The following is a 72,089-nucleotide window of genomic DNA, read 5'->3' as shown; positions in this document are numbered from 1 at the left end:
AAAGTCCTCTACTTTCAGAGCCAGTAGATATTCAGTAATCATCCCTTGTAACAATAAGCCTCAGAATTTTACTGATAATGAAAGTCATCTATTTACCTATGATTTACAAATGATCAAATTCATATAATTGATATCTATTTACAAATGCATCATTTCCCTCTACTTTTTCTTCCCTCAAAATGGGATATGTGTTCTCCAATCCCCTTCTACCTATCTGGTTATCTGAAGTCTTTCAGTGACTACTGATCATCACTTAATTTCGTATGCCTTTCTCCTAATCTTGTTCTGTTTATCTCTTCCTTTCTCCTCCTTCTTAATCTGCTGCTTCTTTTACCTCTTCCTTTATTTCTCAGCTATTTGTTGTTGTTTCTCTTTCCCTCTTCCACACTACCCTCCACCTTCTTTTTCCTCCACCTTCTCTTGCTGATCCTAATTCTCTGTATCCTTCTTCCTTCCTCCTCCTGGAAGACCCTTAGTTGTTATAAGAAGAGAAAAACAGGAAGGAGTGCAGGTTTCTCATACCCATGTATTGCTGTTACTTTGGTGGCCTCAGCCATCCTAAGGCAACTTGATGTAATCCATGGCATCCTGACCTTGAAAATAAATGATCTGCATAAAAGTCTCAGCTCTAACTCTTGCTACATTGGTTGTCACCTAAGCTATCATCTGAGTAATAGCTTCTTCATCTGTAACATGGATGTAATAATCATTATAACACACTGAGTTTTTGTGAGACAGGTAATTTATTGAATTCAATTTGCTTTTTAGATCAATTTAACAATAAACACTTATTGAATGCTTATACCAAATGCTGTGCACCATACTAAGCTCTAGGGCTGCAAACACTAAAAAAATGTAGAAATAATGTCTTCCTACAAGGAACTTAAAATATTTTTACCTACACTACAAGTTCATACAAATATATTCCAAATATGCTTACAGTGATTTGGAGGCAGAGGTGAGAGAAGAATTAGCAACTGATGGGATCACAAAAGGTCTCATGCAAAGGAAGAAGATACCATTAAAGCTGAGCTTTGAAGGAAACATGAGATCTAAGAGACAGAAGGAAGAAGGGAGTGCATTGTAGACACGAGGAATAGCTAGGTCACAGTCATGGAGATAAGAGAAAAAAAATACTGTGTGAAGAAGTGCAAGAATTCCTACACCAAGAAAGGTGGTGGCTATGTGAGTACAGAGAAAGAAAAAGAAGTGAGAAACATTGGAAAGGGAGAATGGAAAGGTCTTGACAATTGATTGGACCTATATACATGTGAGCTATTATGATTTTTCTACTCTCTTGCTAAAGCCTTCAAGATTCTAAGGTGCTTTTGCTTTTTCCATGAAAGGCCATTTTCACAACTTTACTTTGGATTGCAAATTTTACCTCTTTCCCTCTGCTACTCACTCAAAGAACTTTTATTGTTCGCCTCTATACCTACAGAACATTGAACTCGAAGTATGAAGACTCAAATTTTAGTCCTGAATCTTCTAGCAATGATGTGGAGGAGGGGGGATAAGTCCCTTCCAATCTCTAGGTTTCAGGTTGATCATCTATAAAATGTGGGAACTGGACTACCTCAGAGATTCTTAGGTTTTTGTGTGTGCCATGAAGTTGTTTGAGGTCTGATGAGGTGTATAGATCCCTTCTTAAAATTACATATTTCGGGCAGCTAGATGGCGCAGTGGATAAAGCACCGGCCCTGGATTCAGGAGTACCCGAGTTCAAATCCGGCCTCAGACACTTGACACTTACTAGCTGTGTGACCCTGGGCAAGTCACTTAACCCTCATTGCCCCACAAAAACAAAAACAAAATTACATATTTCACTGCATAAAATAAAATGCATAGGATTACAAAGGAATCTAATTGTATTGGAATGATTATCTATCTGTCTGTCTGTCTATCTGTCTATCTATCTATTAAGGTACATTGATTCCAGGTTAAGAAAACCCGGACCAGATAATATTAAATGCCTCTTTGAAATGTAATAGTGCATTATCATGATCTCCATTTTACAGTTGAGGAAACTGTGTGCCCAAGGTCACACAACAGTGTACATTTAAGAACTAAGGTCTTCCTGACTCCAGGCTCAATACTTTTACATACAGCATTACCTATGTGCCACAGTTGTGAGATCATCAAGAAAGAAATACTGCTTTGGCTTAAACCCACTTTGCAAAATTCCCCTAGAACCTGAGCTCCTCTACCTACATAGGAACATTCTTAAAAATCAGCAAAGAATTGATGTGCTTCAGAACAATTCTGAGATGTGCAGGCCAAGCCCTCATCCTTAACAGCTGTTCTACCTTTGCTGGGCTTTCTCACTCACCATCTAAGGACCCTGAGAAATAAATAGCAGAGATTTGTCCTCCAACTGAGCTGCTCTGGGCTGCAATTTGGATAGTCAGGAAACTCGCAGAATCTTTCCATCCTCATTAATTAAGAGAATATATTTATAGTCCACAGGGAGGGTGTCTGTCCCAAGAGTCCCTGGTAAAAGAATTCCCTTAGCATGGAAGCTATTAGGTCAGGAAGACACCCTTGGTCTAGATTACAGAAAATTCCAGTTGATTCAAATTTCTAGGTGAAAATTACAGTGTGGGGGCATTTTCAAAATGATTTGCTAGAGCTCTTCTACCTTAGATGCCTAGTCTAAATGAGAGTGCATAATCACCAACCTAATAGACAAGGGTAATATTCAGAAATAAGGGATAAAAGAGAAATTTTTGATGAAATAAAATTTTTAACATTTTTTTTCTCAAATAAAATCAGTGCCTTTAAGGGAAAAAGTTGTTGTTGTTGTTGTTCATCCTTTGTTCTCAAAGATGACTGTGACATGAGGGTGATGTCATGACTTGCAGTGAATTGGATTAAAGTGAGGGAGGGCAGTGCAAAGTCACAAGCCTTGTTCTCTCCTCCAGAGCCATCTGGGTACAGTGACAAGATAGATATCAGGACAATCGATTCAATATCTAATAGAAAAATGGTCAAAAGATGTGCCTGGGGAATTCCCAAGGAAGAAATCCAAGCTATCAATAGCTCTCTAGCCACCTAAAATCCACCTAAATGCACATGTATATACACACACACACACGCACACACACACAAATATATATATATGTATATATATACATTCTACCAATAGCATGCAATTATAAGCTCATCACTACATTTATGAAATATACTACAATCATATATATGTGCTAAGATTATGTCATATATATGACATATAATCTTATGTGATAAGATTGGATGTGATATATAAGCATATATATGTGTGCGTGTGTGTATATATATGTATATGTATATATATATATATATATATAAAACCTTATCCAAACTATCCCTAGGTAACACAATCTATATTAAAATGTTTACTAATATCTGCACTGTAGCAAGATATATGGTGGATTTGTTGACGTGAGAATGTATTTTGCTTGACTACATAAATTTGTTCCAATTCCCCTCTCCCTGTGGTAATGAGGAATGGAAGGTAGAGAAAATGCTTGATGATTTTAATATTTTTTAATTTAAAATACTAGCTAATAGTCTTCTTGTCCGAATGACAGCCTTTAGATTCAGGGCAGAATTATTGATTCCCATTTCTATCAATATGCCTTTAGCCAAAGGAATGTAAGTAGCAGTTAGGGCAAGATAGTAAAGGAATTTACATCCCCTCCCACCAGTCCACCATGAAACCTCTCACTAGCTTTACATTTCTTGCAAGAAAACCCTGAATTACACTGCACAAAGCGGCACAATTCAGTGCAAAGAGCATTTGATTTGGCATCAGAGAACACAGTCCCAAATTTCAACTCCACTATGTACTCCCTACATTATATTTGAAAACACAGTCTTTTGGGTCGCAGTTTTTTTTTTCTGTAAAATGAGAGCTTTGAACTAAATTATCTCAATTCCCTTTTAATGGAATTATATACCATGAAAGTCAGTAAGGTCAAGGGAAGGTAGAGTACTGAATTTATAGTAAAAGAGACTCAGATTTGAATCCTGCTTCAGGTATTTCCAAGCAATGGGATCCTTAAGGAAATCATTTAAATTATCTATGCTTTCATTTCCTTATTTATTTAAGGGAGATAATAATAGCACCTATGTCATAAGGTTGTTGCCATGCTCAAAAAGGAAGATGTATTGAAAAGAGGTGGCCAAACTTGAAGTGTTGCTGCTTATCATTACCTCTTAGGATCATTGTAGAAATTTTAAAAAGATACTCAGATTACTTTGCAAAACTTAAACTGCTATCACTCCATATAATGTCATTATCAGTTCATGCATGTATTAATTTTCAGAATGCACAGAACTTCTCTCTCTGATTCATTGCTCAAGGCTCATTGTTTCCTTGTTTATTCATTATTAATCATGTCACATTCACCAGCCCTGGGCCTCTCTACAGATCTGTTTTCCATGCTTAAGCTTCACGTTGTCAGAATGTATTACCACCTGCTAGAACTTATTTCTCCATGTTTGCCACTTCTCTTAGGAGGTAAGCAGATCACGGTCCCCATCTACGTCTCTCACTTTGAATAGTAGCTAACCAAAATTCACTTTTCTTATACATCCACAAAGCTTCATCATTTGAAACGATGGTTTCATTGTCTTCTGCCCCGTCTCAAAACACCTGCAGTGCTCCATACACTTATGGACATTTTAGATGTGAGACTGATGGACATCCAAAAGGAAGGTGATCAGTATAGATTGAGCAGACTGGAAATTACATCATGTAAAAAACCGTTGATGAAAATTGGAATAGTTAACCTAGAGAAGATAAAAGAAAGACATGATTTCTGTTTTCAAATTTTGGGGGAAAATTCTATAATAAAACAGAAAGAGAATACTTGATCTGTTTTGTTCAGAGGTCAGAAATAAGACCAATAATTGGAAGTTAAATGGAGGGTGATTTGCTTCCCTATCAATTACTAATTTGGAATCCATGGAGGATAAGGGAAAAGTGGGGAATATCACTGACACATATCAGAGATGAATAAATGGATAAGGAGTGAATGAAAAAGCATTTATTTAGTATTTACTACATGCAAAGTTCCAGGGATACAAATAAGAAAAAAGTGAATAAACAAGTTTCAATGCTCAGGAACCTCACACTCTAATTGAGGAGACAACACACATATGAACATTCTCTGTAGAGTTGATTTAATGACTCAAATATACTATGGGCACTAGTAAGAGATGCTTGAATGTAAACTTAGTTAATCTTACCCCCACAAGTTGGTCTGACATAATATGTGGTGGAGATAGTTGATCTGAAAGTCTACTTTGAGTCAGAGACCTGAAAACTATCAGTTTCCCCCACTGCTAACTCCTGTGACCTGCTCCACCATAAAAAATAATCTTGGTGGTTCCTGTGCCAAGATGGGCTGAGTGACGACACAACCCACTGTAGCTCTCCCAGATTTACTGTCCAAACTGACATAAAACTGTCTCTGAATCATTCTAGGAGCAGGGAAACAGCATAACAACCCAACAGGAAAGGTCTGTCTTACCTGGAGGGGAGTGAAGTGAGGTCCAGGGGCAGCAATAGCAGTAGCCACTGCTTTTGGGCTCACAGCAGGGGGCCTGAGGCAGGCCTCTGAGCTTCCGGCATTCCACCAGTGAGGATCCACCCACCTGAAAACCAATAGCTCCCTGGGCAGGTAAGCAGTCTGGGAAGTATAGCAGGGACCCTCATCAGGCACCCCAAAGCTAGCGGAGACCACCAGAGAAGCTTTGACCCACTGCTGACCAGTAGTGAAGTCCTGCCCAAGATTGGTCAATAACAAGTTCCCACCCCTGTGACCAACAGAGAAATTGTTTCCAGGGCAAACCTGCAGCAGGGACTCATAAGATCTCAACAAAATTACCCTTCTGGGGTATGCTAGCAGAGTTACTGGTTACCATAGTAACCCAGCAGCAGGACCCAGCCCCCACACACACACACACACACAGAAACATACATACAGAAACAAACACTTGGACAGATTGTAAACAAAATTACTCCTCTAGGGCCTGCTAACAGAGAGGCTCTGCTAGCACAGTAACCCAGTAGCAAGGCTCCACCCCTGCGGCCGACCAACAACAAGATCACTCCTCCAGGGACAGCCACCAGAAAGACTGTTTATCTTTAGCAACCCAGCAAAAGCAAGCAGTTATTTCCTGAAACTCAGTGAAAACCACAAATAAGACCCAGAACCTCAGTGCAAACCTGGGGACAGTTTAGGAATATAGCCCAACTCAAATAAAAACATCAAGGCACCAAAAAAGGTACAAAAATGAGCAAAACAACTACCAAAAAAAGCTTGACTTTTCTAGTTACTATGGTGATAGGGAAAATCAAGGCATAAATATAGGAGGACAATAGTAACAAAATGACTACATGTAAAGCTTCAAAGAAAAATGCAAATTGGTCTCATGCCCAAAATGAATTCCTGGAAAGCTTAAAAATGACTTTAGAAAGCAAATTAGTGGGGCAGCTAGGTGGCACAGTGGATAAAGCACTGGCCCTTGAGTCAGGAGTACCTGAATTCAAATCCTGCCTCAGACACTTGACAATTACTAGCTGTGTGACCCTGGCAAGTCACTTAACCCCAATTGCCTCACTAAAAAAAAAAATTGTTTCTATATGTAATTTGGGAAAAATAATATTCTAAATAAAAATACATTTAAAAAACAACTGTATTAGAAGAATAATTAGGAGTATATGTAGACAGATGATGTGGTTATAAGGTAACATAGATGGAACAACACCCCAGAAAACAAAATAAAAGTATAAAAAAAAATTACATGGAAGAAGAAGGAGGGGAGAAATTGAATGGGGTGAATTGCCTCACCCCCATACATACACACACACACTCAGAGGCATTAAAGAACTATTAAACCTTATCTCATCAAAATTGGCTCAAAGAGGGAATAATATACATACTCACTTGGATATAGAAATCTATCTTACCCTATAAGGAAGTTTAAAAAGGAAAAATGATGATAGAAGGGGGAGGGGGAACTAATACAAGGGAGGGGTTATTGGGGAAGGCAGTGATCATAAGTAAAACACTTGTGAGAAGAGGGAGGGTGGAGGGTCAGAGTGGGAGGGGATAAACAGGTGAAAAATAAAATAAACAGTCATCATAACTATAAATGTGAATGGGTTGAATTCACCCATTAAATGGAAGCAGATAGCAGGAAAGATTAAAAGCCAAAATCCTACAATATGTTGTTTACAAGAAACACATTTGAAGCAGAGAGATACATAAAGCCTTAATGTAAGGCACCAGGCAGAGGAAAGGCAGTGAGCTCCCAAACTCATGACACAATCGCTCCAAAAAATATCCAAATAAGGCCATAGGAAAATGCCCAGAGCAGCAAAACTCACAGAAGAATGTGCTGAAATCATCTTCTAACTAAGAACAGCTTGGAAGGTCAGAAGGAGAGAGCTGCTGTGCTGATATAGGAGTCAAGGCCAATCCCACAATCACCCTGACACAGATCCAGTCTCACGAAGGCCTCACCAGAGAAGCAGACCCCAGAGCCTCTGAATCAGCTGAAGCACCAGTGTTATCTGGAACTAAGCTCACAGTCTGGTAAGTGGGCTGAGCCCTAGGCAGGGGTGAGACTACAGGGGCCTATGTTGGTGCTGAGGCAGAACTTGGATTTTTCACCCCTGCTGAGAACCAAGAGGTAGGCTTGAGTAGCAGTGACCCAGGTGGGGGAGGGGTACAGGCTCATCAGAGCTAACAACCACAACACACAAAGCTGGTTGATTAGTAAGTTGGTCTGGGGTCATCTACAGACCAGGGCACAGGCCAGGTGAGTGAAGAACCTGATCCTCCTTAAATCATACCACCTGGGACTTCTGAAGCTTGGGATACTGCAGCCTGAAAACAGTGCCCCACTTTAAGGAGCTAAAAGTCTTGTAAAAGAAAGGCAAGATGAGCTGACAGAGAAAGGTGAGGACCATAGAAAGTTTCTTCATTAACAAGGAAGACCGAGGAGCACCCTCAGAGGAAGATGTCAACATCAGGGCCCCTATATCTAAAGCCTCCAAGAAAAATATGAATTGGTCTCAGGCCATAGAGGTGCTCAAAAAGGACTTTGAAAATAAAGTTAGAGAAGTAGAGGAAAAAATGGAAAGAGAAATGAGGGTGATGCAGGAAAGACATGAGAAAAAAGTCAACAGCTTGAAAAGTCAAATTGGCCAAATGGAAAAGGAGGAACAAAAGCTCTTTGATGAAAATAATTGCCTAAGAATGAGGATTGAACAAATGGAAGACAGTGACTTTATGAGAAACCAAGATACAATAAAGCAAATCCAAATGAATAAAAAATAGAGGGCAATGTGAAATACCTCCTGGGGAAAACTGCTGACCTGGAAAATAGGTCCAGGAGAGATAAGTTGAAAATTATTGGTCTTAATGTAAAGGACCAGAGCAGAATGTATTATTCTTCAGCTGAAGCAATGAGAACAGGCATCATTTATGACTTCAGACACAGTAAAAGCAAAAATAGATCTAATTAAAAGAGATAAAGAAGGAATGTGTATCCTATTGGAAGGTGCCATAGACAATGAAGTCATATCAATACTTAACATATATGAATCAAATGGTATAGCATCTAAATTTTTGAAGGAGAAGTTGAATGAGTAAGAAGAGGAAATAGATAATAAAGCTACCCTAGTGGGGAAACTTAATCTTCCCCTCTCAGAACTAGATTTCATATTTTCTTTATTTTTTCATTCTTTTGAATCTGCTTGATTGATTCCTGGTGTGTCATAGCTTTCATCTGCCCAATTCTAATTTTTAAGGCATTATTATCTTCTGTAAGCTTGTGTACCTCCTTTTCCATTTGACCAATTTTACTTTTGAAGGAGTTGATTTCTTGAGGGGATTTTTTTTCCCCATTTGCCCAACTGCATTTTTTAAGGAATTGTTTTCTTTGGTCAATTTTTATGCTTTCTTTTCCAAGCTGTTAGCTCTTTTTTATATAATTTTCTTGCATAACTCATTTCTCTCATTTCTTCTTCCATTTTTTTCTTCTATCTCTTTCATTTGATTTTTAAAATCCTTTTAGGGTTTTTCCCAGAAGGATTTTGGTCTTGAAACCAATTCTCATTCCCCCTTGAGGCTTCACATGTAGGCATTTTGACAGTATTGTCCTCATCTAAGATTGTGTTTATATCTTCCCTGTCACTATAGAAACTCTCAATGACAAAGGCCCTCTTTCTGTTTCTAACTCATATTTTAGACTATTTTTTTTCTTTTAAAGTTGAGGTCTGCTCCTGGGGCACAGTGACCTCTATTGCAAACTTTTTTGCTGGGGGTTTGGGTCCTGGTCACTGGCTTTCTACTTTGAGGCCTCTGTGGCTTGCAGATTCTTCACAGTCCTAGGATCCTCCCTGTGCTTGCTCCCTGTGCTGGGATGGCTTGGCCTAGTTGGGCCTGTCCTATGGGTGGTTCTCTAGTTAGCAGAGTGCCCTATCAGCAGAGGCTGGCAGATTTTACAACTGACCTGCTACACCACCAGCTTGCTGAGCCTGAAACAAGGGGCCTCAACTGATGATGTATGCTGTGGTTAAGAGCCTCGTGTTGACTTGTTCAGACCCCCTCCATGCTATGCTGTGCTTTTCTGAACTGAGCTGTGCTGTGCTGTGCTCCCCTTTTGCCCAAGTGAGACAGACCTTTCCGGAAGTCTTCTAAATTATCTCAAGTTAGAAGATTACGTCTCTCTGACTTTTTATAGGTTCTGTAGCTCCAGGATCTGTATAGAGGCTTGATTTAATGTTGTTTCTGAGAGAAACTTAGGAGAGCTCAGGCAACTACCTGTCTTCTCTCTACCATCTTGTTTCTTCCCCAAGAGATAGCTTTCTGTCCATATTATGGGCAGATCATGTCTCACAGACACTGTCCATCAATATTTGAGACTAAGTTCTTTGGTACCCGTCAACCAACTTATTTAAGCTTTCCTGGTCATCAAAGCAATAATTGTTATATACAAATATATTATCTTGGGCACAGAGCATTGGAAGATTTATTATTATTATTATTATTATTATTATTCAGAACCACTACCACCCTGTCCCTCTCTAACAAATATATACAGCAATGGTGGCAGAATGAATGGAAACAATACTATTGGGTAAGAGAGAAGCATAAAATGGCAAAAATCACATGGTAATTGAAGATTAAAAAAGAAAAATAAGACAGGTGTTAGTGCCAAGAAATGGAGCCAAAGTGAGAGTCAGATTTAGATCTCTTGGGGTCAGAGAAAAACAACATGAATCCCTGTCTACTTTATCATTTTAATCTCTTCCTATATTTATAGCATAAAGAACTGGAGATAAAGCCAATGCTCATTCAATAGTCAATAAATAAACATAATGTGGCACATGAAAACACAGGAATGATACCAAGCCATATGAAATTATGTGTATACAGAATATAGAGAAGCAGGAGAAAACTTCTTTCACCCTAGTCACCTTAAGGGGTAGAGAAAGAACACAATATTCTTTTGTATCAAAAAAAAATATTTATCATACCTCTTTTTTTTTTTTTTGGTGAGGTAATTGGGGTTAAGTGACTTGCCCAGGGTCACACAGCTAGCAAGTAAGTGTTAACTATCTGAGGCCGGATTTGAACTCAGGTCCTCCTGACTCCAGGGCTGGTGCTCTATCCACTGCACCACCTAGCTACCCCTTATCATACCTCTTCTATGGATTTTCCCTCTTTAGTTAACCCTAAAGGGCCAATCACCCCACAGGATGATTCAAGGAAAGAAGTATGGAAAGAGTGAAGGAAAAAAGGAGGGAAGAAGAGAAAGAAGGTGGGAAGGAGGAAGAAATGAGGTGAAGAGTGAGAGAGAAGAAGGAAGGAGGGAAGGAAGAAAGGAAGGAAGGAAAGAAGGAAGGAAGGAAGGAAGGAAAGAAGGAAGGAAGGAAGGAAGGAAGGAAGGAAGGAAGGAAGGAAGGAAGGAAGGAAGGAAGGAAGGAAGGAAGGAAGGAAGGAAGGAAGGAAGGAAGGAAGGAAGCATTTATTGAAAGCTTACTATGTGCCAAGCACTGTGCTAAGTATTTAACTATTTTTTATTTATTCTCTCTATATTTCTTTTGTATATATTTATATATGTATTTCTTGTCTCCCCCATTAAAAGTAGTCTCCTTATCAGTAAGGATTGCTTTATTACTGGTTTTGTATCCCTAGTGCCTGGAACATAATCTATACTTAATTAATATTGATATATTAATTTATTAACTTAAATTTCAATAGCATATTAATCTTCAAAAGTTACCACCCTGACAATAATCCTGAAAAGTGGGTGGTACAAGTTTACAGACGAGGAAACTGAGGAAGAATTAGGTTAAATGATAAGGATAGGGTCATATAGCAAATAAATATTGAGGGTGGTAACTTGAACCTAGACCTTTTGAGTCTAATACTAAAATTCTTCCCACTCTACTGCTCTCTCAGAATTAGAAAAAGAGATGTACAAAAATATATATCTTGCTTATATACTTGGTTGCTTTCTTTGTAAATATATCTTAATGTCTAAATTACATTGCCTTTTGTAACTTTTGTTATATTCATCTAGTAAAGCATTTATTACCCTCAGTTTGTTCTATTATATTGTTGTTAGTTTGAGGAAGGAGTACAAAATATGGGCCAGGGAGATGCTGCACCCCCAAATCTGAAGCCAAGAGATAGAGCCCCAAAACTCAGATGCTAAACACAAAGACAAAGAAAGAGAAGCTATAGGTATTATGTTCACACATACAGGCATATATGAATGACCTAGGAGAACTCAAAGATGATAAGACTGCCTGAAGTCCTCGGAGGAAAAACTAGGAAGAATATATTCAAAGTGAGTATTTTCATTCATGTCCCAACAAAGTCTCTTAGATCACATGGAGATCCATTTCAGACACCCTTTCTCCAAGGCTTACTTTTGTGAGAACATCTTTAGCACCCGTTCACGAATCTGCTTGGTCCTGACACCATAGATAACTGGATTGAGCATTGGTGGAACCACAACATACAGATTGGCCAGGAGGATGTGGATGTAACGAGGAACATTCCGGCCAAAGCGATGGGTCATAAAGGAGAAGAGGGCTGGGGTATAGAAGGCCAGGATAACACACACACGGGAGCCACAAGTACTCAAAGCCTTTAGACGGGCATCCAAAGAGGGGAGACGAAAGACAGCTTGCAGTATCTGGCCATAAGAGATAGCAATGGCTATGATGTCAAACACCAAGAGAGAAATGGCACCTAGACCATAGATGATGTTGACCTTGATGCTTGCACAAGCCAGGCGGGCCAGGCCCATGTGCTCACAATAGGTGTGGGGAATGATATGATGTCCACAGAATGGAAGGCGCAAAATCAGGAACACAAAGGGAATCACAGAAAGGAAAGATCTCACCAGTACTCCAAGGCCAATTGCTACCACCACTCTATTAGTGAGAATGAGGCTATAGCGAAGTGGGTTGCAGATAGCCACATAGCGGTCATAGGCCATGGCCAGGAGTACAGCGGATTCCATGCCAGTAAAGTTGTGAATGAAGAACATCTGTGTCAGGCAGGCCCCAAAAATTATTTCCCTTAAGCTGAACCAGAAAATGCCTAGCATTTTAGGGATGGTAGCTGTTGACAGGCCCAGATCAATGGTGGCCAACATGGCCAAGAAGTAGAACATGGGCTGGTGTAGACTCCTCTCAGTTTGGATCACAAACAGTATGGTGATATTCCCCACCAGTGCAATCAGATACACTATGCAGAAAGGGAAGCCAATCCAGGTATGCATAGATTCTAGTCCTGGGATACCTAGCAGCAGGAAGTAAGAAGAATGGAATTGTGTATCATTGTATGTAGACATCCTGCTTGTAGATAAGTATGTTCATGCTCATCATAGGGTCCTCACCTCTTGTGTGGGAACCCAGTAGGACACTGCTTCACTTGGCGGTCCTGCAGAAACACAAATATATTAGAGCTTTTTAAACATTTTTTCATTCATGAAATAGTTTGGTCTATGAGCCAAAGAGTTGTATTGGTCATTTGTCATGCATACATCCATTTGCTGAAAGAGACAGAAAAAGAAATAGACTAAAAGGGAAATATAAAAGTAACATTTTCATAACATGGGAAGGATTATCATGAATTTGAACACTAAGACCAAGCATTATAATCTAAAACAATGTGGATACTTAATGAATGCTTGTTTATTAGATTGGAAATAGAGGAAATTGAAAATAATGACTTTAAGAAAGAAAAACAATTCTAGAAAACCTTATCATCTCCATCATCATCTTTTATCATCCTGACTCAATCCATATATAAATTAAGTACCTATTATTACATACCTAATAATATGAAAATAAAAATAGAGAGATAGAGAGATGGATGGATGGGTGGATGGATGAGTAAATAAAATGTAGAAGCTTCTGCCAGGGACTTTACTATCTAAATGTGAAAGAACCACAAATACAAATATTTATGAAAAGTGGATGCAATATAAAAGCTTTTGAAAAGTCCATGTGAAATGCTATAAAAATTCCACAGTTTCACTGGGGGATATTGATAAAAGATTGAGTAGGTTAAATATGGGTTAGGCCTTGAAGGAAGGGGCATATAAAGATTGAAATTGAATTGGGAAGTTCATTCCAGGCTTAAGAAAAAAGACAAGATAGGAAAGAGGAATATAGAGTATTTCAATTGTCCTGTAATATAGAGTATGTTACATAGTATATGTTTTGGAAATGTAACCCACTACCTGATTACTCTCTTCACGCTCATTCTCATTATTATCATTATATCATCCTCATCCTTCTGTTCCTCCACAGGAGAGCCAAGGAAGAATGTCATTCAAATTTAATTTCTTACACTATGTTGCAATAGACATACTCATCTTAAAAAGGATAACAAATAACTATACTTTGTACATAATAGGGATATTGCAGTAATATGCTGGTAAACATTTTTAACAACTGACTCTCTGAAAATGTATGAAATACTTAAATTTAATTTATATTATTAACATTTTCCATCACTTTCTTAATTCTATGCAATCAAAAACTATAAATCAAGTCATTATTTGTGGCATTTATTGATTTCCTAGGTTTAAATGCTCATATTTGGAAATTTAATATTCTATTCTCTCAAACTGATATGAACTGACTGATGTACAACCGTGGGTTGCTATGAGCTTCAAATTAGACAATATATCAAAAAAAGAAAGATGATAACAAGGGGACTGGTTTCCAAAGATAGCAGGTTGTCAATGGAATTGTTTTAGAATGGTCCAGGAAAAGACAGGCCCCTCCTTCAAAAGAAATTAAGCTAATTGAGAGAAGTATTATGAGGAGTTCAAAAAGACCAATAATCACTCTCTTCTTTTCACTGGCAAGGTCATATGTAACTGGGGAAATTTGTAGTAGAAACCTCATTCATATATTAGGGGCAGCTAGGTGGCACAGTGGATAAAGCACCGGCCCTGGATTCAGGAGTACCTGAGTTCAAATCCAGCCTCAGACACTTGACACTTACTAGCTGTGTGACCCTGGGCAAGTCACTTAACCCCCACTGCCCTACCAAAAAAAAAAAGATCTATAGGGAAAAGATTCCAGGCATTGGGGAAGGCAAAACCAATAGAAATGTACAGATGTGAGGGATAGATGTCACGCAAAAGGCTTAGGATCTAGCCCACTTTCTGAATGTTGAAAATATGAGAAGATAAAATTGGCCAGGCTTAAGTCAGATTGTGAAGTGCTTTAAATGTCAAATAAAAGATCTCTATTTCATCCTAAAGGCAAATGGGGATCACTGAAGCTTCTCGAGTAGAAGGTTAATCTGGTTATGCCTGTGATTTAGAAATGACAAATTGACTGGTGGATATACAGAAGAAGATTTTTGCAATAGACCAGGTGGGATTAGATAAAAGCAAGGCCTGGGATGATTGTAGTGTGCATAGAGGAATCTTGAATGTGAGAATGTGTGAGGAATCTTGAAAGATGATGAAAAGGTAGATTTGACAAAAGTAAGCATGCAATTGAATGGGGCGGGGAGGGGAGAAAGTGAGAGAGAGGGAAGAATCTAAGATAATTCCTAGTTTGCTACCCTGAGTGAATGGAAGAATGATGATTCCCTCCAGAAAAAAGAACTGTAAATTCTGAATGCAGATTGAACCACACTGTTTCTACTTTTGTTTTTGTTTTCTTTTTTGAGGTTTTTCCCTTTTGTTCTGATTCTTCTTTCACAACATGACTAATGCAGAAATATGTTTAATGTGATTGTATATATATATATAACCTGTGTCAGACTGCTTTATCTTGGAGATTGGGGAGGGAAGGGAAGGAAAAAATTTGGAACTAAAAATCTTATGAAAACAAATGTTGAAAACTATCTTTATATATAACTGGAAAATATTAAAATACTTTTTTGATTTAAGAAAACAAACAAAAAGAATGATGATTCCCTTGATAGAAATAGAAAAGTTAGGATGGGAGGTTAGTTTAAGGGGAACAATGATTACTTTGGTTTGGGGCATGGTTAGTGTGAGAGGCTTATTGAACATCTAGAGATTTCAAGTAGGTAAAAAGAAATGCAGGACCACAGCTCAGGAAAAAGTTAAGAGTTAAATAAATAGATATGAGTTAACTACAGAGATATGATAGTGTGAGAGTTGGAATAACGCCCCCTGCTAGGAGGAACATTTTTGTGAGCTCTGGCCTGAGGACAAGCCATGTGGCCTTGGCGTCAGGAAATAATGTTTGCTCATGGGTACTGTCGATAAAAGCTACCAGCCAATTATCTTGGAGCTGTGTGTGTGGAAGGCCCTGTTTCTATTTTTGTGGGAGGCTTCTGGAGGGAGGAAGGAGCAAGAGTGCTCTTTACACCTGGGACCTTGGTTCGAGTGGAACTGAGATGCTGGCTCCCTGAGATAGATAGATGATGGAATCTTTACCTCTTTCTCTCTCCTCACCAAATTCTTATGCTCCTTAATAAATACTTAAAAGTCTAAACTCCTGCTAAAGCTTTTAATTTATAGCAACCACTCATTAGATTTTTAGACAGTCTAGCTAGAATTTTAGCCACTTACAGATAGCAACTTTACAATAGACAAATACATAGGACTTCATAACATAATATAGAGTATGTGAGAAAAAAGGAAGGTGAACATTACAGAGATAGAAGGTACACCCACTTATAGCCAGTAGTGAATTATGAACCTGAAAATGAGTGGCAAAGAATTATTTTGACCAGCACAAAGAGAAACAAGAAAGAACAGTGTTGTGAAAACCCACATAGTGGAAAGTAGGAAAAATGATATGGAGATCAACAGTTTTAGATACTTCTAAAGTTAATAAGGACATGGACAGAGAAAGAAAGTTTAATAATAAAGAAATCATTGGCAACCCAATAGACTGGGGATGAAAGCAAGATTCTAAGAGGTTGAAAAATCAGGGGAAGGTGATACGAAATGTGTTGAGCTTTTCCTAGGAATTTACCTACAAAATAAAGAAGAAAAATAGGAAACAGTTGAGGAAATGACAGTGATATGTGATGGTTATTTTATGTATATGAATTTTTTGGGGGGTGAGGCAATTGGGGTTAAGTGACTTGCCCAGGGTCACATACCTAGTAAGCGTTAAGTGTCTGAGGTCAGATTTGAACTCAGGTCCTCCTGAATCCAGGGCCAGTGCTCTATCCACTGTGCCACCTAGCTGCCCATGATAGTTATTTTTAAAGAATGAGGGAGATCTGGGTCTAGTTTAAGGCAACATAAAAGGGACGATGGAAAAGAAGATTTTGAAAATTAGGAAGAATAGATGATCAAAGTGTTAGGCTCCCTTAGAAGCCACAAAGGGATAGAAGCAAGAGTAAAAGAAGAGCATTTGGACTTTGTAAAACTGCGACTGGATCAGAGGAGAAGAGAGTGGAAGATGTAGGATATTCAGAAAAAAATTAAGAGCTCTGGCTGAAAATTGCCAACTGGCCAATTTAGACAGTGTTGAGTTCAACATCAAAAGAAAACTTTCAAATATTCTTTAGAAAGTTATTCAAATGTAATGAGCTCTTTTAAAGGATAGTGAGATTCCCATCACTAGATGTGTTCAAGCAGATGATGGATAACCACTGATCTTCCACCTAACACTAAAAATATGTAATCTTGAATAGTTTGAGACTTTGTCCCTATAGCTCTATTCCTTATCAAGTTTATAACTAATATTTCTAATAAATTTTGTGTGACTCAAAAGCTGAATCTGTGCTGTTGTATAGTTGAGGTCATGTGAGAATTTTGTAGGAGTGAGTGCTGAGGGGAAAATAGGACTCCCAAGGAAAACTTTGGAAGAGTTTACCTAAATTTTACTCATATTTACCCCTGATTTGGTCCTAATTGGCTTTTTTTTTTACTGTATTGGGGACCAAACAATAGGTTTGTCATCTCCTTTCTTGACTTTTTGCCAGTATCAAATTTCTGCTTGTGTGCTGACCACAGATGCTGGGAATTGATACTCCTACATGTACCATTTATTCTTCCAGTATGGCAGCAAAAGTGTACATCATCAGAAAGAAACTGGGAGGAGAGGCACCAGAAGAAACAGATAAAATGCTATGGAAGAAATGAAACAAAACAAAACAAAACAAAAAAAGGAATTCTAGGGCATGGAGAAATAGAAGCATAAATATTTGAAGAATAGAGACCAGTTCATATAGAAATAAACAGTGATGGGTCAGACAAAGATGAGTGAATACAGATAGAAGGGGGTGCTGCTTCCCTATAAATTCCAGGAAAGTATCTTTATAGTCATACAACCAGAATGTTGAGTTTCTTCTCTGGGTCCCTCAAAACTCTTTGTTTATCCTTTCCTGTTCACTCAACTATTAATTAATTCATTCATTTATTAATTAGTTTATTTATTTATTTATATTTATAAATGCAGTGTGCCATAAGTAAACTATATGTCCCTTGAGGATAGCATCTTAAATTTTCTTTCTTTTCTTTCTTACATTTTCCATTGATACAACCTAGCACAGTGCCCTGCATGTTGTATATATTTAATGAATCTTTAAAGAGTTGGATTGAACTGAATCCTATAATTTTATTTAAAAGAACAGGCTTTGGGGCAGCTAGGTGGCACAGTGGATAGAGCACTGGCCCTGGAATCAGGAGGACCTGAGTTCAAATCAGGCCTCAGACACTTAACACTTACTAGCTGTGTGACCCTGGGCAAGTCACTTAACCCCAATTGCCTGACTAAAAAAAAAAAAAAAGGACAGGCTTTGACAATATAGAAAATATTGTGTGTTCATGTTAGGTAAAGCAGGGACCAAGAAAATATACCTAGTCACAGAATCAACAAAGCTAAAACAGATGAAAGGATTCTGGGAACATTGAAGGTTATATTCTGGAGACCAGAGTAAAAGGGATCATTGCAGGCCCTCTAAAATTGGGGAATAAAAAAAGCAGTAGATGCTTTCCTTGTCTTGGAGGACCTATGCAATCTATTTTGCACAGAAGATGTGAATAATGAATCTTTATTCTATGACTTTAAAAAATGTTGGATGAATCTGTGTATGTGTCATTTCAAACAGAAAACAAAGAATTTTCTAGTGAAATCCTTCCTGTCCTTGGCTAACTTGTTGCTCTTGCTCTGCTCAACTTTTACCTGTCTGCTCCCTCTCCTAGAATGAAAATATTTCTGGGGACCCAAAGCCCTGGACATGAGCTAGGAACTGACTCACCAATCCTGGTAGAAGAAGGGTTTCTTTGTCTGTCTCAGCTACAGGCTATACCCCAGCCTATGCAATCTCAAAGAAGGAAATTTTATTCTAAAGGCACATCCCTCTGTGGGTAACTTCCTCCAGGGGCCTCCCCAAAATTGGTGTTTGGGAAGAGGAACTGTGGACCTGAGGCCCAGAACAAACATTACTCTAGGTTAATCCCTTGATTACTGAAGTCGATTTCTAGTCACTAGAGAGCCACTAGAAAGGTTTGGGGACAGGGGATTCCAAGTTGCCTATGGGAGAGGTGGCTATAGACATTGTGGTTGAGCCTGAATACACCACCTCTCCATGAGTTCTTCAAGCAGGGCAAGGGCTGAAGGAGATAGTTAACCTTGAAGAACAATTTTGACAGGCCCAAGACCTGAGGCCCAGAGGATCACAGAGGGAAGTTGGAATATAGTTAAACTATCTCCCTCCTCCCCACATCCACCCCCTCTAGAACTAAGGGACATGTGGCCTGGGCAAGGTTTCTGGGCTGAAGAAAATGAAGCCGTATTAGGTAGGTATCCAAGTTAATGAGAAAAAGTTCAGTGGTATGGGAACCAGTGGGCAGGAAACAGGAGCATAATTTAGGTAGGCAGAGGATGAACCATCAGAAGGAAAGGGGTGGGAAAGCTAGGTGGCGCAGTAGATAGAGCACCGGTCCTGGAGTCAGGGGGACCTGAGTTCAAATCTGGCCTCAGACACTTAACATTTACTAGCTGTGTGACCCTGGGCAAGTCACTTAACCCAATTACCTCATTAAAAAAAAAAAAGAAGGAAAGGGGCAAAAAAAATTAAATTAAATTAAAAAAAGAAGGAAAGGAGCATCTTTTTTTGTTTGTCAATTGATTAATAAAAATGGGTAGGGGGCAGCTAGGTAGTCCAGTGGATAAGGCACTGGATCTGGATTCAGGAGGACCCGAGTTCAAAATTGGCCTCAGACACTTGATACTAGCTGTGTGACGCTGGGAAAAGTCACTTAACTCTCATTGCCTCACAAAATAAAATAAAATAATAAATTTTAAAAATGGGTATAATGACTTCTAAATTTAATGGATGTATCTATTGTCCAAGTTTTCTGTGCTCCTGGTACAAGAGTTAATTGGGATTTAAACCTCAGTTTACTTGCTATACTTCTTGTCCCACATACAGTTAGTTTTCATTACTCTTCTTCTAACCTTGAAAAGTCTCCTTTCTTTTCCAGGTGCAAACCCCTATAGTTTTATTCCACACCTTCTTCCCATGTCTTTGTTCCATCCCCAGACCTAATCCCTTACTAATCCCAAGATTCCATAGAGTTTCCTAATATTTTACTCAACTTTACCTTTTCATTTGCAATTTTATTTCCATTACCTTTTTAAAAAAAATTTTTTTGGTGAGGCAATTGGGGTTAAGTGACTTGCCCAGGGTCACACAGCTAGTAAGCGTTAAGTGTCTGAGGCCAGATTTGAACTCAGGTCCTCCTGAATCCAGGGCCAGTGCTCTATCCACTGCACCACCTAGCTGCCCTTCCATTACCTTTTAATATCTAGCTCTATCTCAATCAACTAGAACATCACCCTAAAACCTAAACTAAGACTTCTACTTCTGGCATGTTCTTGGAAGAAGTGATGCTCTTAGAGGGGTGAAGTTTAGACAAGCCCATGCCAGGGACTGGCATCCCACCCTAAAGGTATCTCCATCCACTCTCTTGAATAGAGGCAAATAGAGCCTGAAAAAACTTAATATTTGGATGGAAACAAGACTAAAGTATCAAAAAAATTCTTGCAAAACTGGAGATGTTCTGAGGAGGAACATTGAACCTGATGGAGGAGCCAGAGACAGAAGAAAAGTATGTGAAAATAGGCAACTGTCTTTTACACATGAAGCATGAAGGACTCTTTGACCAGAAATTTAGGATTCTTCAGTTATTTTTTCAACATATATTTATTAAGCTCTGCAGTATGTTTAAGATGCCATGGTAGTTTCCAGGGAAGAATAAAAAAATAAAAATGAATGACATAGCCTTGTCCTCATGGGCCTAATATTTTATGAGGGGAATAAGATGTTTGTGGAGATAACTGTAATACTCTGTATTATGTGATAAAAACACTGGAGAGTCACAAAACAGAAAAATGTAAATCTTGAAGGGGAAAAGACCTATGAATAAAAATATAATTCTGACATTATCATGAAAGATGGAAAAGATAAAAGAGGAAAAGAGAAGGCCCTTGTCTGGGTGTTCTCCACCAAGGCAATATTTGCTTTCTATATGTGACTCCCAGAATGAGACCCATTCCTCAGTTTTCTAGGTTTTCATGACACTACTTTCTCCTCACTCTTCTCCCAGCTATCTCCTTCCTTCAAATATCAGCTCAAATCTCACAATTTAGAATAATTCTTTTCCTCTTTTCCTTATAGTGCCTTCCCTCTGTTGATTATCACCAAATTATGACATATAGGTGTTTTGTACATATTTATTTGCAAGTTGTCTTTCCCATTGAATTACTTGAGAACAGGGACATCTTCTGTCTTTCCTTTATAAGCCCAGTGCTTCCCATAGTCCATCTCCTTTCAGTTCCCAGAGACACGGGCCTAATTAAGGTCCTCATTGCCAGCGCCCTATGTCATCAGATGGTCAATAAAATTTTATTCAGTGACTGTGTTAGTGGAAACAGAAAGGAGAGGATGGATATAAAAGATTGCAAAGGAAAGAAAGTAAAAATCAAAGAAAAGCAAAGACTCAAAAATAATCTGAGAGTTGTTAAGAAATAGAATACTGGGCAAAAATTGCTGCCACAGTCAGAAATGATGAAATCAGAAGAAACAGTTTTAGGAGGAAAAGTAACAAACTTTGGTGTCCTTAGGTTATCTGAAGCTAGGCACTTGAGGGCCAGATGTGATTTTTTTTGTTCTTGTTTTTTGGTTTTTTTTAGTGAGGCAATTGGGGTTAAGTGACTTGCCCAGGGTCTAACAGCTGGTAAGTGTTAAGTGTCTGAGGCCGGATTTTAACTCAGGTATTCCTGACTCCAGGGCCGGTGTTCTATCCACTGCACCATCTAGCTGCCCCCCAGATGTGAGTTTTCTTTATTCAGAAGCAATACATATCCTTCCAAGGTGAGTCAATTAGACTTGGGATATGGAAATATAGGTTGCAGAGGGGAAAAAAATAGCCAGCAAAAACCAAAGCAATTTAGTGGTTTTTTTAATCACATAATGAGTGGATTTTCAAGAGGGCAGATAAAATTGCTTTTAAAAAGTCATAGTCTGTCATTATGAATAGGCTGAGCCTATTTCTATTACCTGGGGACCGCAGAATCTTAATAAGGAACAAACAAATGGGCTGAGGTTGTTGACCTATTAGATCATTTCTGAAAAAAAAAACATTCTCAACACCTTCTCTTGGATTTGCTTGGTCTTCACCCCATAGATGATAGGATTGAGATCAGGTGGGATCACCACATACAGATTAGCCAGAAGGATATGAATGTATTGGGGTACTTTCTTTCCAAAGGAATTAGTCATAAAGGAGAATAAGGCAGGAGTATAAAAGGCCAAGATGACACAGACATGAGATCCACAAGTGCTGAAGTACTTGAGGCAGGCATTCTGAGAGGGGAGACAGAAGACAGCTTGAAGGATTTGCATGTAGGAGAAAGCAGTGGCTAAGATGTCAAAAAAAGGATAGAAATGGTGCCCAGTCCATAGATAATATTAACTTTGATGCTGGCACAAGCCAGTCAAGCAAGGCCCATGTGCTCATAGTAGGTGTGGGGGATGATATGGTTCTGACAGAATGGTAGCCAAAGGATCAGGAACTCAAAGGGGATCACTGTGAGGAAAGACCTCACTATAACCCCAAGGCCCATCATGATAAGGCCTGTTGGTAAGGATAGAACTATAATGAAGGGGGTTACAGATAGCCACATATCAGTCATAGGTCATGGATACTAATACAACTGATTCCATGCCAGTAAAGTTGTGAATGAAGAACATTTGACCAAGACAGGCCCCAAAGCGAATTTCCCTCAACTTGAAGCAGAAGATACCCAAAATCTTTGGGATGTTGTCTGTAGACAAGCCCAAGTCAATACTAGATAACATGGCCAGGAGATAGAACATGGGTTAGTGGAGTGTCTGCATGGTCTTAATCACAAAGAGAATAGTGATACTCCCTACAAGTGCAATTAAATACACAATGCAGAATGGGAAGCCAATCCAGATGTGGAAAGCTTCTAGTCCTGGAACACCCAGCAGCAGGAAGGAGAAGGGGTGAAATTGTGTGTTATTGGTAGAGTGCATCCTTTGTGTAATTGGAAATGGCCACAGTCACTTTAGAATTGCTCTCACCTAATTTATTGGACACTGATTCATCTAATCTCTCTGCTAACCTAGAGATGAATAAAGAAAATGCGATCTTTCTTTCATCAAACATGCAAGTTTTGTAGTAATATAATCTTAGAACAGGATGGGAACTCAGAAGCTTATCCAACTTCTACCTCAGAATATAGAACCCTGAAAATGATGTCTCCAACAGGTGTTGATCCAGCCTCCATTTGAAGTTCTCTAGAAACAGGGAATCCAAAATCTATTCTCTTTGTTTACCTACACGGCCCTTCTCACTCACCCAATACTTACTTTTTTTCACCTTCTTCCTCTTCCACACTTTTCTTTGTGGACTTCCTATCTATTCAGAAACAGGGGGCAAAGATAAGATGGTGGAGGAAAGACATTAAATGCACAGAGCTCCTGATGCAATTACTCCAAAAACAGCACTAAAAGAACACATAGAGCAGAAAAACCCACAAAAAGATGGGCTGAGATTATTTTCCAGTGAAAGACAGATTAGAAAGGGCTGTGCTGGGCTGCAAGAAGTGTCCAACCCTGTGATCATGCTGACAGAGACCCCAGGCACACTGTGCCAGAGGAACTTATTCCCAAGCCTCTTTATCAGCTGCAGCACCAGTGTCTTCTGGAACTAAGCTTACGGTTGGGTGAGAGAGCTGAACAGCTGGCGGGGGGGGGGGGAGGAATACAGGGGTGTCTGTGGGACCTAATGAGGGATTCAGCTATCCCACCCCAGTGGGGAACCATGAAGAAATCCTGAGTCAGGGGAGGCCCAGGTGAGAGAAAAACCTGCCCTCCCTCAAACCAAAACACCTGGGACACTCTGAAGTTTGGGACTGTGTAGCTTGAAAGTATGGTCCCCCTGTAAGTGGGAGTTAAAAGTCAAGTAAAAGACAGCAAGATGAGCAAGCAAAGAAAGTTGAGAAATTTTGAAAGTTTCTTTAGTGACAAGAAAGATCAAGGTGCACCCTCAGAAGAAGATAACAACCTCAGGGCCCCTACATCCAAACCTTCTAAGAAAAATATGAATTGGTCTCAGGCCATGGAAGGACTCAAAAGGGACTTTGAAAAGAAAGTAGGAGAGGTATAAGGAAGATTTAGAGAGGTGTAGGAAAGAATGGAAAGAGAAATGAGAGTGATGCAGGAGAGTCATGAGAAAAAAGTCAACAGCTTGAAAAGCCAAATGGAAAAGGAGATACAAAAGTTCTCTGATGAAAATCATTGTCTAAGAATTAGGAATGAACAAATGGAAGACAGTGACTTTATTTTAATTTTGGAGGTTTTTTTTTTGGTTGGTCAATGAGGGTTAAGTGACTTGCCCAAGGTCACACAGCTAGTAAGTGTCAAGTGTATGAGGCCAGATTTGAACTCAGGTCCTCCTGAATCCACTGTGCCACCTAGCTGCCCCAAGCCAGTGACTTTATGAGAAACCAAGACACAGTAAAGCAAATCCAAATAAATGTTTTAAAAAATAAAGGACAATATGAAATATCTCCTTGGAAAAACAGCTGACCTGGAAAATAGATCCAGGAGAGAGAATTTGAAAATCATTGGACTACCTGAAAACCATGCCCAAAATAAGAATTTAGATAGCATCTTTCAAGAGATTGTCAGGGAAAATTGCCCTGATATTCTATTAGCACAAGGTAAAATAGAAATTGAAAGAATCCACTGATCACCTCCTGAAAAATATCCCAAAAGGAAAACCTCCAACAACATTATAGCCAAATTCCAGAGCTCCCAGGTCAAAGAGAAAATATTGCAAGCAGCTAGAAAAAATTAATGCAGGGGCAGCTAGTTGGCACAGTGGATAAAGCAGCAGCCCTGGATTAAAGAGTACCTGAGTTCAAATCCAGGCTCAGACACTTGACACTTACTAGCTGTGTGACCCTGGGCAAGTCACTTAACCCTCATTAAACTGCAAAAAAAGGTAATAATAATTCAAGTACTGTAGAGCTACAGTAAGGATAAAACAAGATCTAGCAGCTTCTATATTAAAGGACAAGAGGGCATGGAATGTGATATTTAAGAGGGCAAAGGAACTGGGACTACAGCCAAGAATCACATACCCGGCAAAACAGATTATAATCTTTCAGAGGAAAAAGTGGGACTTAAATGAAAAAGAGGACTTTCAGGAATTTGTGATGAAAAGAACTGAACTGAATAGAAAATTTGACTTTCAAATACAAGACTCTAGAGAAGCATAAAAAGGTAAACAGGAAAAAGAAATCATGATGGATATTAAGAGATTAAACTATTTACATTCCTACATGGCTTCCCATAACACTTCAAAGTCATAAGAACTTTCTCAATATTAGTGTAGCTGAAAGGAATAATACACTTAGACAGAGGCCACAGGTCTGAACTAAATATGAAGGGATGATATCTGTAAAGCATTTATTTTTTTCTTTATCCTTGCTTGTTCTTTGTGGGACAAGCAGGGTGAGGTGTCTTGTGTCTGGGGCTGGATTTGGGCTTGCAGCCTCCTGGGTCCAGGGCTGGTGCTTTGTCCACTGTGCCACCAAGCTAACCCATGATGAAATCTTTAAAATAGGGTTGAGGGGTAGGAGGAATGCACTGGGGGAGGGGCAAGGAGAGAGGTGGACTGGGGAGAGGTATCTCACATGAAGGAAATAAGTAAAAAGCTTATGGAGGGGAGGGGAAGAGGAGGAAGGAGTGTGGAAGTGAGTGAACCTTACTATCATCAGAATTGGCTCAAAGAGTGAATAACATACATACTCAAGTGGGTATAGTAAAATATTTTTACCCTAAGGAAAAGTGGGAGGGGAAGGAGGGAAGGGCAGATTGGGGGAGGGAGCAGTAAAAAGCAAAACACTTTCAAGGAAGGTGAAAATGTTCTGCCTAACTGCACATGTATGACTTACATTGAATTGTTTGATTTCATAGGGAGGGTTGAGGAGGGAGGGAGGAAGAAAAATTTAGAACACAGAATTAGCTCAAAGACCTTAACCTCATCAGAGTGGGATCAAGGAGGCAATAACATACACTCCCAATTGGGAGGATTAATCCATTTAACCCTATAGGAAAGCAGGAGGGTAAGAGGATAAGGAGAGAAGGTGAAAGAAGGGATGGCAGAGCAGGGGAGGGGGCAGTAAGAAGTAAAACACTTTTGAGGAGGAATTGGGTAAAAGAAGATAGAAAATAGAGTAAATATCATGGGAAGTGAATAGGATGGAGGAAAATAGTTATGATGATTGACTATAATGGCAAAACATATGGTACCTACTCTGCTGGGCTATTGTGAAGAAAATTCTTTGTCAAGTTTAAGGTACTATATAAAAGTTATGATGAACAGGATGCTATCAGAAAAACCTGGAAAAACCTACATGAATTGAAGCAGAGAGAAATGTACTGTATACAAAATAACAGCAATAGTGTAAGATGATCTGCTGGGAAGCACATGGTTATTTTCAGCAAGGCAATGATCCAGTATAACTCTTTTTTATATGTGAGGCAATAGGGATTAAGTGACTTGCCTAGGTCACACAGCTCTAAAGCCGGATTTGAACTCAGGTCCTCCTGAATCCAGGGCTGGTACTCTATCCACTATGCCACCTAGCTGCCCCTGATCCAAGGATTTATGAAAATTGCAATCCATCTACAGAGAAAGAATTGATGGTATCTGAAAGCAGATTGAAACACATTTATTTTGACAATTCCTTAATCTGAAGTTTTGTTTTTATCTGTTTTTTCTCATAACCTAGCTAATGAGGAGATGTTTTCCATGACTACTCATAACTTATATTGAATTTCTTGAGTTCTTTGGATAGGGGGGTGGGACGGGAGGAAGGAAGAGAAGTTGGAACACAAAGTTAAAAAATTGATGTCAAAATTTGTTTTTGCATGTAATTTGGAAAATAAAATTCGAAATCTATCTATTCAGAAACCCCTAGCTTATTCTCTTAAGGAAAACTACCTCAGTTTCAACTTCTCTTTGTTTGGTGTCCATAGTTTCATGATCTAATATGCTGTCTATTATCACTTTATAGGGTCCCTGATATGTTGTTGTTGTTTTGTTTGTTTGTTTGTTTTTTTGGTGAGGCAGTTGGGGTTAAGTGACTTGCCTAGGGTCATACAGCTAGTAAGTGTTAAGTGTCTGAGGCTGGATTTGAACTCAGGTCCTCCTGACTTCAGGGCTGGTGCTCTATCCACTGTGCCACCTAGCTGCCCCTCCTGATATGTTTTTGACTCTTTTAAATAACGTGTGGAAATTTATTTTGATTTGGGGACCCTACATTTAGGCTGAGATTAGAAAGCCTTAGGCCCTCAGGGTATCTCCCCCTCCTCCTCAGCTTCAGCTGAGCGAAAAAGCCTCGTGGGCTATACAAGACACCAGGTCAGACAGCTGGGGGGGAAAAAAAGCCCCCAGCTCCCTCCGACCTGAGCAGAGCTATCTGAAAGATCCCGGATAGCCTATGCTGAGGCATGTGAAGTGGGAGTGCACCACCCCCCCAACCAGCTGCAGCCCTGGCTGGCGGATTAGCTTGGTCTGTGGGGGCGAAGGAAGCCCCGAGATTTGAGTGGAGAGAAGAAAAGGTATATATAGACCTGGGAGTTAGACAAAAAAAAAGGAGCAAGGATGGAAAGAGGGGGTGACTAGAGGGAAGCACAGACAAGGACGGAGGAGAGTTCGGTTAGGACAAGGAGACAGGGGGCTGAGAAGAGGTCAAGAGGGTGGCTGACAAGATTAGAAAGGAGAGACAGGGGAAGGGGGGGGCGACGAGACGAACAGCAAAGCAGGACTAAGAGCAAAGGTGGCAGAAGACAGACTGACCAAGAGGCAGGGGAGAGCACAGAAGCAGGTCAGCACAGGGTACAGGTTGGAGAAAGTGAAGATTAAGAGGAGTTAGAATAAAGGACCTGAATGCCCTGAGGCCAGAGGTGGCTAAGGCCCTTATTGTATTCGAGCTCAGCAGGTGGGAGCAGTGGAAAGAGACCGCAGGAAAGCAGTCAGGTTGTACATTTTATTTCCCTGTATTCTTAATTTTCAACAGTATCTCAAAAATAAACTCTGCTTTGATTATTTGGTTAAGAGACTTCTTAATCTTTAGTTTATCAGTTTGGGAGCAGTGTGGTGGAACTTTATAAACAGCCCACATTAAATTAATGAAGTCAGATAGCCAAATAGGCACAAATCCCCAGATTAGTCCTCCAGTCAGCTTCAGCCCCCAAATTAGCCCTAGTTAACAAAAATATTTTACACATGACCATTGGAGTTATCATGGAGCCCAGGTGACCAGGCCATTGTGTTAATTAGCTCCTTTCAAGTGTTATCACCCAAGGATATTAAAAATGGATGTCATGGGGCAGCTAGGTGGTACAGTGGATAGAGCACCGGCCCTGGATTCAGGAGGATCTGAGTTCAAATTGGGCCTCAGACACTTAACACTTACTAGCTGTGTGACCCTGGGCAAGTCACTTAACCCCAATTGCCTCACAAAAAAAAAAAATGTCAGGAAAAGAATAGGGTTATTATTCGTAGGTAGAAGTATCTTTGGGTATGATCACTGTTTAGCCTGTGAATATTCCCTGAGGATCCCTGGAAAGCGCAAATTAAAATGTTGGAATTCCAATGCTTATTTATTTCTTGATTAATAGCTTTAACACCTTTTCCCGGATCTGTTTGGTCCTAACCCCATAGATGACAGGGTTAAGCATGGGTGGAACAACAACATAAAGATTGGCCAGAAGGATGTGGATGTAACGTGGGACATTACGGCCGAAGCGGTGGGTCATAAAAGAGAATAAGGCAGGAGTATAAAAGGCTAAGATGACACAAACATGGGAGCCACAGGTACTCAGGGCTTTTAGCCGGGCATCCTGGGAGGGGAGGTGAAATACAGCTTGGAGAATCTGTACATAGGATACAACTATAGCTACAATGTCCAATATTAGAGTCCCAATAGCACATAGACCATAGACCATGTTGATTCTGATGCTAGCACAAGCCAGTCGAGCAATGCCCATGTGTTCACAGTAGGTATGAGGAATGATATGGTTTCCACAGAAAGGAAGTCGAAGGATCAGGAACACAAAGGGAAACACTGTGAAGAAAGACCTTACCACCACCCCAATGCCCATCAAGGCTACCACCCTGTTGGTGAGGACAGTGCTATAATGCAAGGGATTACAAATTGCCACATAACGATCATAGGCCATAGATGACAGTACAGCTGATTCCATCACAGTGAACATATGTATAAAGAACATCTGTATGAGACAAGCACCAAAACTAATTTCCCTCAGTCTAAACCAAAAGATGCCCAACATCTTGGGAATGGTAGCTGTGGATAGGCCTTGATCAATGGTGGCCAACATTGCCAGAAAGTAGAACATGGGCTGGTGAAGTATCTTCTCAGTCTGAATCACAAACAATATGGTAATGTTTCCCAAGAGTGCAATAAGATACACAATGCAAAAAGGGAAGCCAATCCAGATGTGGAAATTTTCCAGTCCTGGAATGCCAAGTAATATGAAAAATGGGGGATGGAATTGAGTATCATTAGAATGGGACATTCTTTTTGTAGTTGAAGATAGCTGTGGTCTTTACAAATGGACTTTCAAACACTGGAAAGGACTCGAATATTATCACTTCATGCTTCTGCATTCCTAGAGAGATAAAGGAAAGTTGTTTTTTATACCTTTAGAATAAGATAATCTCAGAAACAAGACTTCAGAAATTAGTATCTCATTAAAGACTAGTCAGAACAGAAATTTGCTCTATGATTTACTTAACAAGTAGTCATCTAGCATCCAAGTAAAGGTTTCAAGTGTTCTGGAACTTATTGCCTCCCAAGCCAGGCCATTACCCTTTCAGACAGGCCTAATTCTTAGGAAGTTCACATTTATATTGACCCAAATTATTCAAATCTTGAACTTCTACCAACTCTGCCTATGTCTGCCCATTTAGAAATTCTTCCTTTATAGGATAGGCTTCCAGTAATTGAAGATAGTTATCATCTTGTCCTCAAGTCTTTTTTTTTTTTAGTATAACCTAAATATCCTATTTCTTCAACCTACATTAAAAAGGCTATAATTCTTGTCAACATTTCCTGAAAGTGCTCCAATATGTCCATCACAACATAATATCAAGGCCCATTCTTATATGTGACACCCGAAATTGAACACAATATTAAAAATTGTGCTTTACCAGAGTAGAGTACAGGTACACTATCACCTCCCTCATATTTCTATTAAATCCATTTAAAGTTGAATATTAGTTTGGGATTCTTTGCCATAACATTGACTTTTCTAGTGCACTAGAAAAAAAAAATGAGAGCTTTTATTTTTAAATGCTGACTATTGTTTAGCAACATCCCCCCTATTTAAAGTTGTAGAAATATGGGGGAGGGAGGACTTACCACTAACATAAAACTTTACATTTACAGATTTTTTAATCTTATCATATTAGATTTGACTCATTATTTTCTTATATTGAATTCTTTTTGTAACTTGACCATCATTCAGTGTGTTAATTCTCCTCCCAATTCTCAATTATTCCTCTCAATTCTCATTATTTAATTATGCAAACCTGCCTGCCATGACTTCACCTATTTCACTGATAAAACATACTGAACAGTATATAACCCAAGGAATTTCCCAGAAATATTCAGAAACCTCTGTTCAATTCAATAATCAATAAATGGTATTAAATATTCATCAGGTTCAGTAGCCTCTATAAGATGAATATCATAGTATAAAATCTCTTTTTCCATAATATCACGTGAAAGGGACAGTAGTTTTGGGGGAGGTGGGAGTGCCTCCTCAACTTCCCAATACTGTTATCCCCTGAATCATCAAATCATCAGCATACCAGAGGGAAGGAGACACAGTTAAGTAGGAAAAGAGCACCCCCAACATGAGTTCACACCCTATAACATCCCAAATACACCATCCATTAATGTTCTGTGGCTTAATCCTCATTTTCCAATAAGTACCTTCAAAAATCAAAAGTCAGAAAGACCTGCAAATTTAGAAAACTCAGAACAATAACCTAACAGTTGATAGGTGAATTCTATTCCTCCTAAGTCTCTATCCTCCATGTAGGAATGGACAAAGCTGACACACAGAAGCCCAGAGAAAAGAATGAGAGTTTTACTCAGTGTACTATGTACATCCCACATTTTGAATATTGTGCTTAATTCCAGGTACCATATTTTGAAAACAATATTAAAATTATACTATTCCTACAGGGAAAAGAAAATACTTTCAAATGACTTGAACCAGTCAAAGTTTTAGTTAAAAGAACTATTGATATTTGACTTTAAGAAGATGACTGTAGTTTTTAAGTATTTTAAGGGCTGTCATATAGGTAGGGGAATGAACCACATTATCTCAAAAAACAGAACTCAAAGAAATCATCCAAAGTTATAAAAAATGCATAAAACTTTCAAATATAATTTTTCTTCTTTACTGTAAATGAATAACCACAAGCTCCTTAGAATTTTGATGCTTTCAGATCCTTTCTCACTCGTGTTAGTATGAAGCTCAGAACTGTTGTTTATGTCTCCATTATATGTGTATATATATATATATTTTTTTTTTTCAGGTAGAGAATGTTGGGGACTTTAATAGCCTTGTAAGTTTCACAAGATGATGATCCAGGATCTACCAGAAACCATACAGTAAAGAACAGAGATCTATTGATGTGCTACTTGATCTAGTCTAGCTAGAGTGGGGACGCAGACTCATGCTACATCTGGAAGCTTAATTGGAGGTATGATCATTATGTAGAAAGTATTTTAAATCTTATCCCAATCTCCCCCAAGGCCTGAGATAGCATAGGGAAAAGTGTGCATCCAGGTATTTGCAGAAACTGTAACTTAGGCTCTTGATAAATTTTCTTGGTAAATTTCTCTTTGTAAAAGCTAATGATGCTAATTGGTGTTAATTGGGTAAATAAAAGTGGGTTACTAATAATTAGTGCTTAGCAACAGAGAGGATACACTGTAATGGGGGTTTGGCCCAATGTTATCAGTTAGACAACCCCACAACTCAGCATTGCCCTAGAGATACCAAGTAAGTCAGAGACACAAAGAAATATAGAAGGAGAGGTAAAGAAAATAAGCATAAACCATTGGGCAAAGAATTGGAAATCATTTATTTCTCAGTGGCTGAGAAAATAAATTTTTTGAGCCACTTGAGTCTGCAGATTCACTTCATTCTATAACCATTTTATTCAGTCACTGACAATGGAAAAGCATTTTAGTTCTTTGGAAAAAAAAAAAAAAGAAAACTCTTACAGCTAGAAGATAACTTAGATGTCTGATCCAATATTCCACTCTGAGTGAAGCTAAGTGATGTAAAAGAATGAATTCTGGATTTGGAGGTTGATACTTGGGTAAAAATCCTTACTTCACTTTTTACTACCTGTGTCATCTTCAAGTCACTTCCCCTTGCTAAGGCAAAGTTTTGCATATAGAAAGTGTGAAGGTTGAACTCAGTGATTTTCTAATATCACTTCCAGCATATAATCCATATATGAAACCACATGTACTATTGGAGTCCCTTCTATAGCATTTCTAGCTACACATTCAATCATAAAGGAAAAGCTGTGTAAGGAAGCTTTCTTCTCTTATGTTGAGATTTTTTTTAAAAATCTGCCTTTATTTATCCCCCTTTTCTGTTTTGGGCTTTCCCTTCTAGGTTCAAAGAGGATAAACCTGTTCATCTGTTCCTTCTTTCACACTTACCTATAAGGCATTTAGGTGTAGTGATCAATTTTTTTTATTCGATGTTCAAGCAAAATTCTGCGCCCCTTCTGTTTGCTCTGTGAAGGAAACCTTTCTTCCTTACACTGTTCACTACTCAGTCTGGACCCCTTTTCTCCCCAAACTCTTCCATCCTTTCACCACATGTACCATTTCTCTCCCTCTAACTACATAGAACCAATTTCAGAACTATGTTCAGGGTAAAGAGATGAGAAAATGCAACTCACAAATTTCTTTGTAGAGGCAAGGAGTCTATTGATGTGAAACATTGCATGTACCATCATAAACAATGTTTTGATTAGTTTTGCCAAACTTTTTTCCCTTCTTTCTTTCTATTATGTATTAAAATCAATCATACACTTAGGAAGGGGAGAGCAGGGGTATATTTAGAAATAAAAGTAATGTAAGATCAAAAATCAATATTGTTAAAGAAAAAAAAAGATAAAACTGCCACGGTGAGAAAAAATAAAACAGAAGTCCATTGTCTGACTCACCAATGCTGATACCAAAAGGAAATCTTATATCTGTCTTGACATCACTTTTCTGACCTCTGAATAGGTGTAAGGAGAGAGGCTTTATATTGTTGTTGTAAAAAAACTGAATAGCTTAAGCCTTTAAACTTCTGAAGCCTCCCTGGAGTTTATCCTTTGGGAAAGAGAAAGAGCCCAATGCCATTAGACTGGTTTTAATAACCAACAAACACTCTGCCCAGTAGGGAGCTATTGTAGACCTACTAGGGGCCAGACTTCAGGGTTAGTGAATGATGAGAGACGACTTACTCCTGAGCCAAGAGGTCCTACCTCTTCTCCAAGTAAGCTATGGGATACAGAAGAGGCAATTTAGGCAGAAGGGCCAAAGCTCTGAGAATTGCCTGGTGGGAATCAAAGTAGGAGCTAGATGATTATGCAAGATTTCTCCCCAGGCACAGGAGAAATGAGATTCTATAGGTAGAGAAGAATTGAGAAATAGACATTAACAGACAATCATATAGATAAAAAGGAAAAATAGGAAAAGGGGGAAGATGGGCATCCACTCTAGTACAAGGAATTCATGAAAATCATAAAAGGGGAAACCCTATTAGTTTATTTATTTATTTTTTGCTTGGACAGGGGCAACATAAGCCAATATGGGACATAGAGAGCTTAAATGACTTGCTCAGGGTCATTAAGCTATGAAGTATCTAAGTCCAGGTTTGAACTTAGGTCTTCCTGTCTCCAGGCCCAGTGGCTAGAGATCCTTCACCTCACCTAACTGCCTTTAACAAATGTAAAATAATTTAAAAGTAATGATAATTATGTTTTGTTCCTTTTTACCATGACATTTTCCACATTATTTGGTTCAGGTTTTGAGACCATTTGTCTCCATTCTTTCCTTGGATGAACCACCTTTTATTTTGTTTCCTTTCATATTCCATCTCCTAGAAAGACAAATGTGGTTGCTTTCACGTTCTTAATCTGCAAGCTGTATTAGAGCTAACTCACACAAAAGCTATATAATGAAGTGACCCTCCTCATATTGATTTGATATTAAGGGGTAGAGTAAGAGAAAACAGCTTAATTACTAGATAAAGGGTAAGTCATTAAGTAGTAGTACTCCCTGATAGTGCAGGCAAAGAAAATCAAAAGCCACTGCCCAGGCTCACATTGCAATTTCAACCCAGTGAATTTGATACTAACCCTGCTCTCTGTAGCTTCCAGCGGTGAAATAGAACTCACTAAGATTCAGCTTAGAGTTGGAGCTGACAAGGTAGCATCTTGATATCTCCTTTGCTCCATGGGCACTGTCTCCTCTTCCTGTTTATCTTCTTCCTCTTCCTCTTCTTCTCCTCTACTCTTTCTTGCCTTCTCTCCTCTTCCTCTGCTCTTCTCTTCTTTCCTCTCCTCCATTTTCTTCTCCTCCCCTCCTGCTGGTGAACAGCTGCCACAATCTAGCTTCCTGCACCATTATGGTAAATAAAGATTGGCTTCAGCATCATGATTGAAGATGATGAGCTAGGTTATGACCTGTACTTATTTCACATACCTAAACATTATGCTCAAGATCTTTAAAAAGTATTCATTCCTCATGGGGTAATCATGGACAAGACTGAAAGTCTGGCAGAGATGTGATAAAGGAGGCAGGAGGCCACCAAATGGTTGCCCTCTGTGTCTATAAATTCTTTGCTGATTTGCTGGATTATATCAAGTCACTGAACAGGAATAGTGGTCAATCAATTCCTATGCCTGTAGATTTCATCAGATTGAAGAGCTACTATAATGACCAATTAAAAGGGGACATAAAAGTAGGTTGGGGAGATGATCTCTCAATCTTAACTGGAAAGAATGTCCTGATTGGTGAAGATTTAATTGAAACAGGGAAACAATGCAGATTTTTCTTTTACTGGTCAATCAGTATAATGAAGATGGTGAAAGTAGCCAGCTTTCTGGTAAAAAGGACACTGACTTTGTGGGATTTGAAATTCTAGACCACTTGGTTTTTGGATACCCTCTGAACTGCAACAAATATTCCATGGATTTAAACCATGTCTGTGTCATTAATGTGGTTGACAAAGACAAGTAACAAAGCATGAGATCCACTTGGTATGCAGAGAAGCTTTGAAACACCTGGGGAAAACCCATCAACTTCATCTCTGGACCCACAACTCAATGTTTTAGTTGTTTCAGCCCTGTGGCCATCTACTTATTAGAGCTTTATGCATATATATATATGTATGTATGTATTGAAAGAATGTCAAACACTTGCTGGAGTTCTGATTGCTGTTTCATTTGCCCTACAAATGTTAAAGACACACTATCACTTCCCTAGGGTGGATTATATTGCTTAAATTGCTCTTTGATTTATGAATGGGAAATTGTTTAAATTACATTCACAGTAATTTTTTTTTATACCCTTATCTATTTCCTGGAATTACACTATTATTTCAAGGACTTTGGTTGTTGCTGCTAAAGGGAATTAGAATGGAAATAACAAGTTCATTTTGAGATGACTAACAGAACAAAACGTCAAAATAAAATTAAAGTTCACTGAGTTGGGAAAGCGTGTATAAACAAAAGTTGAGAACTATCTTTACATGTAACAGGAAAAAAATAAGATACTTTATTAATTAAAAAAAAAGTTCAGGGGGCAGCTAGGTGGCACAATGGATAAAGCACCGGCCCTGGATTCAGGAGGACACTTACTAGCTGTGTGACCCATGGCAAGTCACTTAACCCTCATTGCCCCACAAAAAAAAAAAAAAGTTCACTGAGTTGTCTGTGTCCTACTCTTAACAAATTGTTTTCTTTCTGCATTCAATAGTCAAAATTCATTTTCTTTTAAACATGAATTGACATTCTGAAATCTATGACATGAGCCTTTGGAAATCTAGAATGCAAAATGCTCAAGATAAAGGTTCTCTTTAAAAGAAAAAAAAAGCAACACATTTCTCCATGATGAGGCACATGACTTTGGAGAGTTGTTCAGTTCATTTCACTTCACACCCTTAAGCCCTGAAAATGAAGATATGGCTGAGGTAACTTTAGCCTGTGAAGTTGAGTAAGCATCTAATTCCCACTATGGTTTTTAGTCTGACTCGTCATGACCTCATTTGGGGTTTTCTTGGCAATGGAGTTGTTTGCCATTTCCTTTTCCAGCTCATTTTACAAGTGAGGGACAGAGACAAACAGGGTTAAGTGGCACGCCCAGTGTTATGGGGTCGGGAATTTGGGACTATAAATTTAAACTGGCCAGCCAAACTCAAAGACAGACACACCTTGAGAAGCAAGAGAGATAAACCAATTAGGTGTGGCTGCTTCCTCAGTGGCACCAGGGGCATGGAGATGGCTCCAGAGATTTGCAGCAGCCACCCTTTGACTGACTTCTCCCAGCCCACCCCCAAAAAAACTCTCAGGTGATCACCCCATCTACCATCTATAAAAGCTATAGCCTTTCTCCTGTTTGAGGAAATAGGTATGTCAGAGAACCAGGACTCTGAAACTACCTCCCCTCCAGAGAGGTTTGGCTCCTCTCTAGGTCTCCATTCTCTAGCATGTAAATAATTATCTTATTCTAATTGGATTTGTGTGCAGGGGGGTGTAATTCATTCCAGAAGAATGCCTATGGAACACCACCAACCAACCCATTTCTCCCATAACACCCAGGGTCACAAAGGTAGTATCTGAGACCAGAATTGAACCCAGGAAGAATTTTCCTGACTCCAGACCCAGAACTCTATCTACTATGACACCTAGCTGCCCTGATGAGGGCTTTACACTGGGCAAAATATAATTCCTTCTTCACTGAGCGATTTAGTGGTTGAAATAGCTACTCATCCTATAATTAGAGAAGGCAATTAGAACATCTGGTAGCAACTAGCATCTGGGGAAATGGGAGAGCATGTACACAGCAAGAAGATTTGGGGACAAATGAAGAAAATAAAGGTTAAGAAAAAAGGTAAAAAAATGGAGAGTATATGTTAGGGGGATTCACCACCTGGATCAGGAGGGCTAGCTTACCCTAAGAATTGGAAGTTCATCCTTAATCTTGGAAAATAAAAAGAGATTTATTAGGAGGAGACAGAAACACTATGGAGTCTGTCTGGCTGCATAAGAGAAGAGTAGGTCTTTTTGTATGTTTACAAAACAAAGAAAGGGGAAGGAATTACAAAGTTGTTGGGAGGAACAGGCAAAACTTCTGGAAAGAGCTAAAAGAACTGGAAGGGAATTTTTGAATAATGGGACATCATTAAGATATGCTACTCCCTCCCATATATGTGCTTGGCAACATCAAATTCCTGAGGTGGGAGGCAGAGCTTCTTTGCCCATCTTTGGCTGGGATTAGAGGCTCTGGCATGTGCCAGTGTGCACTGGCCTTGTGCCAGACACCCGCACTCCTGCATGGGACTGACCAAATTATAATGAAGGAAGCCCTGCCATGACAGGTAGCCCGGTGAGGGCAGTCAGGTGGTTTTCAGCATCAGGAAGAGGCCAGCTTGCATTTGTAGAGTGGCTTGTTAGTTTTGTTGATCAGGGCTGTCAGCCAATTAGCTTGGGGCTATGTGTATGAATGGCCCTGTTTCCTATTCGAGAGGGGGCTTCTGGGAGAGAGAAGGGAAGAGAGCACTCACTTTGGAGGAGTGAGAGGGAGATGCTTGGTCTGGACCGGGAAATGCTGTGCAGTTGGTTCCCTTTGAAACTGCTAATTCTGGGTGGTGGTGAGTTTGTGGGTATATTTTTTTTCCTTCCCCTATTCCCTTTTTCATTGTCCCTAGTTCTATTAACCTTACTTGTGTTTTAAATTTGTTCTCATTAATAAACCCTGTTTTGTTTTTTGAAAGAGGCTGTTAATCTCCTTTCTTACCCCAATATTATGCAAGTTGCCCAATTAACTCTCCCATACTAAATTTTGGCCCTTACAGATGGGGAAACAGCCAGGAGTTAACTAACCTGGTGGATCTCTTTAAACCACCCTACTGTCTTCCTTATTTCCTTATTTGGCTATTCTCCCTTGCTTATAAAAGCCTCTGAAAGCCTTATCTCAAGTACTAGCGCTTATCTTGCTGGTCAGAGAAAAGCCAGTCCATTTTAAACTACACCATAATTGAATATTTTTTTTTACCTTATGCCTCTTCTCATTGGAATACTTTGGGGAATGCATAATGTCACAGCTCAAATGAGTAAACTACTCAGTAATTCATCTTAGTTTTATGGTTTTCTCCTTATCCATACAGTAAGAAATCTTTGGAATAATGTAATAGGAGAGCCTATCCCCCTCACTGAGCACATGTCTAATATTACATGGAAGCATTATAACTAAACTTGAACTGTACAATGGTAGTATAATCATAGCTCAAATAACTTTAATTTTTATTGTCTCTATTATCATTATTGTAATCTGGCATTGTCCCCTAAAAAGCTAGAAAGAGAGAAAGGAGTATGGCCATAGTAGGCCACATGTTCAGAGAGATGCTAGAACAACTCCCTCTACTAGAGATGACCTGAGTTTAGAAAAAAGATTCAGACCTCTCCTTAGAATCAGATCAGCAGAAACTGCTACCCCTGTAGATGTTACAGAACATACCCCCAGAGTAGTGCAGCTTAAAAATACACTCCATTTCTACATGGTTATACACATTTTGTGTTTAAACACACAGTCGGCTGTATACTCATGTACTTCTGTGTTAAATAAATTATTTGTGGCTAGGCTGGGGTTTCTAAAACATTTGCTACTTGTAAATTAATAGCTATTGCACCAGTTTTGGCACTAAGCATTTTTTATTAATTAATATCACATATTATTAAAGTATTGACCCTCCCTGTCTTCCCCACTAGCCACAGGCTTACAAGCCCAAACAATTACATACACTTAAGAAACAGCCTTCTGAGCCAAGAAGGTGACGAAAGAGAGTGAGAGAAAGAGAGTGGGAGGAACCAGAGGGCAAGAGGGAATGTGGGGAGTAAAAGAGAGCTTGACCCTGTTGTGTCAAGGGGTTTTATTCCCCTTAGATAGAGAAGAGTCACAATACATAGATCTAAGCTAATTGGTTATAACCTCATTAGGTTTCATGGATTGACATGAATTGAGCAGTGGTCTTAGAGAGGGCAAGTTCCTGTATCTAGGTGTGTCTTCCCCTAGCTAAACAAAAGAATCAATCTGCACTCCTTTTGTTTACCTGGACTCATCCCAGGCAGGTGTCTGAGGTGAAGGGGAGAGAGGAGATAAAACTAATATCTAGATTTCTCCTATAAATCCATTATTAATATTTTTCTCACACTTACAAACACATCTACAAACAGTACAGCAATCAAAGTTGGATTTTAGGGACACCAAAGGCTCTCCTCTCAGACCTCTCACTGGCTTAATCACCATCATCCTCATGTCTCACTCTTATTTTTGTACAGGATCTCTCACAGGGAGGCCTTCTCAATGGCAGGGTGTCAGTTTGAACCTATGATGAATCAAGCCATGCCTGCATGTGAACAGAAGAGGGCTAGACTTCTCTCCCCTCCCATAAGCACATACCCTGCCTAATAGCTTGCAGGCATTTTTACAGGGGGCTTCTGGAGCACAACATCCCTGTTTTTTAGTGTCAGGACCAAGAGAGGAGCATTACTAAGGGGCCCCAGAGGAGGGGAAGAGAGCATCATTGTCATAAGTCCATAGGCTCCTAGCTTTAAAGCTGAAAAAGACCTTTGTAACGATTGGAATGATGCCACCTGCTGGAGACTTACTGTAGAAGAGTTCCACCCATGAAGCGAAGGTCTTTGAGGGCAAGACCAGGAGTCTTTTCTTTGGCATCAGGAAGTGACGTTGGGTAGTGGGAGGAAGAAGGAAGAGAGTAGCGCTCTGTCTGACTCTCTTTCCTTTGGACTCTGGTGGACAGCAGAGTTAGAAATGTGCTCTCCCTTTAATAGATAGGAATCTAGGCCTTTCTCTCTCTCTTTACCAAATTCTTATTCTCCTTAATAAATGCTTAAAAGTCTAACTCTTGGGCGGCTAGATAGCACAGTGGATAAAGCACTAACCCTGGATTCAGGAGTATCTGAGTTCAAATCCGGCCTCAGACACTTGACACTTACTAGCTGTGTGACCCTGGGCAAGTCACTTAACCCCCATTGCCCCACAAAAAAAAAAGAGCATGTCAAAAAGAATTAATTGTTGGGGCAGCTAGATGGCACAGTGGTAAAGCACCGGCCCTGGATTCAGGAGTACCTGAGTTCAAATCTGGCCTCAGACACTTGACACTTACTAGCTGTGTGACCCTGGGCAAGTCACTTAACCCTCATTGCCCTGCAAAAAAATAAAATAAAATAAAAAGTCTAACTCTTGTTAAAGCTTATAATTTATTGGCGACCACTCATTGGATATTTTAGACAGACTAGCTAGAATTTTAGCCCTTAACACCTTAGAGGTCATCAAGTCTAAGTCATTGTAAAGATGAAAACATTGAAAAAATTGAGTCCCACAGAGGATATATGACTTGTCCAAGGCCACAAAGGTAGTAAGTGACAGTAATAAGATTCAAACTACAGGATTAAATTTTTCTCACTGAATAACAGTGTCTGTCCAATTTTTTTTTTTCAGGGCCATGAGGGTTAAGTGACTTTCCCATGGTCACACAGCTAGTAAATGTCAAGTGACTGAGGCCAGATTTGAGCTCAGGTCCTCCTGAATCCAGAGCCAGTGCTTTATCTACTGCCCCACCTAACTGCCCATCTGTCCAATTTTGAAAATATGCAGGACTCCTTTCACAGGCTCTACACACACACACACACACACACACACACACCCTCCAACTTTTCCCAACTGTAATTCAGTCTTCCTTTTGTTTTATTATATTTTCTTGGTCTCTGGTTTCCTCATTGAAAATCATAATATTCATTTTTGATATTTAGATAAAAAACTTTAAATGTTGCTTGTATATAAAACAGGAATAAAAAAGTTCGGTAGGGACTATAAGGAATTAATTGTGACTTGGGGTTTTCATAAACCTATCATTGTTTCATTATGGGCAGACTAAAAAAATGTAAGCTTGAAAAGCCTAAGAGAAGATGGGTGTGTACTTTGGGAGATAATTGAACAAAGAACAGGCACTCTGACCACAGGGAACATTTATTGAAACTAAGTAACTAGCTTCCCCATGCCCACATGGGCCTGGCCAGATTATAAAGGGGACAGCCCATGTGGGTGTGCTGAGAAAGACATTGTGAGAACGAGGGCAGCCCCACCCTGAGGAGAAAGCATGTGACTAGCATCTAGAAGTTACATCTATTCATAGAAATGCCTGTAAGTCATGTCAACCAATTCTATCAGCCAATTAGGTTGGAGCTGTGTGTGGGGACTATGCCTGGGTGGACCCAAGGAGAGCTTCTGCTTCAGAGAACAGGGGATCTGTCCTTTCCATTGGCAGTTGCAATAGAAGCAGCTGCAGGTGTAGGGAGCTAGGGTCTTTCTTTCTCCACCTGTTCCTTTTACTAACCGTTCTTATACTTTAATAAATGCTTAATGTGCCAAAGACTGGTGCTATGAGTTTCTAATTTAAGGTGACCATAAATTAGATTTTTAGACATCTCAATTAGATTTTTAGACATCACAGTGGCTTTCTGAGAGGGTAGAGGAAGAATACTGGGATAAATTCTGGTGGAAAAACAACAAAACAAAGGTAAATAAAACATTATTTAAAGAAAGTTACCATCCTTGTAAATGGTATGATTGCATTTTTTTCTATGTATCTGAAAATGCTTTAAAATATACATGGTTATTGAAATCTTTGCCAATTCTGCTTACTTGATGGCTAGAATAAAATTGAGAATGAATGGAAGATATGTCTCACGTCAGATGCTTACTAGGTATGTGACCCTAGGCAAGTCACTTAACCCCAATTGCCTTACAGAACATTCTGATGTCATTGCCAGTTGTCCATATATATATCCTGCCACTGGATCCAGATGGCTTTGGAATAGAGAGTGAGGGTGGGGATCTTGCACAATTCTGCTTAGAGAAATCCAATGCAGTATAAGTCAGGACATTACCCCAAAGTCTTGGTCCTCTTTGAAATTAAAGGACAAATGGGGTCAGCTAGGTGGCACAGTAGATGAAGTACTGGCCCTGGAGTCAGGAGACCTGAGTTCAAATCTAGCCTCAGACAGTTGACACTTACTAGTTGTGTGACCTTGGGCAAGTCACTTAACCCCAATTGCCTCAGCAAAAAAAAAGGAACACAAACAAAAAAAAGAAAATAAAGGACAAACAACAACCTCAAAAAGGCTAAAAATAGGGACAGCTAGGTGGCGCAGTGGATAGAGCACTGGCCCTGGATTCAGGAGGACCTGAGTTCAAATCCAGCCTCAGACATTTAACACTTACTAGCTGTGTGACCCTGGGCAAGTCACTTACCCCCAATTGCCTCACTAAAAAAAAAAAGTCTACAAATAACAAGCTGAAAATGAAAGTAAGCCAGGGCTTCTTACTGTAAGGGCTAAATTTAGTATTGGAAGAGTAAATTGGGTGGCTCACCTTAATATTGGGATAAGAAAAGAAACAGCCTCTTTCAAAAACAAAACAGGTTTATTAATGGAAACAAATTTAATAGAGCTAGGATCAATGTATAAATCTCTGGGGCAAAAAGTCCCCAGGCATGCCGAACCTGCCTCCAGACAGCTCTGAAAGGCTAGCTTTGCCTCAAAAACACAAACATACCAACACCTTAATTCTGTAGCTCTAAGGAGAATGCTGTGTAGTCTCTTCTGGCTTTGTCCTGAAGGTCGAACACCAGCATCTCCTCTGTGTCTTCCTTCCATCCTTGTTTCCCTCAGAACACTCTCCTCTCCCTCTAACTGCATCCAACTGTCTCAAACTGTTTCTGCCTCAGGAAGGGGCAGTTCTTAGTCATGCTGAGTCTCCAATTCACTCAGCACACCCACATGGGCTGTCCCCAAATCACAATTCCTTACATTATGCACAGGCATTTGTGGCAATATGAGCAATAATAGTTTTCTCTTTCTTTCTCTGAAGCACTATATTCCAAATTAAACATGTGACTTAAACCCTAGTTAATTGGATTGGCCATCCAAATTGGGTTCATAAAATTGCACAATGATATTTTTTTCCCCTATCCAACACATCTTCCCTCCATTCCTAATCTCACTCTAGCATTCAAGTAAATCGAATTGACATAGATTTGAATGTCCCTCCATATTTTAAAACTTTTTCAAAAACCTGCAGAGAAAAAGCTTAATACAATATTGTTTATAAAAATTGTAGTCTTTCTAAAAATAGTTTTCTTCATTTTGTTGTTCCTATCACCATAATTTCTCTAAGTAACCTTTCCCTTATCTACTCACAGAGACCCATCCCATATAATGATGTTTTAAAGAAAAAATGAATAAAAAAAATGAACAAAACTTAATTAATACCCAATAAAAAGTCTACAGAAAACATGAACCCAGCCATGAACCTCCAACCTATGCAAAGGTATGGGGTAAAATTATCTTCCTATATCTTTCCTTTGGTCCATGTTTTTTCTTTGTAATTTTCTAACATCTATTTTTTTTTAATTGCTTTGGGGCTGTTTGTTTCCTTGAAGTGGGGATAGTAAAAAAAAGCTGTCAGGATGTTTCTGCAAGAGGGCAGAGGGCTACCCCTCTGAGGAGATTTGAAACTGATAGACTCAGTGTGGCTAAATTCCCTTCCATCAAATCCTTCCTTGGTGGATGGGAAAAGCAAGAAAGTAAAAGGGGGGAATACTGAGACCTCCCAACAAGACAAATGATAAACAACACTATTTTCAGGAGTAGTAGTCTACTCTAAAATACATTTTTGTTGATAATGTTAATTTGAATATATGAATCACCTGTGATGGAGGTGCCTTATTATCCAAAAGTCTTTTTTAATGAAACACTGGGTTAATGGGAGCAAAATGTCCTTTAACTGAACTCCAAACTGAACCCAGATAGCTGGCAGATAAAAGACTCTACCTAGTGATTTCTTTTCCCTCAGGATAGTGTGTCACATAAAACTGTTTGTGGTCACCTTAATTCTGTCCCAAGTTTGGGGAAAATTAACTGGGGTTCTTAATATAATTGTTACCTATAAAATAGAAGCTTTAGCACCAGTTTTGGGGCATTAAGTATTTATTAAAGTATAATAAATATTAGTAAAGATAGAACACATTACCCTGAAAGTTAGGAAAGCCTAGCTAGCCTAGAGGAAAGAATAGAGCTCAGCTTGGCCTGCTTCTTCCTCCAAGTCCTCTGCCACCAAGAATGCCTCCCAGAGAGTCTAACTGATAGTAACTGAGTGTGGAAACTTTTTCTGGGTCCTGAGGAGAGGTGGTCCTTACACACTGCTTCAAGCTGTGATTTTTTTTTTGTGAGGCAATTGGGGTTAAGTGCCTTGCCTAGGGTCACACAGCTAGTAAGTGTTAAGTGTCTGAGGCCAGATTTGAACTCATGCCCTACTGAATCCAGGGCCCATGCTCTATCAACTGTGTCACCTAGCTTCCCCCAAGCTGTGATTTTTAAAATCAAAATGTCTTGTTTAAAAAATCTAATGTGTGATCACCTTAAATTAGAAGCTTTAGCACCAGTCTTTGGGCATTAAGCATTTATTAAAGCATACCAGGTATTAGATAAAAAAAGAACATGTGGAGTTAAGAAAAGGCCTACCTAGCTTAGAGTTCCAGCCTGGTCTGGTTCTTCCTCAAGTCTCCCACCATGAGCCTGCTTCAATCATGATCTCTCTCAAATTGAGTGTGGAAACTTTTTAATGGTCTGGAGCAGAGGCAGTCCTTACACACTGCTTCAAGCTGATTGGTAGGCATCATCCAAATCCATTGATTCATCGGACTTTAAGGTGGTCTCAGGTTGAATTCAAAGTCCTTAGCTTCTGAGAATAATACCTCCTTAAAGGCTAGGCAGGTGTGGTTACAGTCTAGTTAACTTGAAGTAGGCTAATCAGTAGTCAATCACTGGCACTTAATTCAATCAGTTTAGATTAATCACCTTTGAATATCTGCCAAATCCCATTATTTTCTCACAAAGCTAATTGGCTAGCATCATGAAAATCTATTGGTTAACTGGACTTGAGGGTGGTCCTGTTTGTGGTCAGAGTTCACATATATATATATATATATATATATATATATATATATATATATATATATATTCAACAGAAATGGTGCCTTGTGACTCAGATTTGATTGGAAATTGGAAATGGAATTCATCCTCCAACACAGGTTGTGGCAAGGCACCTCCAGGAGTTTTCTCCTGAATAACCTTTCCAGGTTCCAAGTCGAACCTGGAACTCTTGCTATTAGTTTGAGTTCTTGTCCCATGAAGAAACTGGAGTGCTCAAAAGAAGATAGCTGTCAGAAGCTATTTCTAAAAGATAGGAATTCCTCAGTTTGGGCATATAAATTATTTCATCTGGCTAATTCTTTTTGTATATCTGTTGCATTGCAAATGGTTAAACATTTTTTTATTTGCACAGATATTGCTTAAATGATTAGAATTGATTAAAGACAATGACAAATTAAATTGTCCTAATGGAGTTCCTGACTGGTCTCAATTAGGTTTAATCAGGAAAAATAATTTATTTGTGTCTGTGTATCTGATATGATGTTTTGTTTCTCTCTGTAATGTGGAGTTGTCTCTTCTGTGTATTTAAGTTTCTGACAAAAATGAATTTTGTGCTTCAATTTAGAAGGAAAGTTGTTTAATTTTTTATTAAAACTACTCCCATGTTGTGGCTAGGTTAAGGAAGCAGGAGAAGGTCAGAAAGAAACTTGGTGCTCTAACAGTATATTGAAAACTAATTAGAAAGCTGAATGTGGCATTAAAATACTAATTTAATTTTTTTTCAACTAGAAAAAAAGTAACGATAGAAAAAGAAAAGGATCATTTCAGTCACTATAGAAAGATAGTTTTACTATAAAAAGGTTCCCTGGATTGTTTTGTTTTTCTTTTTCTTTTTAGCTTAAAGGCACAGCAACAAAGGAAGGGTTTCGTGTCAGCAAGAAAAAACAAAATTATCAAAAAAAAGGTCAGTGAATTTGGGCCATCTAGTTAAGAAATTTTCAGATTCATACAAACTAAAATCAAGTAAAATCTGTTATATACTAACATTTAAAAATCTTTTGTAGTGGAATAGCTTTAAAAACACACAGGAAAATATGAAATTCTTGGGACAAATGGTTATTGGGTGAAATAATACTAAAATGAAATTATCAATTGAGGTTCTATATAATATCATTCGGAAAATAGATGCAGGTGTTATTGAATCAATTCTGGTCTCATTTTAAGTGAATTTTTTTTTTTTTTTTTTTTTTTTAGGCAATGGGGGTTAAGTGACTTGCCCATGGTCACACAGCTAGTAAGTGTCAAGTGTCTGAGGCCGGATTTGAACTCAGGTACTCCTGAATCCAGGGCCGGTGCTTTAACCACTGCACCATCTAGCTGCCCCCTAAGTGAAATTTTAAATGAAATTTATTACTATGATGGCCTATCAGGAAATTTGTATGGTTTAAGCTGTTACCTCAGTTATGTGATTTGTAATATGTAAGGGAAAGTGCCCCAACAGTATAATACTTCATTGCAATAGAGATATTGTCAGAATGTGGATTCTTTGCATTCTTTTTTGGATTATGAATTTAATTGACTGTAATAATGTTTTTTTGTGAAGTGGGCATAGTAAGAACATTTTATAATATCCTCATCTGTATTTTAAGGCCTTAAGATCTAATTACATGCTCACTAAAGTACAGTGATTTGGTTTTGTTAAAAGCCAGAAAAAGAAAAAAAAATCAGTCTCTAACCATTGGGATACTGTCTTACACTTGACTTTAAAACTCTTGTCTTCAGTTTCCAACTAGTAAGGTTAGATAACTTAATCCCATCTAGCCATCTTTTAGGATAAATCTCTAGAAAGATATGAAATCTAATATGATATAAGTATTAGATATGGTAAAAATATCAGTTATTGGTTAATGTGCTTATTATATGGAATATTAAATATCTCTTTGTGCTATCCAAATTGAAAACAGGCCACACCCTGTTAGATTTCAGCCAAATTATTTTTCTGCAGGCCACAAAAGCCTTGGGACAGAAAAAGCCAGCACGTTTTAACTTTAATTTGTTATCTGATAAGTTTCCAATGTAGCTGTCTAAGTACCTTATCCTTAGTAGGTACTCAGGAGACTGGTATGATTAATGCATCCAGTGGGTCCAGTCCCTCTTCATTGTTTCTGAGGAGTGATATACTCAAAAGGATTTCAGAGTTAACTGTTCATTAAAGGAGGTGCTAAGGAGAAAACTGAGAAGGTGACCAAGAACTGAGGGGTGGTGATTGAGGGGGAACAAAGGGTTTTTTCTATTTTGCCACTTCTGAGGATGGAGTTGACACCTTCATTATGTAAATGAGAATGTGGAGGAGAACCCTGGGAGTAAAAGTAGTATAAAAGACCAGTAGTGGCTGAATTTGAGAAGTCTCTGCTCAGAGTCTCCATTCTAGCTACAGCTGTGTTCCTGACCTAGAAGCCTCCTAGCAGCACATCCAAGGTAGGTTTTTGCCTGGGGGGGGATTTTGGGCTTCTTTTTTGAAGATCTGTGAAAACTGAGAGGTATCCTTTTAAAGAAACTTAGAATCAGTAGGCATTTAGGGTTTTCATGAGTGGTTGTAATATTGTCAGAGTTCCATGACCATGGTCAAGTTTCTTGTCCTACCCAAACCTCAATTTCCTAAAATAGGGATGTTAACACCTACAATGTCTTTAATAGCAGAAGCTGTTCATATGAAATAGTTGTGAAGTTAGGTTGGTGATATAATTTAGATTAGGCCCACTCAGAAGGAGAGCATTATCTTGTTTCTGATCCATGATTATGTTGATCTGGACTATCTTGGCTAGGGAGAATGGATGTAACTCATTCCTTCCAGAATTTCTGAGCTAGAAACCAAAAGACAATAGAGTTAACCATCACTGATTGCTTTTCAGTAATAGAATCTACCTCTGCATTCAGCAGGTATCCAGGAAACCAGCAAGAGTTATTTTGCAAATTTACTTTGCTCCAGTGTTAAGTGTAAGGTACTTTGAAGAAACAGACAAGGAGACTTTCTCCCACTTCATTTATCAGTACAAGAAAAGGAGCAAAATTGGGAGCCTTGATGAGAGAAACCCATAGCAGGGGTTTGACAAGGCATGATCTACAATAGGACAAAGGGGCAAGGCCTTCAAACCAAATGATTAGGTACTGAATGCACTTGAACTTCTATTATCCTTGAACTGAATTGAAAGTCTCTGTTCATTCAATTCTTAAAAGTTTTCCCAGCCTCCTCTACTAGGCCTCCTTGTAGTCAAGGAGAAGGCTTTTCTCCATTACAGTTTGGTATCTCCCAGTCCTGCAATATAGTGTTCATGAAGATGGTCTTTGCTTCTTTTCTTCTCTCAGTTGGGTAGATCCAGGCACTTAAGATCCAGTAACTAGATCAGAAACTGGGAAGCTCAGCTGGCAAAAATTCCATATATGTACAAGGGGTCACTTTACCATAAAAGCAAGAGATTTTTTTGTGATACTGATACTTGTGATCAAGAGAAAATCACAGACTTGGACTTTGGGTTTTTTTGTTGTTTTTTTTTAAGTGAGGCAATTGGGGCTAAGTGACTTGCCCAGGGTCACACAGCTAGTAAGTGTTAAGTGTCTGAGGCTGGATTGGAACTCAGGTACTCCTGACTCCAGAGCTGGTGCTCTATCCACTGCGCCACCTAGCTGCCCCTGACTTGGAGTTTTAAGATCAAAAACATTTTGTAAGAAAATAATGGGTTTTGGGATGCCCAGAGGCCCCCTCAAGGGGACAATATTAAGATTGATTAGATTAGCTTTGCTGATTAACTCACTTAGAGTTAACTTAATTAAAATCACACATAGCTGAAAGCTTGGCCCTCAGAGGGTGTGTTCTCTGAACTCTGACCTCAGCACTTCTGTTCATGGATCACCCTCAAGTCCAGTAAACCAAGAGATTTAAAGGATGCTAGCCAATTAGCTTGGAGCTGGATAAAATGTCCAGCTTTCCTTGAGAGTGGGAGGTAGAGAGGCTCTTGGTGGAGGACATGGAGAAAGAAGGAAGCCAGGCTGAGCTCTATCTCTCCTCCAGGCTAGATAATCCTTCTTAATTTTCTAAGCCACGTGTTCTCTCTTTACTAATATTTGATATGCTTAATGTTATATATATATATGCTTAATATTAAATGCTTAATGCCCCAAACTGGTGCTAAAGTTTCTAGTTTATAAGTAGCGATGTATTAGAAAGCCCAGCTAATTTTCCCCAAACTTGGGACAGAAATAAGGTGACCACATATAATTTTAAACACCACAAGGTAGAGATTTTGATGAACAAGAGAGAGATGACTTATTCAATTGCCCAGAGTAAACGGTAGAGCTAGATTCATTCACTTCTAGTTTTTCTGTCTCCAAAAATCTTTTCCAATGAACAACCCTGTGGAAGCAAGAATTCATAGCTAGGCAAAGATTCTACAGATCAAGGTATTCTCCACTGCTGACTTTTTAGGGGTGATAGAAGGAGGAAAGACACTCTAACTTTTTTCATGTTGACCTCTCTCTCAAGTTTCTGATAAAAGGCCTCATTCCTCAAATATAGAGAACTAAGCAAACTTATAAGCATACAAGTCATTCCCCAATTGATAAATTCTCAAAGGATATGAAGAGGCAGTTTCCAAATGAAGAAATTAAAACTATCTATAGACATGAGAAACAATGCTCTAAATCACTATTAGAGAAATGCAAATTAAAACAACTGGTATACTACCTCAAACCTATCAGATTGGCTAATATGACAAAAAAGGGAAATGATAAATGTTGTAAGATGTGGGGAAAATGGAACACTAATGCATAGTTGGTGGAGTTGTTAACTGATCAAACTATTCTGGAGAAAAATTTGGAACTATACCTAAAAGGCTATAAAACTGCATACCCTTTGATACAGCAATACCACTTTAATAATAATAATAATAATTATTATTATTATATAATACACTCTGTATGCCAAAAAGAATGTAAAAAGGGGCAAAGCACTTATGTGCACAAAAAATATTTAGAGCAGCTATTTTTGTGATGGCAAAGAATTAGAAATTGAGAGGATGCCCATCAATTGGGTAATGGCTGAACAACTTGTGGTATATTAATGTAATGGCATATTATTGTGTTATAAGAAATGGTGAGCATGTAGACTTCAGAAAAACCTGGATTTATCTGAACTAATGCTGATTGAAGTGAGCATAACCAAGAGAACACTGTACATAGTAATAGCAACATTTTACAATGATCAACTATGATAGACTTAGCTCTTCTCAGCAATACAGTGCTTCAAGACAATTCCAAAAGACTTATGATAGAAAATGCTATTCACAGGCAGAGAAAGCACTATGGAGTCTGAATGCAGTTGGAGGAATACTATTTTCAATTTTATATTTTGTTTTTGCTCTCGTGGTTTTTCTTTTCTGATTTTTCTTTCACAAAATAAGTAATATGGAAATATGTTTAACATGATTGTACTGTATACACTTTATCAGATTTCTTGCTGTGTTGGGGAGTGGTGAGGGAGGGAGGGAGAAAAAATTGCAACTCAAAATCTTAAAACAATGAATGTTAAACATATTTTACATGTAATTGGGAAAAAATGAAATGTTTAGTGGGGGGAGGGGAGAAATAAAGAACTTAAATAGTTGACAAGCAATAATTGAATTTAGTTCCTTTACACCATGATATTTTTCAGAGTTTTAATAAATTTTAAAACCATTTGGCTGCTCTACCTGCTCCTGACTTTCTCCAATCTCTATTTCTTCCCTTTCGCACTCCAGGTACTAGAAAAAAGGACTACATAGAGGTTGCCTCTACTTTCTCAACCTGGAAGATATGTTTAAGCTAAAACCTACAAAATCTGTGGAAAGAAGTAAACAAGTTTTGGAAATGGGAAGGAAAGAACTGGAAGTACAATTTATACCTTTGGGAGTTAAATATTTGTATTCCACAGTCCATATATATCGGACTGCCAGTGATAATGAAAGGGAACAGAAGTGTAATGATAATACTGATGGTAAAATGAAGGATGAAGCCACCTCTGGCAATGATGACAACCAACATCAGTATGCTGTTGATATCCAGGACAATTCTAAGTACAGTGGTAAGGAGGATGAAGATGGTAACAGCTGGAATGATAATCATGATAATATTGATAGCCATGAAGACAACACCACAGTAGCTATTGATGATTATGGCCAAGATGACAAGGGCTATAACAGTAATAGTGACGGCCATCATGATGATGGCAGCAAGAGTCCAGACGATGATGCTGCCAAAGGTTCCATTTTTTATGAAATCGATATTGATGATGAGAACCATGATGTTGCCTGCAACATTGTTGGGAACAGGACTGATCACAAGGGTGAAGAAAAAACTGGGAATGCTCACAGCTTTCCTGGTAATGGAAATAATGACAATAATGCTAGGAATGGTGAGAGGCATGGAAATAATAACAAAAAACATTGCATGGCAATGCTAACCTTTATGATGCTGACAATATTGATAGTGATGGCAATAATGATAATAGTCATTCTGACAAAGCAAGCTGAAAAAATAGCAATACAAATTCTATTAACAGTGATAATTATGGCATTGATGACAATGCTAATACCACTAGCAATGCTGGTAGCCATGACTTGGAAATGGCTATTTCCCAATGATGACAACAATGGCACAGACATGAAATAGACACAGAACTAAATTCACTTATGGAAATGGTGATAGAGACATGAAGACATTTGTATAGATTGATCTTTCAAATTGTTTAATTATGTATGTTAATGAAAATGTAAAGAACTGATTAAATATTGTTTAAAAAAACATTTCCGATCAAAGGGAACAATCAGCTTCAATAGGTAATTCAGTTTTCTTTAGAATACAAAAGGTTTGATTTATTTTCTCACACCCTAATTTACATCTTAGAATTACATTCTGGGGGAGCAAGTTGGGGGAAGAGAAGATAGCTGGGGCAGCTGAGGCTACAGACTGCATCATGGAGGTGTCCTGCGCACAGCCTGAGAGCAGCGAGAAGCCCAATGTAGAAGACATGATGTCCAAGGATTATTACTTCGACTCCTATGCCCACTTTGGCATCCACGAGGAGATGCTCAAGGACGAGGTACGGACGCTCACTTACCATAATTCCATGTACTCTAACCGGCACTTGTTCAAGGACAAGGTGGTGCTAGACGTGGGCTCAGGCATTGGCATCCTCTGCATGTTTGCTGCCAAGGCCGGGGCCCGGAAGGTCATTGGGATCGAGTGCTCCAGCATCTCCGACTATGCCATCAAGATCATCAAGGCCAACAAACTTGATCATGTGGTGACCATCAAAGGGAAGGTGGAAGAGGTGGAGCTCCCTGTGGATAAGGTAGATGTGATCATCAGTGAGTGGATGGGTTACTGCCTCTTCTATGAATCCATGCTCAACACTGTCCTCCATCCCCAAGACAAGTGGCTGGCCCCTGATGGGCTCATCTTCCCTGACCAGGCCACACTGTATGTGACTGCCATTGAGGACCAACAACACAAGGACTACAAGATTCACTGGTGGGAGAACATCTATGGCTTTGATATGTCCTGTATCAAGGACATAGCCATCAAGGAGCCTGTCGTCGACATGGTGGACCCCAAGCAGCTGGTGACCAATGCCTGCCTCATCAAGGAGGTGGGCATCTACACAGTGTGCATGGATGACCTTACCTTCTCTTCCCTCTTCTGTGTGCAAGTGAAGAGGAATGACTAAGTCTATGCCCTGGTCGCCTACTTCAACATCGAGTTCACCCAGTGCCACAAGCACACGGGCTTCCCCACAAGCCCCGAGTCCCCTTAACACACACTGGAAGCAAACTGTCTTCTACATGGAGGATTACCTCACAGTGAAGACAGATGAGGAGATCTTTGGCACCATTTGCATGCGGCCCAACACCAAGAACAATCGAGACCTTGACTTCACCATCAACCTGGACTTCGAAGGGGAATTGTGAGCTCTTCTGCTCCACTGACTACCGGATGCACTGAGCTGGCCCCGGCCTGTTCTCGTGGACCCCTGCCCTAGCCAGCTGGCCCACCCGACCCCAGGAGCCAGCCCCTTCCCAGGGAGCTCCAGTCCCTTTGCTGTACTCTGTCCTCCACCCCCACCCCCACCCCCTGCTCTCCCTCCCATGGGTGAGTGAGGAGCCCAGGGGCGACATCATGACTATGTTTCATAATTTATGTTTTTATATGGTTGCATTCATGATAATAAACCACCAGCTGGGAAAAAAAAAAGAATTACATTCTTATTTCAAGACCTTTGGTTGTTGCTAATGCTAAGTTAAAATGGAAGCAAAGTGTGTGTATTTTATTGACATGGCCAACAGAAAGTCCATAAATATAAAGAAAAGTTCACTGAGCTGTCTGTGTCCCACTCTTACTTGTTATTTCCTTTCTGTGTTTACCAGTCAAAAGTAGTTTTCTTTTAAACATGAATTAACATTCTGAAATCTAAGACATTTGACTTTTAAAATCTACAATGCAAAATGATTAAGCTTCCTTCCTTCTGCCCTGTCCTTCTACCCCTTTCAAGGCTCAGTAAAATTGGTCTTTTCCACCCCTGCTATGCTTGCTGACCCAACTGAGGGGGAATAGGTAATGGGCCAGGTTAGGCCAGGACATCAGTTCCCTCCCTTAGTTCAATGGTCACTGACAAGAACTTAGATGAAGCTTCCATTGGAAGTAGGGGACATAGCCCCACAGTTACTCTCTATATTCTCTAGAGTCTGGGCAGAAAGGTGTAAGGGCCAAATTTTAATTGGGTGGCTCACTGTAATATTGAGGTTCAGAAAATATTGAGAGACCACTAGTTCCAAAGTTTCCTCCCTTCCAAACTGACTATTTTTAGTTATTTCTCCCAGACTAATAAGAAAAGAGATTAACAGCCTCTTTTCTACAAACAAACCAGGTTGTATTAAAGGGAACAAAATTTGCAACACAGGTGAAGTTAATGAAGCCAGGGACAACAAGGAAGGAAACAGGGGAAGAGAAACAAATGAGCTCCCTAGCTCTAGCAAAGACTGACTCAAACCCCAAACTTGCTTGCTGCTCAGCTAGCTCAAAGAGCTGGCCTCGATTCCATTCACCACCACCTGGGGTCTGTAGTTTTTCAATGGGAGTGTAAAGAATTAATTGTTATTTGAGTTATAATGATAGTGGTATAGTAAAGTTCTAATTTAGTTGTAATGCTTCCAGTAATATTGTATATGTGCTCAGTGGGAAAGATAAACTCTCCCATACCATTGTTCCAAAGATTTTTTACTGTGTTTGTGAGGAGGATACCAGCAATGCCATGAATAAGTATTGAGCAGGCCAACAGTTTAAATTGGGACAATATGCTGTCCCAAAATATGCCAACTAGAATATACAAGGGGGGAGCCAAATATTCAATCATGGTACAGTTCAAAATGAACCAGCTTTTCTCTGACCAGCAAGATAAACGCTAAGGTTTTTTTAAGAGCAAGGGAGATTGCCTAAGGGGGCAGTAGGGGAGGGGCAAGAAGGTCCCCCAGGTTAGTCGACTCATGGCCAAATAAGGGGGAAGTGGGGGCGGGGGGGGGGGTGTTAAAGAAATTCACTAAGTTAATCAACTTGTAGTTGAATGGCCAAAAACTGTGAGGACCAATTTTTAATTGGGGAGTGCTAGCTAAGCGGCTTGCCACAATATTGGGGCAAGGAAGGAGACCAGCAGCCTCCCTCAAAACAGAACAAGATTTATTTTAACAAGAATGAACTTAAAAAAAAAAAACACAAACAGGATCAGTAGGATCAAGGGAAAGGAAATAAAATGGGGAAAGGGAAATTATAATACCTGAAAAAATACCACCACCCAGGAATCAGCTGAAAATAAGCAGCAGAACGCCTGTCGCTTTCCAGCTTCCACCTAGAATGCCCAATTCTCCCCCAAACCTAGAAACACCCCACACAGCCCCAGCCAATGGGATGGCTGCTCTGACAGTCACATGACTGCCCTCACTAGGCTTCCAATCATTATAATTTTGCCAGGCCCATGTAGGCATAGGGGAGTGGTGATGATGTGAGATGCCAGAGCCCTGGGAAGGGCTACAACCAGTGGGTGGAGCACCTCGAGGTCTGCGGAGCCCCAGTGCGCGTGGAGGCATAAAAACCTCAAATAACAATTCTTTACAGGAGTCAGCTGTGAAGTCTCTCTCAGCTCACTCCAAAGCTCTCTCCCACGGCTCCTGTCTCCCCCCTTTTTGCCTCTCCCACAGGAAGGAGAGGTTCTTAGCTATGCTGAGTCTCCAATTGGTTGAACATACCTACTGGCTGTCCCCATTATAATTTGGCCAGGTCCATGTGGGTGTGGAGAACTACTAGAGGTGACTTAGATACTTAGTTGTTCTTTTTTATAATCCCTTCAAGTATTCACACATCTCTTAGGCTTTTTCAAGATTACATATTTTCAGTCTGATCATAAGGAAGCAAAGAGGGGTTATGGAAACCCCAAATCACAATTAATTTCTTACAAAGGGAAGGGAATAGGGGCATCTAGGTGGTACAGTGAATAGAGCACTGGTCCTGGAGTCAAGAGGAACTGAGTTCAAATCTGATCTCAGACACTTGACACTTACTAGTTTTGCTGTGTTGCCCTGGACAAGTCACTTAACCCCAATTGCCTCACCAAATTAATTAATTAATAAACAACAAAAACAAAGGGAAGGGAATAAACATTTATTTAGCATATACTCCAAGCCAGGAAGTATAAGCACTCAATAGTCAACTACAAAATAACTGAAGCTCACCTTTTCTCTCTTTCCAGTCCAATGAGTTGCCTGGCCCTGAGCAGATATCACTGGAGCCTCCAAATTTCCCACCTACAGATTGGCCATTCCCTCTACCTTAGGATCCTTCATAAATCCATTTCCCAGTCCCCTCTGGTGGAACTCTAGCACTTGCTTCCTGGCACCCTAAGACCTATATTAAATACCTCAGTTTTACTACATTTGCTCTTTTCTCTTGGATTCAGTTTCAAACACTTTAAAACTATGACCTCATTTGATCATCATAACAATCTTCTAAAAATGAGTTGTTATTATTCTTATTTGAAAATTGAGAAAAATGAGGCAAAGAGAAGTTAAATGATTTGTACTGAGCCACAGAGCAAGGGAGCTCTCTTCAATGCAAAGAAGATGGGATGCTGCCTTGGTCCAAGTCCCTTGTCCTTTTGCTTAAGAAACTGGTGTGGTTACTTGATCTGAGATGTAAACTGTCTTTGTTCCTGAGGAGTGAAAACTTTGATGTTGTCCACAAGATTTCAGAGTCAAATGATAAAGGAAGTGCTAAGTAGAGAGCTGAGAGGGTAACCAAGTACTGAGAGGTGGTGATTGGTGAGGGGGAACAAAGGGCTTATTTCTATTTTGCCACAGAGAAGGATAAAATTCACACCTTCATTATGTAAATGAGAAAGGGAAGAACCCTGGGAAGCAAAGTATGAAGGGCCATGAGTGGCTCAGTTTGAGAAATCTGTTCAGAATCTCTATGTCTTTCTGACCTCCTAGCACCAAGTCAAGACTAAGTGAATCTGCTCAGTCTTTAGCTGTTACCCTACCTCTTCCCAATCTAGGCAGGAGACAAACTCTGCTTCAGCTAGTGGGGGTGATATTTCCCAACAAGCAACTGAGTTAGCTATGGCTATGATGGAAGCTGGTGGTACCAAGAATGCTGCAGTAATGCCCAGAAAGGCCCCTACTGTGCCTAAATCCCAGTGGCATCCACTGTCGAAACTATAGAGTCGGGGGCATCTAGGTGGAACAGTAGATAAAGCACCGGCCCTGGACTCAAGAGGATCTGAGTTCAAATCCAGCCTCAGACACTTGACACTTACTAGCTGTGTGACCCTAGGCAAGTCACTTAACCCTCATTGCCCGGCAAAAAAAAAAAAAAGAAAAAGAAACTATAGAGTCATCAGTGGACATCTAGGATGGGTCTGATGTCTTGCAGTAGAACCTGGGAATCAGTGTTTTGTGACAGGTTCTGCTGATAGGACTCTAAAGATCTGGTACCTGGCTAGTGGCAAATTAAAACTCACTGACTGGACATATCAGTACTCCAGGAGAGGTGACAGTAAGTAGAAGGAAGTCCAATCCTCTTCTCCTGTGGTGAAAATAAGCAGGTGAAGTGCTGGCATCTGGAATACAATAATAAGGTTATCAGATATTATCATGGACATCTAAGTGCAGTCTATGGTTTGGATTTGCACCCAACACTTGATGTGCTGGTGACTTGTAGTAGGGATTCAACTGCAAGGATATGGGATGTGAGGAAACAGGCCAATGCACACACACTGGTGGGGCACTCAGATGCAGTGGCTGCAGAGAAGTGTCAAGGTGCAGAACCCCAGATCATTACAGGAAGATGTGACACAAACTATAAGATTCTGGGACTTAGTGGCTGGAACATCACAGGTCACATTGACACATCACAAAAAGTCTGTGAGAGCAATGGCTTTGCATCCAAGACATTACACCTTTGTATCTGGTTCTCCAGATCATATTAAACAGTGGAAATTCCCTGAGGGAAACTTTCTTCAAGACCTCTCTGGTCATAACGGTATTATTAATACACTGGCTGTGAATTCAGATGGAGTGCTGCTATGTGGAGCAGATGATGGCACTATGCATTTTTAGGACTGGAGGACTGCATATACTTTCCAAAGAGTGCATGCAGCTGTGCAGCCTGGGTCTTTGGATAGTGAACCAGGAATATTTGCATGTGCCTTTTTGTTTTTTAGTGAGGCATTTGGGGTTAAGTGACTTGCCTAGGGTCACACAGCCAGTAAGTGTTAAGTGTCTGAGGCCGAATTTGAACTCAGGTACTCCTGACTCCAGGGCCAGTGCTCTATCCACTGCGCCACCTAGCTGCCCCTGCATGTGCTTTTGACCAGTCTGGAATTTGATTACTCACTGCAAAAGTTGACAAGACCATTAAGGTGTACAGAGAAGATGAGTCATGGCAGCTCAGGGATGAAGTCAGTTGGAAACCAGAAACAATCAACGGAAGATCTTAAAGTGGCAATTTGTACATATCTTTTCAGTGTTTTAGTTTGATTTTGCAAATGCATTCTGTCACATTGTACTCTATATAGGACTATGAAGCTGAAGCTCAGCAGAAGTTATTACCACTTCATCACATTTCACAATAAAATCCTTTTTTCTTAAAAAGAACAAAATTAGGGGCAGCTAGGTGGTGCAGTAGATAAAGCACAGGCCCTGGATTCAGGAGGATCTGAGTTCAAATCTGGCCTCAGACACTTGACACTAGCTGTGGCAAGTCACTTAACCCTCATTGCCCTGCCCCAAATAAATAGATAGATAGATAGATAGATAGATAGATAGATAGATAGATAGATAGATAGATAGATAGATAGATAGATAGATGAGAAGCCATTACAAACCTATTCCTTTACAGAGGTGGGAGGGCAATTGGTGTGAGACTGAATAGTTTTGCAGTTATTTTCAATGTGTTGATCAGTCTGGCTGATTTCTTTTTCCATTTCCCATTTTTTTCCTTCATAAATAAAATGAACACCCATGGAATCTCCAGTCCTAATAATTTATGACAATGACTTTTCCATTATTCCCCCTGAGTATCAATGAGAATGAATTAATTATCTTTCAGAAGTATACTTCATTTGAAGAAAACTTTATATATTAATAAAAAACAGCCTTATGTAACACACAAATTAAATAATCATTTAGATTGCAAAAGGATTCTCGTTATATATTACTTAATCCCACTTATAAAATTATTGGTGTGACAGAAATCCAATTTCCTTCCATTCAGCTTTTCAAGAATACTTTCATTGTTTCACAAGAAATTCAGGTGTGTTAAAGTAATTCACCTATATTCTCTTTCTTATTAGAGACTAACTTCTCATGACTCTTAACTGCCTTGCCCCAACACTCATTACTTAGAGACAACCCTTTTCCCTCCAACAACTTCATTATAATAACCAACAACCACCACTTTTTAACTATCCCTGAAGTTATTCAAGTGCAGGTTAGATGACTTGTCAACAGTGTTGTTTAGTATAGTCACATATCAGCTGGACCCTTGAGATCCCTCCTAATTCTGAAATTCTGTGATTCTCTTTTGTCTCCAGGCACTATCTCAGGCAAGTCTACCACTCACCTCCCAAGGTGATATTTGACATTTTTTGAGTTTTTCCACCCATATATTGTCATGTCTTTGTGGATCTAACCCCCCACCCCCACCTCCATCTGGAATCTGGGTTATAGTGAGTGTTGAGGAAATAAAAATATAGGGGTTTGTCTTTATCTTCTTGTATTAGCAGTGATGATCATAGTCACAGGGGAAATTCCTAATGCCATTATGGAGAATCTAATGATATTTTCCTAGAGACAGTAAGCCTTTGGACTTGCTCTTTCTCTGCCTTCTCAATTCATTTCATTTCCTTACTGCATTGTTTGAACTTAGTCCTTTGTGGCTAGGAAACTGGAACATCTATATGTACAATCAATCATTGTTTCTAAGGGCTCTTATCAGGTCCTTCTGATTACTCCCACCACTGCCAAACTTGTGGGTGTGTACTCCTGAACCATCTGAAGAAAGCCCCTGCTCCTGAATGAATGGCAAAACCTTCCAGGGATCTCAAGGTTCATCTAGTGTGGACCCAGAAGCAGCCGACACCCAGATGAGACAACTGTCCCAAGATTCCAGATGAGGGCTGTGATGCCAAAAGACTCATGGTGAAAAAATGTTCTCTACATTCATAAAAAGAACTATGGATTCTGAATGCAGATTGAAACATACTATTCCACTTTTGTTCTTACTTATTGTTGATGTTGTTTATTCCTTCTTGCATTTTTTTCCTTTTGTTCTGATTCTTCTCTTACAACATGACTAATGTGGAAATATATTACAATATATTGCTTGCTGACTTTGAGAGGGGGGAGGGGAGGAAGGGGGAAGAAAAATTTGGAACTCAAAAACATATCTTTACATGTAATCAGAAAAAAAATTTTAAATAAAATTAAACTTTTAAATAAATAGATAAATAAGTGAATAAATAAATAGACAAATAAATAGATGAATAGATGTGCCATCCTAGCTTTTTTGTTTTGTTTTCTTCCTCTTCCCTTTTGTTATGTACCCAGTCATTAAGGCCCTCATTCAAATGTGTTGTCATTTTCTCCCTCTACATTCTTGCCCCCCCCCTTTTCTGATTGCAAGCAAATAAATGTCTAGCAATTGTCCCTGGGACACACTTCCCCAGTGGGTCCCCTCAAGGAACTGACCCCCTGACCAATATCTTGTCCTGACCCAACTGGCCTCTTGTGGCTATTGGCCAGAAAGGTAGAGGCTCTTTCAGACCCCTTCCCTTTGGCCAAAAAGGGAAAATGACAAAGTGAAACTTAGACTCTCTGTTTTCTAGAGCTAAGGCCCAGAAAGTAAGCTACAACCTGAGCTTGGCAGGACAACAATCATTTGAGATCACCTTCTGCATTATCTCACCATCTGGGCTAGTCCTGCAATTTGCCAGGTGTTCTCTGGTCAAAGACAAACACTGGACTAAGTCGGAACATCCTGCAGTTTGCTGCTCCCTCATTGTTAGGGCTACAACTCACTGAGCAGTCACTAATATAAGTATTAAGATCTCCCCACAGTGCCTGGATCCCCCCACCCCCCCCAAAAAAAAAGTATGGGGCCCCAGCAGATGTATCCTCCTTGCTTGCAAACCTTTTCCTCACTTAGAATTTTCTCTCTAATTCCTGACTCACCTGTCTCTGGCCTATTCTGTGTGCCTCCAGCCATAGGTAAGTTAGAGGCTGGTTGTGGAAAAATTCAGTTGACAATTCCCAACTCTTCTTTTCTAGTCAATTTTCCTCCCCTTACTCTTACCTTTCTGTTCCTCCCCATCTTTTTTACTTTCCCTTCTATCTTCCTACCTTTTTGGTTCTATACTCTTCCTTGTTTTCTTCATCTTTCCTTGTCTTCACCCCACCCTTTCTGATTCTTTTTCTTCTTCTCTTCCCTCACCCATCTCTTCCCTGCCTTCCCTCTCTCTAACTTCCCATTTAAACTCTTTGATCCTTTTATCCCTTGATAGATACTTTTTCTACCTGACAAATCAGTCTTTTTTTCTTTTTGTATACAATTATTTATAAGCATGAGAGAACTGACTTCGCTACTTACTCATTTTCTTGATACCTTTACTCAATTACTTTTTTTTTTGTGAGGCAATTGGGGTTAAGTGACTTGCCCAGGGTCACACAGCTAGTTATGTGTTAAGTGTCTGAGGCCAGATTTGAACTCAGGTCCTCCTGACTCCAGGGCTGGTACTCTATCCACTGAACTACCTAGCTGCCCCTACTCAATTACTTTTTTAAAAATTTCTGTTGTTCACATATGATTCAAGATTTAAAAAAAAAAAAAAGACTCTACTTAACCCACACAAAGTGCTACTAATTTCATACTCCAGTAAGTCATCAGGCCACTCTCATTGTGATACTACAAGAAGTTTTTACTCATATATATCAAATTATTCCATATAATCAAATTAGAGAGTATGAAGTCTACTTCTGACAGTACAGGAAACACATCTACTTCAGCATCTAAGAACTAAACTAACAAACCAGAATTCTGTTCTTACTGTATGCAGGGCATCTTTCTTAATCCTAGAAGCAAAAAAGGCAGAACCAGATGGGGAGATGAGATCTAGTGAGTCTACAAATCTTTATTAAAGGGGGCAGCTAGGTGGCACAGTGGATAAAGCACTGGCCCTGGATTCAGGAGGACGTGAGTTCAAATTTGGCCTCAGACACTTGACACTTACTAGCTGTGTGACCCTGGGCAAGTCACTTAACCCTCATTGCCCCACCAAAAATACCAAACAAAAAAAGAATGTGTATCCATTTAGAATATTCTGGAATGCAGTATAAAGCATTTCTCTAAACTCTTCTATTGATCTATCATATTTTAACCAATACAAGATAATTTTGAAGAATGATGCTTTATAATGTAGAATTTAATTCAATTGTCATTTCAATAAACCTCTGAGCACCTACTACAATTTAGTCATTGTGCTAAGCACTAAGCATATAAATAATAAAAACGAAGAGAGTTATTGTGCATGAATTGGATTTAAGTGAGGCAGAGTTGCACAAAATCATCAGCCTCACTCTCTCTTGAAGAGTCATCAAAGTTAAATGGCAGAACAAAAGTCAAGACTACTGGTGATGGCCTTGGATGCAGGGGATGACATTGGCATCTTTAATGTCTGACCAAGTTTTAAGCAATCAATAGCACCAGCTTCATCTGCCTTCATTACCATTGGAACAAATTCTTCTCATCTGTCCATTCTTGGCCAAGTTAATTAACCCTGTTTTTCTCAGTTCTTTATCTGTAAAACAAGCTAGAGGAGGAAATGGAAAACCACTTTAGTTTCTTTGGCAAGAAAACACCAAATGGAGTCACAAAGAGTCTAAAACAACTGAATAAAATCACTAATGGATATTACAAATACTTTACCAAATGTTCTTAACTATGGGACTTATGATGGATAACAATGTGAAGGGAAAAGGAGAAGAAATTGAGCAAGAGCTTGACAAAACCAAAGGGGGAAGTCCCCTTTAATAAGTAGACCTAACACATAATGTACAGAAAGGGAAAAAGAAAACAATGAAAAAATGTCTATTTAAGTCTCCCAGAGTCTCCTCTCATCTAGATGCCTCAGTCTCTGGACATCATCTTGATGCAGCTGTCTGTTCCAGGTGTGATGTCTGAGCAGTTCTTCCCAGCTGATGAACCTCTTTAGATCTTCTTCCTCAATTAAAAATCTCCTACAGAATTAATCTTAACACAACTTTAAATTACCTTTCTAAAAACAGGTCAGACAAAAAAGTTCAAACCTAATGTCTCTATCATACATAAGTCTCTATCATTAGAGACTTAAATTTGGAACCTTTTAGACCAGAGGCTTTACAATGTTTGTCCAGTTGTTGTATATGAAACTCATATACAAAGAGAATATTAGAACCCATTTTTTTAAACTTGGCATCTTTCAATCTCCCATTAAGAGGAAGAGATTGCATTAAGGAATCTCAGAATCCTTTTTATAAAATGGACCACAATACAAAAATTAATTCCTGAGGGCAGCTATGTGGTACAGTGGATAAAGCACAGGCCCTGGATTCAGGAGAAACTGAGTTCCAATCTGGCCTCAGACACTTGACACTTACTAGCCCTGTGTGACCCTGGGCAAGTCACTTAACCCTCATTGCCCTGCAAAAAAAAAAAAAAAAATTCCTATAAAAGTTGCCAGATTAACTTCAATTGTAACAAAAGGTTCAGGGATGATATACAAAAACACAATGAGTGATTAATTTTATGACAGTTCATATCAAGTAAATCATGCATAGTAAAATATTTTCCACTTCTAGCTCTATTCAAATGAATAACCCCTCATAAAAGTGAATGACTCTTTAAGGCATTTGCAAAACAGACCATACAAAGCTATTGCTGATATTCTTTCCTTAACAAAGAAATGAGACAATTGTGATATTAACTAAAATTAAGATATCCTTGCTTTTAAAAATCTTTGCATCAGTTGTTTAATCATTCTAATAGCATAATGAGAAATTAAAGGACCTTGTCTTATACAGAAACATATAGCTGATAAGAGATATCAAGATTCATTACCTAATGGCTAATTGTTTGGAATATGGAAAGGATTAAACTTTCACGTAAAATTACTCAAAATCTTATACCTGCATCTCACCATGTTAACAAATACAGCTCAGCATGAACCTAGGAGATAAGAATCCAATATTGTGTTCATCACATAACATCTGACAGTAGTAAAGGAAGTTGCCATAAAAGAACAGGGAAATAATTAGAGAGTAAGGGAATAAATTTTTCCCTAACCCCATGACAATTCCAGGCCAGAGTTATGTAGACAGACAATTTCATTAAGCCACGCCCCAAATCAGCTAAGTGGCATATTTTTCCACTACATGTGTCATATTGGGGAAATAAAGTCAAGAGAATCCTACCTCAGCCCTTGCCAAAAGTCAGCCTTTCCCATGACAACTTCACCTGCAGTTTATTCATGTAAAATCCTATATGATTTCTGGCATCATGGCTTATTGTCGTGATAGAATTCCTCAATGATAAGACTTGAAATCAGACTCAGAACGATGTCATTTAACAGCACCATAATGTCTTAAACAGTAAGTTCCAACAATCAGTGTTTTAGGCAAAATCACTTCTCAAGGATCTGAAATAAGTATTGACTGTAGTCTCACATTGGAAACAGTAAAAAATTCGCTATGGAAAATCACATTTTTTCTTGATATAACTTATGCTAAGTGGATGCTTTTCATCCCTAAATTCAATATGACATAAATGATTTTGCATTAAAATGCTTACTGATAGGGGCAGCTAGGTGTCGCAGTGGATGGAGCACTGGCCCTGGAGTCAGGAGTACCTGAGTTCAAATCCGGCCTCAGACACTTAATACTTACTAGCTGTGTGACCCTGAGCAAGTCACTTAACCCCAATTGCCTCACTAAAAATTAAAAAAAAAAATTAAAATGCTTACTGATAGTCAATGAAAGACTTGAGATGAGATGTATAAATATAATAATACCAAAATGTATACAGGGAAGAAATTAGACAATGTTTCATATAATAACAAGTTCAGTTATTAACCACACAAACATAAACATAGGCTACTGCCATCAGAGTTTCTTTAAACAATGGAAATATCTTTAGGGTGGTTCAAATTAGTTTGCATATATTTTCATACATGTTGTAATTCTAAATTAAATCACAAACATAGGTAAAAATCAGATTTCCCATTAGGGTCACATAAGATACCTCATAAATTACATTTTTCTGAAACTTCAGGATGGAAGCCTTTTGTTAAGTTTATAGCAGTAGCTAGGAAAATTTGACACAGGAGGGAGAAGAAACAAACATAGGTCCATCTATTCCGAATCTAACGTTAGCTCCATTGTACCACTCTGCTTTCCTCATTCCAAAGGTGGCCTTAATGAAGTTTATTTAGGGTTTTTGGTTCAAGGATTTTTGAGCCTTCTGTCCTTGGAAAAATCCTGGGGAATCCTTTTATTTATCGTGCCCCTTTCATATATGAATGCTGTTCCTATCCCCACCTTCCTTTCCCCCATCACTTCGATGCTTTGACTTGTATACTCAGTCTCTAATAGTCTCTTTTCCTGTGTCCTTGGAACCCTGCTCTATCTCTCTGGGTTCACACATCCTCCATAACTGAGTGAAGAAAGGCATGTGACTGAATTTCACCCAGCTTCATCCTTTGGACCATGGGCCAGCTGGATTTCAACATTCCATAATAAGCTTCTGGCCAAATTATCTCCCACAGCTGTTCCTCTTCCATAACCCTAAAAGAGGGGACAAAGTTTCGGCTGCCTATCAATAACCAATCAGATTCCCTAGTCTCATATCTGACTCCCTGGTAACAGTAATTTTCAGCAGTTAAGAGTTTAACTTAAAAAAAAAAAAAGAGTTTAACTTAAGAGATCTAGGCTCTGGAACTCCAGTCCTTCCCTTTTCCATATGTGCCACTCATGAGTAGCACTATGTGAACATTACACCCTAGAGGGATATTGCTCCAGTATAAAGCCTCCTTCCTTGAGACTGAATAGGTAGTGTTGCTGACAGAGATCTGGAAAAAGAACAAATTCCTTTTTGCTATCAGAACAGGCGAGTTAGACCTTGACCATAGGATCAAGCTTTTGGCACCTACCTGTTTCTTTAAGACTAAAAGAGAGATCATTGGGGGGGGGGGCGGCTAGGTGGCACAGTGGATAAAGCACTGGCCCTGGATTCAGGAGTACCTGAGTTCGAATCCGGCCTCAGACACTTGACACTTACTAGCTGTGTGACCCTGGGCAAGTCACTTAACCCCCATTGTCCTGCTAAAAAAACAAAACTAAAACAAAAACAAAAAAGAGAGATCATTAAGGGACAGGGTGGAAACAACCTAAGTGACAGAGTTATATGGAACCACCAAGGATTTTCTCTCAAAAGTCGGAGTATCTCATTATGAGATGATACACTTGGACATTTTATAACATCAAGTAAAAGTACTGAGGATGGAGAAATGCTGTTAGTTTCTTTTATATAGAATAGGTCACATGATTCTAAGTTTAAGAAATTATTATTATAGAAATTGTTATATTTTATACATTAATATTTACTATATAGAGTGATAGTAGTTAGCTTTTGTACAGCACTTTAAGTTTTGTAAAGCACTTTATGAATATTATCTCATTTGATACTCACAGTTACCCTGTGGAGTAGGTGCTATAATTGTCCTCATTTCATAGATGAGGAAATTGAGGCCTAGAGAGTAGTTAAATGGGGTGCAGCTAGATGGCACAGTGGATAGAGCACCGGCCCTGGAGTCAGGAGTACCTGAGTTCAAATCCGGCCTCAGACACTTAACACTTACTAGCTGTGTGACCCTGGGCAAGTCACTTAACCCCAATTGCAAAGAAAGAAAGAAAGAAAGAAAGAAAGAAAGAAAGAAAGAAAGAAAGAAAGAAAGAAAGAAAGAAAGAAAGAAAGAAAGAAAGAAAGAAAGAAAGAAAGAAAGAAAGAAAGAAAGAAAGAAAGAAAGAAAGAAAGAAAGAAAGAAAGAAAGAAAGAAAGAAAGAAAGAAAGAAAGAAAGAAAGAAAGAAAGAAAGAAAGAAAGAAAGAAAGAAAGAAAGAAAGAAAGAAAGAAAGAAAGAAAGAAAGAAAGAAAGAAAGAAAGAAAGAAAGAAAGAAAGAAAGAAAGAAAGAAAGAAAGAAAGAAAGAAAGAAAGAAAGAAAGAAAGAAAGAAAGAAAGAAAGAAAGAAAGAAAGAAAGAAAGAAAGAAAGAAAGAAAGAAAGAAAGAAAGAAAGAAAGAAAGAAAGAGAGTAGTTAAATGACTTGCTCAGGGTCAAAAAGCTAATAAGTTTCTGAGGCAGGACTAAAAAATTCTGCCCCTTTGCTTCCTTTTCTTCAGAGTACCCAACAAAGTCTTCACCACCATCCTTCCCCATCCCTGCTCCTGAAGAATCTTCCCAGACTTGTAAAGCTATCTAATTTGTTCCAGCTTTCCTTATTCTCTAACTTCAACTGATGGATCTGCCCTTGCTTTCCTGGCAAAAACACATCACAGAGTCTTTGCTTTTAAGATATATTCTCATTCTTGGATTCAATTCAATTCAATAATGCCTCTGGAGTCAGAGGACTTGGGTTAACATCTTGGATCATATTATCCATTGGACCCTGGGCAGGACACAACTCTATGTATCTCAATTTCCTCATTTGTAAGATGAGATAATTGATCTAGATGGCTCCTGAGGTTTCTTCAAGTTTGATATCCCTGATGCTAATAGTTTGACTCTTGCTTTCCCTTGCAATGCCTTTTCTTCTCTTACTTTTCCTTCCCTGTGAGAGAACTATTGAAACAAGCATAAATCTCAGTTATCTGGACTTCCATTCTTTTACACCCTGATGGTTGACCAGGGGGTGATGAATTTTTGCAGTATATTTACCACCTTATGACAGTTTTCCTGAGATAAAGTTAAATAAACAGGATTTGATCCTGCACAACAGCTCTCACAATCAAAATCTGAGAATGGGAAGAAAAAGAACCTTAAAGGGCTTCTGGTCCAAAGCACTTGAATAGGTATCTCTTATGGGTGGGCATCCAGCTTTCACTTGAAGACTACCAGTGACTGATTTGGGTTGAACTGTGATCTTTAAAAAGAAATCTAGTCTGTAATCTCCAAGACATCTTGTGAGGTTTCAGCAATCAAAACTTACATTCCTTTGGACAGAGCATCCACACGTAAGGAAGGGCATGTTTCCCAATATGGACAGAGGGAGAGGAGGGAGGGAGAAAAGGAACAAAGGAAAGGAAAGAAGTGAAGGAAGAAGAGAGGAAATAAGGGAGGGAGGAAAGGATGAAGGGAGGGAAGAAGGGAAAGAAGAAGGAAGGGAGGAAGGATTGGAGGAGCTGCATTGTCTAACTAGACCTTGCCACTGGGTCCCAAGTAGGAGAGTTATTACTCACAGAATGTTGGTTGTTGTTGTTTGTTCTTTGTTCTTGAAAAGGACCATGACATGGGGAGGTGATGTCATGACTTGCCTTGAACTGAATTTAAGTGAGGCAGGGCTGTTCAGAGTCACCAGCCTCTCTCTCCTCTAGAGCCATCTGGGTGCAGTGGCAAAATCTAAATCATTCTGGCTTTCATTCATTGCACAATAGCTGCCAGCCCAAGCTTCATTTTGCCATTGCTTGACCTTTTGATGCCTCAGAGTGAAGGTAAATATCAGTAGTTTCTGTTTTGGCCAGAAATCCTGATGTATTCCCCTCCTAGATTTATTTATTATTTATTCATTTCATCCACTCATTTATTAACATTCATTCATTCATTCATGTTTATGCATTCATTCATTTATCTATCATCCATCTATCGATCGATCTATCAGTCTATCTATTGACGTAGTTTGACCTGACTTGGAGATAAGGAAGACAATGTAGAGGGCTTGATTGTGTAATTTTTTTTGTTTTATGGGTTTTTTTAATTTCAACCATATTTTAACCAATTAACTGGCTATATTGTTGCTGTTCAGTCATTTTTAGTTGTATCCATCTCTTTGTGATCCTATTAGGGATTTTCTGCAAAGTTACATGGTTTGCCATTTCCTTCTACCACTCATCTTATAGATGAGGAAAGTGAGGCAAATGGGGTTGACTTATCCAGGGTCATACACCTAGTGTCTGAGTCCCAAATTAGAATTCAGGAATGTGAATCTTCCTGACTCCAGACCCAGCACTCTATCCATTGTGCCAGCTAGCTGTCTTTACCTGGCTATTGCTAGAACTTTAAGCCCACTGACACGAATCACAGACATACCCTTCTTTCCAGCCCCATATAACTTTGAGCCTGGGCTGACTCTTAAACTTGGTCAAAGACATAGATGTTACTCTGACTAAACCCTTACTCTGTCTGGCTCCATATTGAAAAATAATCCTGGGGCAGCTAGGTAGCACAGTGGATAGAACACCGGCCCTGGAGTTAAGAGTACCTGAGTTCAAATCCATCCTCAGACACTTAACACTTACTAGCTGTGTGACCCTGGGCAAGTCACTTAACCCCAATTGCCTCACTAAAAAAAAAGAAAAGAAAAGAAAAAAAGAAAAATAATCCCAACCTAAGAATTGGTACCTAATTCTGGTGATAAAGTGTTAGTTATTGAGCAAAAAAATGTGGAAAAATTGAAGCGGTTTATCTTTAGGTAAGGAAAGTCAAGAAAAGCTTGTATTATATGTACCATCAAGCAATAGCAACACAGTTTTTGTGGGATGAAGGGGTGCTTTCTGTGGACATAATCCAATATGTCCTATTACAAGAGGCCCTTGTCTTGGGGTCAGTAGACTTGGTTTTAGAAGAAAAATAACCAACATTTAAAGGTTTTATCTACTATTCTAGAGTTATATTAGACCTAATCTCTATAAAGATTACTTATACTATGTAATTTAGCCCAAAGAAAATGAAGAGAAATGATTATCAAATTGTGCAAGGTGAAGATTTCCCAGTAGCATTGTTCCCAGTATGGTTCAGTATAGTGTCAACACTGGAGTGACCACCCTGGGAAACCCAACTAGAAACGAAAACTAGGCAGTTTGTTAGTACCTTGCTGTTATAGACACCGATGAGGAACATAAGTGGGCTGGGCTTTAGCTATGTTAAGTTACACAAACTATCTTTTTTGTTTTTTTTACTTGTCTGACCACTTTCTTCTGGATTTTCTTCTTGAGATTCCCTCTTGTTTACTTGAATTTCATTTAAATCTGCTCTTTTTCCGGTCTTTGTGTTGTAAAATTATTTTGACTTATTGGCCTAATTTGGGGGGGGGGGGCCTAATCTGACTGGAGTACTTAATCTGGGACTGTTGACTGGTTATCTGACTGCTCTTAATTTAATATGGGCAGTTTATAAAATTCCACCACACTGCTCCACTCCCAAAATTGATAAGCAAAAGATTAAGAAGCCTCTTCCATTTTAGCAGAGGATTTATTTATGAGATACAATTTAAAATTAAGAATACAGGGAGGGCAAGCTAGGTGGCTCAGTGGATAGAGCACCAGCCCTGGAGTCAGGAGGACCTGAGTTCAAATCTGGCCTCAGACACTTAACACTTACTAGCTGTGTGACCCTGGGCAAGTCACTTAACCCCAATTGCCACACTAAAAAAAAAAATTAATTAAAAAAAAAAGAATACAGGGAAATAAAATGTACAACCTGACTGTGTTCTGGCACGTCTCTTTCCACCTGTTGAGCCTGGAACGTTTTTAGCCTCCTCCTGCGTACCAATGAGCCTTCTTCTAGCGTTCTCCTATTGCTCCAGCTTTCTCCAACTTCACTTTCTCCAACCTGTACCCTGTGCTGACTGCTTCTGTGTTCTCTGCAGCCCCCTGGTTTCTCTAACCTCCTGTACCATCTCCTCCTCTCTACATAGCCCCTTTCTGTCCATTCCTCTGGCCTCCCTGTCTGTCTTTTCTAACCTCTTAACTTTCTGGCCTCTCCCTTTTACTCCTAGTCCTTTGGTGTTTCTCCTTTATATATGTTCCTTCTCACCCCTCAAATCTCGGGCTCCCTGCACCCCCACACACAATAAGCTAATCCACCAGCTGCACTAGGGCTGCAGCTGGGGGGGGGGGGATGGAGACGCTCGAACATCCCGTGCGTACCACACCCAGGGCTCCAGGGGCCCATGCCCCTGCTCTGTGCCCAGGGACCTCTGCACGGGCTATGCCAGAGGCTAGCCTGGAGGAGCCCAGGGTCTCTCAGATAGATCTGCTCAGGGTGGAGAGAACTGGGGCTTTTTCCCCCAGCTGTCTGACCTGGTGTCTTGTACAGCCCACGGGGCTTTTTTGGCTCAGCTGAAGTGGAGGGGGAGGGGCATCAGCCCCTCCCACACAGAGAAGAAAAACCTGAGGGCCTAAGGCTTTCTAATCTCAGCCCAAAGGTAGGGTCCCCAAACCAAAATAAATTTCCACAGTGTCCTATATGCACTTGCTGAACTAGAGACTCACCATCTTTCTCCCATATGGTCTTCAAATTTTGCGTTGCATTAGTGCTTATTTATAATATTTCTATCACATTATCCTTGTGTAGAAACTTCAAATGCTGACCTTTGATATTCCTATATATAGACACTCAACACTCTGAAAATGGTCTTTTCCTTATTCTTTGTACCACCTCTCTATTCTATCCTGAGCTCAATCATGTTCAAAGAATCACAGATTCTCAAACTGTTAAATCTACAAGTGTCCTTAGGAGCCACCTAAAGTATAATCCCTACCTTAAGAGAATCTCCTTTATGATATATTTGAATGTTTTCAATCCTCAGCTTGATAGCTCCAACTTCAACCCTTGTAGTTCTGAAGAGCTCTTATCATTAGGCTGTTTATTCTAGGAAGCTTCCCCCCCATGTGCATGTACACACACATTTGTTCATTTTAACTTTCTTCATTTGAGAATGTCTTCCCTTTCCTCCTCACATATTCATACCCTGCCCAATTTCTGAGCCCCACAAAAAGTCATACCTCTTCCATGAAGCCCTTCTTGACCACCCAAGTCCAACAGTGATGTCTCCTGTCT

General features: G+C 39.3%; 3 protein-coding genes and 4 pseudogenes across 3 annotated transcripts; 3 read left to right on the top strand and 4 right to left on the bottom strand.

Moving 5' to 3' along the window:
- Positions 1-11,934: 11,934 nt before the first annotated feature.
- LOC122749080 (olfactory receptor 52E2-like) lies at positions 11,935-12,870 on the bottom strand. The gene has a single exon (XM_043995256.1). It carries the CDS (start codon positions 12,868-12,870, stop codon positions 11,935-11,937), a length of 936 nt encoding a protein of 311 aa, XP_043851191.1.
- Positions 12,871-22,100: 9,230 nt separating this feature from the next.
- On the bottom strand, positions 22,101-23,042 carry LOC122748040 (annotated as a pseudogene).
- Positions 23,043-28,688: 5,646 nt separating this feature from the next.
- LOC122749297 (olfactory receptor 52E2-like) lies at positions 28,689-29,624 on the bottom strand. The gene has a single exon (XM_043995599.1). It carries the CDS (start codon positions 29,622-29,624, stop codon positions 28,689-28,691), a length of 936 nt encoding a protein of 311 aa, XP_043851534.1.
- Positions 29,625-31,156: 1,532 nt separating this feature from the next.
- LOC122748039 lies at positions 31,157-35,416 on the top strand (annotated as a pseudogene).
- A 15,803-nt stretch (positions 35,417-51,219) lies between these two features.
- Positions 51,220-53,406, top strand: LOC122748038 (protein arginine N-methyltransferase 1-like). Its single transcript, XM_043993772.1, is given in 4 exon segments — positions 51,220-51,824; positions 52,309-53,215; positions 53,217-53,365; positions 53,367-53,406. Coding segments are annotated over 4 exon segments (1,701 nt in total).
- Positions 53,407-55,461: 2,055 nt separating this feature from the next.
- Positions 55,462-58,447, top strand: LOC122748036 (annotated as a pseudogene).
- Positions 58,448-65,674: 7,227 nt separating this feature from the next.
- LOC122748035 overlaps positions 65,675-72,089 on the bottom strand; it is an 11,689-nt pseudogene continuing 5,274 nt past the window's right edge.

Source organism: Dromiciops gliroides, chromosome 3 (assembly GCF_019393635.1).
Source record: "Dromiciops gliroides isolate mDroGli1 chromosome 3, mDroGli1.pri, whole genome shotgun sequence".
Taxonomy (NCBI): domain Eukaryota; kingdom Metazoa; phylum Chordata; class Mammalia; order Microbiotheria; family Microbiotheriidae; genus Dromiciops; species Dromiciops gliroides.
Note: the sequence above shows the minus strand (reverse complement) of the source record. Positions and strands in the feature narration are given on the sequence as shown.

Excerpts from the sequence above, each read along its gene's own strand:
- LOC122749080 (XM_043995256.1), bottom strand. The coding sequence starts at position 12,870 with ATGTCTACATACAATGATACACAATTCCATTCTTCTTACTTCCTGCTG.
- LOC122749297 (XM_043995599.1), bottom strand. The coding sequence starts at position 29,624 with ATGTCCCATTCTAATGATACTCAATTCCATCCCCCATTTTTCATATTA.